The 55,540-nt window shown below is 39.1% G+C and overlaps 1 protein-coding gene across 1 annotated transcript; it reads left to right on the forward strand.

The window, feature by feature from the left end:
• Nucleotides 1–347: 347 nt before the first annotated feature.
• Nucleotides 348–23,405, forward strand: FASTKD2 (FAST kinase domains 2). Its single transcript, XM_011993882.1, has 11 exons — nucleotides 348–1,167; nucleotides 3,924–4,027; nucleotides 4,722–4,830; nucleotides 5,414–5,537; nucleotides 5,693–5,832; nucleotides 7,726–7,898; nucleotides 18,206–18,372; nucleotides 19,427–19,648; nucleotides 20,287–20,371; nucleotides 22,031–22,145; nucleotides 23,138–23,405. The coding sequence occupies exons 1-11, from the start codon at nucleotides 439–441 to the stop codon at nucleotides 23,252–23,254; spliced, it is 2,085 nt and encodes a 694-aa protein (XP_011849272.1). The 5' UTR covers nucleotides 348–438; the 3' UTR covers nucleotides 23,255–23,405.
• The last annotated feature ends 32,135 nt before the right edge of the window (nucleotides 23,406–55,540 follow it).

Here is a 55,540-nt window from a genome sequence, read left to right on the forward strand (position 1 = left end):
AATGATCTATCAATGTTGATACCGTAATTTTCACTGAGGACATTTCCATAACAATGCCACAAAAATCTCTCCTATAGAGAAAGCTTTATGGAATGCTTTTACACCAGAAAAATCTCATTAATACAATGACTACTTCCAAAGTGAGCTGGCTTCTTTGAAACTGGACACATTGTGGTAGATTGGAGGGAGCCCATTTTGATAAAAATACTTTTACCGTTTTATGTAAATCTTTAATGGTCCCATAGGTTCCCCATTTTCTCTTCTGTTAAATGCATTTCATATCTTTAAGTAAAAGTTTTGTTTTAATTTTTATTCTTTTAATTACTTCTTCCCCTACAGGAAAAACCACAGCACGTGTTCTTTTTCACTAGTAGAAGCGACGTTGGTTTCATATTGACAACATTAAAGCCGTTTGGAAGTGTTTCAGTGGAGAGCAAAATGAATAACAAAGCAGGCTCCTTTTTATGGAACCTAAGACAATTCAGTACATTAGTTCCAACAAGCAGAACTATGAGGCTATATCCTTTGGGACTTTGCAAACCAAAAATAGTTCATTCAAACTGGAACATTTTAAATAACTTTCATAACAGAATGCGATCAACTAATATCTTTAGATATCTCTTTCAGGATGCATTCATTTTAAAATCAGATGTTGGCTTTCAAACAAGGGGCATAAGCACTGTAACCGCCCTTAGAATTGACAGACTGCTTTATGCTAGAAGACTGTTTTTTGACTCAAAGCATTCTCTTGTCTCTGTTGATAAATTTAATGGTGAATTGAAGAAAGTAAACCTTCATCATGAAGTCTCCAGTGAAGATGTTCTTACCAAGGAAACAAAACCAAACCGTATCAGCAGTAGAAAACTGTCTGAGGAATGTAATTCGCTGAGTGATGTGTTAGATGCATTTACAAAAGCGCCTACATTTCCTAGTAGCAACTATTTCACAGCAATGTGGACAATTGCCAAAAGACTGTCTGATGACCAGAAGCGCTTTGAAAGACGACTGATGTTTAGCCACCCTGCATTTAATCAGCTCTGTGAACATATGATGAGAGAAGCCAAGATCATACAGTATAAGTACCTACTGTTCAGTCTTTATGCCATAGTGAAGCTTGGAATCCCTCAGAACACTCTTTTGGTACAGACTTTGCTGAGGGTGACCCAGGTAAAATAAAAAGGAGATTTCATGCATTTACTTGGTTTAGAATATTTTGAAAGAACGAAGGGAAATAGATATGTAGCCTCCTTAAAAGAGACTATCGAATGGTAGTTTCCTTTATATTTATTTCTGCACATATATTATATGATTTAGAGGCCTTAAGTTAGCTAGTTATTTTCTTCCTTTTGCTATGGAAATTTATGAAAGCCTTCCCCATTTACCATCCCCAGGGTTAAGTAGTGGTGAAGAAACTAAAATGAGGAGAGATGCAAGATATACAAAGAAAGCCTGGGTAGTTGAAGAAGGAGAGAAGGGAAGGAGAAGGAAGAGAATTTAGTCCATGGTAGAATTGGGATTCAGGCCCAGTAGATGATGCCCAGACTGATAAGCAGAATGATAGTGAAGAGGATGGTGTTTCAAGTAGAGAGGATTGCATGCCCTACCATTCCCAGAGGAAAAGTTTGGCGAATTTGAAGAACTGAAAGTAGTTTGGTGTAGCCGAAGCACAGAATGATGGAGTTGTATGTTTGGCGGGGTGGGAACAAGTTTTGTACATGGTGATCAAAGGCGAGGAGTGAGGGACAAGAGGCTTGGGGCAGAACAAGAGGCTAGAAAAATAGGAACCAAATCATAAAGAGCCTCTTACGGCTAGCTAAGGAGTATGCATTCATCCTGTAGGCAATGGGAGTCCATTGAAGAATTTTAAGCAATGGGTTGACGTGCTCAAATTTGTATTTTAGATCACTGAGTGAGTGGAAAATGGATTGGAAGAAGGTTGATATTGGATGGAGGGAGCCATTTTTAGTCTAAAGCAGGAATGCCAGTGTCCTGTTTAATGTCACTGAAATGGTGCCAAATGTAAGGAAGGAAGGATTAGCTTGTTAATCATTTATGTTTTAAGAGTACACTGCTGACTTATAAACTCAATGTTAAATGTAAGGAAGGAAGGATTAGCTTGTTAATCATTTATGTTTTAAGAGTACACTGCTGACTTATAAACTCAATGTTAAATGTAAGGAAGGAAGGATTAGCTTGTTAATCATTTATGTTTTAAGAGTACACTGCTGACTTATAAGCTCAATGTTAATGAAGTAATTTTTTAGCCAGGTGTGCTGGCTCATGCCTGTAATCCCAGCACTTTGGGAGGCCAAGGCAGGAGGATCTCTTGAGCCCAGGAGTTTGAGACCAACCTGGGCAACATAGGGAGACTCCATCTCTACAAAAAATACAAAAATTAGCTGGGTGTGATGTACTCGCCTGTGGTCCCAGCTACTTTGGAGACTGAGGTGGGAGTATCGCTTGAACCTGGGAGGTTGAAGTTGCCATGAGCCATGATTGGGTGACAGAACCAGACCCTGTCTGAAAATAATAATAATAATTTTTTAAAAGACAGGAATTTCTTGGGGATAATCTGGCATATATCCTATCTTGCTATAGAATTCAAGAATTGGGTTCATAGCTATGGGAAAGTTTTTAACTTTTTACATTACTGTGATTTCCATATGTCCTTAAGGACTAACTAATTTTTATTTAGTATGTATGTGTGTGTATTTGTTTAGACCACAGAATATCCCTGTTTATTTGTAGGCTGTGTATTAGTTCCTATGTAGTTATTTAAAAGTGACTATAATAAATCGCCTTACCTAGTCAGTGATACTCTCACTAGATTTTGGACAGATATTCACATCGGGATGACATCTTTGTTAGTGAGGTATGAGTAGTAGGATTTTGTAGTCAAAACATCTGTATGGATGATGGTGTCTCAGTGACCTGTTGGAATAATGTAAAGACATTTTAGAGGTGAAAGGACAGTGTGCCATCAGTGAATTTGCGCTTCAAACACATAGACAGGTGGTCTTTTCTTTCATAGTAGATATTGATGGAATGCTGTAAAATTGTTAAGGGAACCCTTTCATAGGAAAGAAACCTTTTTTTTCTTCTAACGATAACCATTTCTTATTATTACCTGGTTCTGGCCTAAGACTTTGTGATTTGTTGGTTATGTAATGTTAGCAAAAGAACATCTCTCTCTTCAGGCTAAGTTTCCTCAGATGTGATCTTTTGTGAGGTGTATAGACTAGTTGTGATTAAACTGTACAGTATTACTAGTTATGCTGTGTTGTTACTATTCACTTTCCAAATATGCCCACTATTATTTCTGGAATCAAACTTAGTACCCTAAGTAAAGGGACCTGAAAGAAGAATCCGTGGGGTATAAGCTTCCCTTGAGACCCAGATAGCGGTAGTAGAATGTGGCAGGAGATGTGAATTAGAAGATTCACAACTAAAGTTTCAGCTTGATACCCAGGAAAGGATCTAGGGAAATTGTAAGGGCACAACCATTTAAGGATCTTTAGAGACAGGCTAGTTACCTGCTGTACCTCAGTAGTTCTTATATTCCTGCACTTTAACTGTTTTTCCCTTTGTGATGACCTTGAGTTACAGGAAGAGGTAACAATAATGTTTAATAAAAGTTGTTTCAGAAGTAGTGGAATATAATAAATATCAAATGTGTTTTCAGTGATAATGGTGAAGGTAAAAAAGTGTTGATGCATAAAAGGATGTGTATCAGTTAGCTGGAAAATTCAGTAAGTATGACTTTTTATTTCCCAAAGATGCTGTTTATTGTGGACTGACTGTAAGAATTGTTGGTTTGATACTCAATCCTTTTATTCAGTACATCAGTTCAGGGTTTTTGCTTGGGTGAGATAGTTTACTATGGGCTCATCACCTGTAGTGTTTTTGAAATTATATTTCAATAGGAACGTATCAATGAGTATGATGAGATATGCCTTTCAGTTTTATCAAATGTTTTGGAGGTAATGGAGCCATGCAAGAATGTTCATGTTCTACAAATGGGATTCAGGTGAGAACTCTCTTATGCTTTCTGCATGTGGTTTTCTTTGTTCCTCTTATATCTGGAATAAAAAATTGAGATGAAAACTAAACTGCTTTCTTGAGGGGAGAAGTTGGGAAGGCTTTGTTGGTAGTTACAGTCTTTCATGCCTTATTAAGCTTAAAATCCTGACTCTGGATGACATAAGTCTGGAAATATTTCTTTTAGGGTCCATAATAACAAAGATGTGAGTAACATTGAAATCTAAATTAATTTATTTTAAAACATAGTACTGATGTGGGGTAGGAGGAGAATTGATATGTATATTTAATTCAGATAGTAGTTATTTGGGGACTATGTGAGGGTTGACACTGGCCCAGCTTGAAAAGGAATTTATAAAATTGATTGAAATGATCTAATGTCATAGATTAGTGAGAGTAACACTTAATTCCCTTTTACATTGACTATGCTTAGGATATGTTACTATAATCTCCTGACATAATTTGTTCATTAGTAAAGAGAGCACAACAATGTGAGAGAAAATAGCGCTATTAATAGATTGGTTCTCGATCTTTAACTACTTACACTCTCTCGGGCAGGTAGATCATTTCTCTGGGCTTCATAATCCTTGCCTGTAAGAAGGGGCTGGACCAAATAAAATTTTAAGATTTTTCTTCTGCTTTGAAGATTCTATGATTTTAATATTTATTGTGTTTGATAACAGAATACTAGTTGATCAGCAAGTTTGGAAAATAGAAGATGTCTTCACATTACAAGTTGTGATGAAGTGCATTGGTAAAGATGCACCAATTGCTCTTAAGAGGAAACTGGAGGTAAACACGTGAATTTTCTCTAGTGGATGAGATTTGAAAAAATTATTTCTTATAACCTTTTATTACCGCCTGAAGTCGATTTTCTAGAGGGGCATTGCTGGGCTTTTAGGTTTAGCTTTGCTAAAGTGAATGAATAGAAGTACCCTTATATTTATTTATCTGTATATATACATGTATATTTATTTATCTATTTGTCTGGGTCATATTACCCAAACTTCATCCTTTTTATTTAAAAATAAAAGTTTAGGCCAGACATGGTGGCTCACACCTGTAATCCCAGCACTTTGGGATGTCAAGGGCAGGGAGATCTCTTGATCCCAGGAGTTTGAGACAAGCCTGGGTAACTGAGCAAGACCCTGTCTCTGCAAAAAAAAAAAAAAAAAAAAGTCAAAGAATTAGCCAGACATGGCGGTGCATGCCTGTCGTCCCAGCTACATGGGAGGCCGAGGCAGGAGGATCACTTGAGCCTGGGAGGTTGAGGCTCCAACCTGGGTGACAGCACAAGACCCTATCTCAATAAAAGTAAAAGTTTAATTTATTTTGCCACACATAGTAAATTAAATTAAAGTTTGTTTTTCTTTAGATGAAAGCCTTGAGGGAATTAGACAGATTTTCTCTTTTGAATAGCCAGCGCATGTTTGAGGTACTAGCTGCCATGAATCACCGATCTCTTATACTCCTGAATGAATGCAGTAAGGTGGTCCTAGGTAAGGGGAATTTTTCTTTCATCATTTGTAACACCTGAGCTGCTGTTTTAGACTATTTTTGTTTTAAAAACTTAACTTTTATATGGAAAAAAGAATAAAGCATGTTGTATTCAAAACAATCTGGTAATTTTTGTTTATTTAACTCATTCTTCAAGATAATATCCATGGGTGTCCTTCAAAAATAATAATCAACATATTGCAGTCCTGCAAAGACCTCCAATACTATAATTTAGATCTCTTCAATGGACTCGCAGATTATGTGGCTGCAACTTTCGACATCTGGAAGTTGAAAAAAGTGAGTACATTAACAATTTAGAATCAGCCTCACAAACTTTTAAAACACATACTAATTCATTTAGCATTTTAAGTATTTCTCTTTCACCTTTATAGTAGTTAAGATACCAAAATATTCCAATGCTCTATTGACTTTTGAAAACTTTGCTCCTTATTCTTGTCTGGGGGCTACTTGCTAATATGAATAGTCCCCAACTTAGGATGGCTTGACTTAATATTTTTTGACTTTTTGATATTGCAAAAGCAATACGCATTCAGTAGAACCCATACTTTGAATTTTGAATTTTGATGTTTTCCTGGGTTAGTGATATGTTGTGTTATACTCTTTTTTCATGCTGGGCAGTGGCAGCAAGTCGCAGCTCCCAATCAGCTGCACAATCGTGAGGATAAACAAGGCATGTTGTATTCAATAAATTACATGAGATACTCAACACTTTTATTATAATATAGGCTTTTTGTTAACTCATTTTGCCCAACTATAGGTGAATGTAAGTGTTCTAAGCATGTTTAAGGTGGCTAAGCTATGATGTTCAGTAAATTGGATGTATTAAATGCATTTTGACTTAAAATATTTTCAGTTTATGGTGAGTTTATTGGGATATACCCCACCATAAGTCAAGGACCATCTGTATACTATTCTATCTTTTGGTCATCTTTCTATTTGAAACAAAAATTTGCTCTTCTATTTGGTTTTAAAGGGTTATATGGGTCAGGCGCGGTGGCTCACGCCTGTAATCCCAGCATTTTGGGAGGCCGAGGCGGGTGGATCACTTGAGGTCCGGAGTTCGAGGCCAGCCTGGCCAACATGGCGAAACCCCATCTCTACTAAAAATACAAAAATTAGCTGGGCATGGTGGCATGTCCCTGTCATCCCAGCTACTAGGGGGGCTGAGGCAGGAGGACCACTTGAACCTGAGGAGGTTGCAGTGAGCTGAGATCGCGCCACTGCACTCCAGCCTGGGCAACAAAGATCAAAACTCCGTCTCAGAAAAAAAAAGAAAAAAGAAAAAAGGGTTGTATGGTACTTTTGTTAGATATTTAGCATCATTTCCATGTTTATACTTTGTTCTTGTTAGATTTTGAATAATAAAGATGGGTGATGTGACAGGCTTACGGTTTTTGAAGAATAAAATGTGACTACTTAATGATCACATCCATTGTTTTATCCAGAGTAAAAGCCTTTAAAATCAGCAGCTCTGTTAAGAATATAAACATTTAATGAAGCAGCTGGTAAAAACTTCTTTTTCAATGAAATAGGTGATAACTGTTAGATCTCTAGGTTCAGTTTATTTTGGAGAGTAAGGTAAATACTGAGTTTACTGTGGAAATTGGTTATGGAAAGAGAAGTAATCCTAAGTAAGAAAGATTGAGAAGGAAACTGGAGGTGAACTTCAAAGTTTATTTTAATCATAATGTTTCAGTTCCATTTTCACTTATAGATTTTAATGTTAAATATAGAAATTTTGGGGTTATGTCATACATGTTAGAATCTAGGAAGTATTTAAGTTTGGAAATGCGAGGAGTTCAAGATTGAGTTGGTCATTTTGAAAACCTTCAGAAAAGGATATTTAAAAGTAATTTTCAGATCTGTTGTATGAAAAGCATGTAGGAAAAGATTTATTTTTAAATCAGATGGAAATATAGAAATCATTGTATGCCCAGCTTCTCAGCTTATAAAAAGATTGCTTATTAACTTGGTACCCAATTCAAGAATTAATAGAACAGATTTTGTGAGGGAAAGATAATTGTTCCTTTTCAGGGAAATATTCTGTTTCAGGATATATTCTGTTGATCAGGACAGTTGAATTGCTGCTTAGATTTTTTGAGATCTAAAAAGTTACTATTAGCGTACTGTAATTATTAAAGAGTTTTCCCTCAATTTTCTCTTTCTAAGGTTCTTTTTATCCTCATTTTATTTGAAAACCTTGGCTTTCGACATGTTGGTTTAATGGACCTGTTTATGAAGAGAATAGTAGAAGATCCTGCATCCCTAAACATGAAAAACATTCTATCTATTCTTCATACTTATTCTTCTCTCAATCATGTCTACAAATGCCAGAACAAAGAGTATGTACTTGGTTTTTTTTTTTTACCTTTTTTATTGCCATATAACTTATAGAAAAGGTTATAAATCATAAGCTTAATGAATTATTACAAGTGAACACACCCCTAGTCATCATCCATGCCAATAAATAAAACATAGTGTTCCTTACTCATTTATGAAGTTAAACAAAATTTTATTTTATATTTGCTGCCCTTTGTCTTGTTTGTTTCTTTGTTCTTTATAATATATGAGTTAATTCATCATGGGAGTTTTCATTTCAAACCCTCCCAGCTTATCCTCTCAGCTCCTGAGTTCATAGTTCAGTTTAATTTTATTAAAAAATTGAAAAATCTGTCTTTTAAAATTTTTGATTTTTTTATTATGGTAAGAACATTTAGTAAATTTTAAAGTGTACAGTATGATATTGCTGACTTTATTATTAACAATATAGATAATGATATTGTACAGTGGATCTCTAGAACTTAATCATCTTGCATAGCTGAAACTTTATGCCTGTTAAATAGCAACTCCCCTATTTCCCCCTTTCCTCACCCTTGACAACCAACATTATAATCTCTGTTGCTATGACTGACCTTTTTAGATACTTTATATAAGCAGAGTCATGTGGTATTTGTCCTTCTATGACTAGCCTATTTCAGTTAGCATAATGCCCATCAAGTTGATCCATGTTGTAGCATATGGCAGGATTTCCTTCTAAGGCTGAATAATATTCCATTATATGTATATATCATATTTTCTTTATCCATTCATCTGTTGATGGACGTTTAGGTTGTTTCCCTATCTTGGCTATTGCAAACAATGCTGCAGTTAACATGGGAGTGCGGATGTCTCTTTGAGAGTCTTATTTCAATTCTTATGAATTGAAATATATCCACAAGTGAAATCCCTGGATCATACAGGGATTCTGCTTTTACCAAGGGTTCTACTTTTACCAAATGCTTTTTTTTTTTTTAGCATCAGTTGAAATGATCATATGGTTTTTATCCTTTATTCTGTTGATATGATGTATCATATTGATTGATTTGCATATGTTGAACCATCCTTGCATCCCAGGGATAAATCCCACTTGGTCATAATGAATAATCTTTCTAATGTATTATTGAATTTGGTTTGCTAGTATTTTTTTGAGGATTTTTGCATCAATCTTCATCAAAGATATTGCTCTGTAGTTTTTTGTTTGTTTGTTTATGTGTTTTTGTCTGATTTTGGTATCAGGGTAATACTGGACTTGTAGAATGAGTTTGGAAGTATTCCCTCCTTCCCTGCTTTTTGGAATAGTTTGAGTAGGATTGGTATTAGTTCTTCCTTAAATGTTTGGTAGAATTCAGCAGTGACGCAGTTGGGTCCTGGGCTTTTCTTTACTAGGTGGTAGTTCTACTTTTACATTTTTCAAGGAACCTTCATATTGTTTTCCATGCACCATTTTGTATTCCTATCAACATTGTGCAAGGGTTCCAATTTTTACACATCTTCTCCAACACTTGTTATATTTTGTTTTGTTTTGTTTTGTTTTTTTGATAATGGCCATCCTAACAGGTGTAAAGTGATATCTCATTGTGGTTTTGATTTGCATTTATTTCCCTGATGATTGGTGATGTTGACCATGTTTTCACATACCTATTGGCCATTTGTATGTCCTTTTTGGAGAAATATTTAAGTCCTTTACCTATTTTTAAATCATATTATTATTTTTGCTATTGAGTTACAGTATGTTATAATATATAAACATACTATAAATATATATGAAATATATATATTATGGGATGCAAAAAAAGCAGTACTAATAAGAAAACTTATAGCATTAAGTTTTATATAAACTTATAGCAATAAGCATAAATATATGAGTTACAGGAGTTCCTTATATATTTTGGATAAAAACTCCTTATCATATGTATGGTTTGCAAATATTTTCTCCCATTCTGTAGGTTGCTTTTTCACTTTGTTAACTGTTTCCTTTGCTGTGCAGCTTTTTAGTTTGATATAGTTCTCCTTGTCTGTTTCTGCTTTTGTTGCTTGCACTTTTGGTATCATATCCAAAAAAATCATTGCCTAACTAAACCAATGCCATGAGGCTTCTCCTACACATTTTCTTCTAGGAATTTTATAGTTTTAGGTCTTATGTTTAAATCTTTAATCCATTTTGAGTTGATTTTTGTGTGTGTTACAAAATAAGGTTCCAATTTTCATTCTTTTCCATGTGGATATCCAGTTTTCCCAACACCTTTTGTTGAAGAGCATATTCTTTTACTATGTGTAGTCTTGGCAGCTTTGTCTTTTTTATGCCGGTACCATACTGTTTTAATTACTGTAGCTTTGTAATATATTTTGAAATCAGAACATGTGATACTTCTAGCTCTGTTCTTTTTCAAAATTGCTTTGGCAGTTCAGATCCCTTTGTGGTCCTATATGAATTTTAAGATTTGTTTTTTCTATTTCTGTAAAAAAAAAGCCATTGGAATTTTGATAGAGATTGCACTGAATCTGTAGACTACCTGGGTTAATATGGACATTTTAACAGTATTAAGTCTTTCAATCCATGAGCGCAGGCTGTCCTTCCATTTATTTGTGTCTTTAATTTTTTTCATCCATTTTTTTGTAATTTTCAGTATACAAGTCTTTCACCTCCTTGATTAAGTTTATTCCTGCCGGGCACGGTGGCTCAAGCCTATAATCCCAGCACTTTGGGAGGCCGAGACGGTCAGGAGGTCAGGAGATCGAGACCATCCTGGCTAACATAGTGAAACCCCGTCTCTACTAAAAAATACAAAAAACTAGCCGGGCGATGTGGCGGGCGCCTGTAGTCCCAGCTACTCGGGAGGCTGAGGCAGGAGAATGACGTGAAACTGGGAGGCAGAGCTTGCAGTGAGCGGAGATCTGGCCACTGCACTCCAGCCTGGGAGACAGAGCGAGACTCTGTCAAAAAAAAAAAAAAAAAAAAAGTTTATTCCTAAGATTTTATGCTTTTTGATACTATTATAAACAAGATTGTTTTCCCAATTTCCTTTTTGAATAGTTTGTTTTAAGTGTATAGGAACGCAGCAGATATTTTTACTGCTTCCTTTCTGATTTGGTTGTTTTTTCTTTCTTTTTCTTTTGTTTGCACAATTACTCTGGCTAAGATTTTCAGTACCTTGTTGAATAGAAGTGATGAGAGTAGGCATCCTTGTCTTGTTCCTGGTCTTAGAAGAAAATATTTGTTTTTCATCATCCAATATGATGTTAGCTATGGTTATTCATATATGATCTTACTTATGGTGAGGCACATTTCTTCTATAACTAATTTGTTGAGAGCCCTTAACATGAAATGTTGTTGAATTTCATCAAATGGCTTTTCTGCATCTAATTAGATGGTCATATGATTTTTCTCCTTTATTCTGTTAATGTGGTGTATCTCATTAATTGACTTGCATATACTGAACCGTCTTTGCCTCCCAGGGATAAATCCCTTTTATTCGTGGTAAATGATCCTTCTAGTCCTAATATTTTGTTGAGGATTTTTACATCTGTGTTCATCAGGGATATTGACCTGTAGCTTTCTTGTGTCATAATGCATGTGTCTGGCTTTGGTATCAGGGTAATGCTGGCCTCATAAAATGAGTTCTCTGTCTTCAGGTGTTTGGAAAAATTTAAGCACATTAGAGGTATTGTTAATTCTTCTTACAATGTTTGGTAGAATTCAGCAATGAAACCATCTAGTCCTGGCCTTTTTCATTGTTGGGAAGTTTTTGATTACTGATTAAATTTCCTTATTCATTATTGGTTTGTTTAGATTTTCTATTTCTTTATAATTCAGTCTTGGTAGGTTGTATTTTTCTAGGAATTTATTCATTTCTTCTTGATTATCCAATTTGTTGGCATAAAGTTGTTCATAATAGTCTCTTATGAGCCTTTTTTATTTCTGTGGCATTGGTTTTTACTTCTAGTTAAAATGTTTTGTTCGTCTCTTATTTATTTGAGTCTTCTTTCTTTTTTTGTCAGTCTAGCTAAAGGTTTGTCAGTTTTGTTCATCTTTCATAAAACCAAGTCTTCATTTTATTGATTTTTTCTACTTTTTATTGTCTATTTTATTTATTTCTGTTCTAATCTTCATTATTTCCTTCCTTCTGCTAACTATGGGCCTAGTTAATTTGTCTTATTTCAGTTCTTTGAGGTGTAAATTTAGGGGGTTTTTTGATACTTTTCTTTTTTCTAAGATAGGTGTTTATTGCTATAAGTTTTCTTGTTAGTACTGCTTTTTCTGCATCCCATCATTTTGGGTATGTTATGTTTTCAATTTTATTTGTCTTGAAATATTTTCTAATTTCCCATTTGATTTCTTCTTTAACATTGGTTGTTCAAGAGTGTATTGTTTAATTTCCACATATTTGTGAATTTTCTAGTTTTCCCTCTGTTGATTTCTAATTGTATTTCTTTGTGATCTGAAAGGATACTTGGTCTGATTTCAGTTTTCCTAAATTTGTTATGACTTGTTTTGTGACCTAACATATAGTGTCTGTCCTTGATAATGATCTGTGTGCACTTGAGGAAAATGTGTGTTCTGGTGCTGTTGGCTGGAATGTTCTGTATGTGTCTGTTACAGCCATTTAATCTGTAGCAGGGGTCCCCAGCCCCCAGGCCATGGACTGGTACCAGTCTGTGGCCTGTTAGGAACGTGGCTGCACAGCAGGAGGTGAGTGGCGGGTGAGCATTACTGCCTGAGTTCTGTCAGATCAGCCATGGCATTAGATTCTCATAGGAGCATGAACCCTATTGTGAACTGCGTATGTGAAGGCTCTAGGTTGCGTGCTCCTTATGAGAATCTAATGCCTTATGAAACACCCCCAGCATCCCCAGTCTGTGGAAAAATTGTCTTCCATAAAACCAGTGCCAAAAAGGTTGGGACCACTGATCTATAGTGTTCTTCCTTTGTTTTCTTTGATTTCGGTCTGGATGGTCTATAAATTATTGAAAGTGGGGTTATTGAAGTTTCCTACTATTATTGTATCATCTGTTTTTCCCTTCAGATCTGTTTTTCTGATGAATTGGCCCTTTTATCATTATATAATGACCTTGTTTGTCCTTGTGACAATGTTTAACTTAAAGTGTATTTTGTCTGATATAAGTATGGCTACCTTTGCTGTCTTTTGGTTACCATTTGCATGGAATATCTTTATCCATTTCTTCACTATCAAATTATGTGTATGTCCTTGAATCTAAAGTGAGTATCTTGTAGACAAGTTACAGTTTGGTCTTTTTTTTTAATCCATTCAGCCATTTTGTGTCTTTTAACTGGGGAATGTATTAGTCTATTCTCACATTGCTGTACTACCTAAGACTGTGTAATTTATAAAGAAAAGGGGTTTAATTGACCAACAGTTCCACATAACTGGGGAGGCCTCAGGATACTTATAATTATGGCGGAAGGCAAAGGGGAAGCAGTCACCTTCACAAGGTGACAGGAGAGCAAGAGAAAGGGCAAGGAAGTGCCACACTTTAAGCTATCAGCTCTTATGAGAACTCCCTCACTATTACGAGAACAGCATGGGGAAACTGCCCCCATGATCCAGTCACCTCCCACCAGGTCTCTCCCTCAATATGTGGGGATTAAAATTTGAGATGAGATTTGGGTGCAGGAAGCTGTCCACCCCTTTTCCTTTGTTCTTAACTGCCCTCAGTCATCTGAACCCTGCTGGTTTTGTTAGTATTCCATGTGAGTTGAGATGGAAATCAGCCCCTAGGGCAGCACACCGAAAAAGCCAAATGTTGGTTGCACACTCTGTTCTCTTCCTCCAAGGGAGAAGTCCTAGGCCAAGGTGATTTCTCTGGTGCTAAGCTGTGCTGGCTTTGGAGAGGGGCTAACCTGGGTAAAATGTCCTTCTAACCTGTTGCAGTGCAACTCTTCTTGGTTTTGTTCTTGTCTGGAGTATGACAATCTCTTAATTGGTTTCTGGACTTTTCATAAGGTATTTTTGTCTATGTGTCCTTGTTAAATCAGTGATTCTGAGAAGCTGTGAGAGCTGGACCTTCTTGTAGTTCAGTTTTGACCTTAACTATCCATTTGGTCTCAAGCTGCTGCTTTCTATTCTTTTCATTTTAACCATAGCCATGCATTTCTATTATTAAATACAGTAATTCCTCAAACGTGCCAGCGTCTTTCATACCTCTGCTTTCTACCCAGAACATCTTTTCTTACTCTTTGGATCACTCACGGTTCATTAAAAATCAGAAAAGCATATAAAATGTCATTTGTTAAAAGAGTGATTAAAAGCATGGACTCTAGAGCTAGGTTTGAGTCTTGCCTAGGTTTGAGTTTTGTCATTGCCATTTGTTAGCTGCTTGGCTTTTGGCAAATTACTTATCTGTGCCTCAGTTTGTTCAGTTATTAAAATGGAGATGAGCTGTGTCTAATCTCACTGGGTTGTTAGTAGGATTAAATGAGTTAATCTGTGTCAAGTTCTTATGACAATGCCCAGCACATAGTAATTTTTAGATTTGAAAAAAATTAGAGTGTAGGTCACAGAGGCATTGGGGGAACAAACTAGGGCAGTTTTGAAGGTCTCAGTGGCAAGATGCACAGGCCATCTGTTTGCCATCAAATGACTTGACTCCAGCTGCTTGCTTTCCTTTTAGTTTTCCCTCCAGATTTAGATTTCTAAAAGAGAACATCTGATTGACTGAGTTTGGGTCAAATGCCCATCCCTTAAGGGCAGTTAATCAATGAAGTGGTGTCAGGCCAACTAAAAAGCAGCTTCCCACTGTACTGTCCATTGAATGGACAGACTCAGCTCATACTGCATTTTCTGTGTCTTCCCTAATTGTTCCCATCAGGGTCCCTGTGCTTGTCATGTCTTACCCAATCTCTGGTGGAGCCTTGACAACAAAGTTGTAGTCAAGTCTCCACCAGAGATTGGGTAAGATATGACAAGTGTCACATCATTTATTGTGGCAGTAAATCTCTCTGCTCCTCAGTTGGTAAGCTCTCCAGAGTCAGACCCAGCTGCCTGTTTTTCTGAGCTTAGTACAGGACCTGCCAAAGAGTAGACATTTAATAAAGGTTGAAAAATATCCCCCAAATTCAACCTCCCTATACTCCCCTGGCTTGATTTTCTTCTGAGGCTGGCTCCCGTTGATGCCTTGCTCTTTCTAGACAAATAATATCAAGCTAAGTGGTCATTAAAACTCCAGAAACAGGCCCAGAGGGATTAAGAGAGTAAGTACTGGGCAGGTAAGAGTTTTTCACGTGACTCTAGGCAATCCAAGAGATAACTTGTTCCAACAAAATTGTTATGTTGGAAATAGGTGGGGGGATAACAAAAGTAACAAAGGCTGAGACATTTAATACAATGGCAGTAGTAGAATTAGTACAGGAGGAGAATCATGAATTTGTCTTTTTGTCTGTCTATTCTGCTTTCATTTAACCTAGTGGTTCTCAAACACGGATGATTTTGCCCCCCAGGGGATATTTGGCAATGTATGGAGACGGTTTTTAGTTGTCACAACAGGAGGGAGGTATGTGCTACTGGCCTCTGGTGGATAGAGGCCAGGGGTGTCACTAACATCCTACTATGCGCAAGATAACCCCTCACAATAAGGAATTATCCAGCCCCAGATGTCAGTAGTGCTGAGATTGAGAAACCCTTACCTAATTCTAAGCCTCACACCTCAACATTTCTCCAAAGGAAAAGTAGGGGCAATATGGCAGATACAGCAAGATTAATTAGTCACCATTTCCTGAATGCTCATGAATGTACAGTTGCCTGGATTTGGTATTTTGAGGGCTATAAAAAAAGAAGTTTGTATTCCCTGTTCTTCCTAGACCACTGATCAAAACAACTCTCTTGTATATCCAGAGGAAGGCAGTACACGGTGGGCACCAAGTAAGTGCTTTATGGAGGAAGGAGAAAGGAAGATGGCAACCTAGGCTGGAGTGCAAAGGTTTTGGAAGCAGAATAACTGGAGGTATTTGGGAAGAGAATTGACTAGAAGAGATGGATTAGATAGTAGAGTGGTAGGAAATCTGGCTTAGCTTATTGTATATCCACATGCTATACATTAATCATTATTTCATTTTTGATGGCCCATGGGGGAGAGGGTGTGTTAAATCCAGAGTATCTTGCTGGGCTTGGAACCCAAGGAAGAACTATTTAACATTTAAGCTCTATTGTTTTGGTCCTTTGGTTTCTTCTTTTCTTAATCTGTATTTACCACCTTATGGATAATCCCACATTTGCATCTGTGGTCATTAGTGTGCTCCTGAACTCCAGACCTGAGTCTCTGTGGGTTGCATATGGTCACTGCACATCCCAAAAGTGTCTCAAGTTCAGTAATTCTGGAAGTCAGCTCATTTTTCTTGACTCATCCTTTTCCAATGACAAGTTCCTCCTCCTGTCTTCCTCATCTAAGTTTATTTGTTTGTTTAGTCAGCATTTGCCAAGCACCTGGACACTTAGAAGAAAGATGAATAAGACAGTCCTTCTTGCCAGAGGATTCTGTGTAATTGGTAAGGTAGATATGTAAATTGGCGATTAAATATAGCATGAAAATTCGAGTGATCTAGCATATTAGTCTGTTTTCATGCAGCTGATAAAGACATACCCAAGACTGGGCAATGTACAAAAGAGAGAGGTTTAATGGACTCACAGTTCCACATGGCTGGGGAGGTCCCACAATCATGGCGGAAGGTAAAAGGCACTTCTCACAGGGCAGCAGACAAGAGAGAGCCAAGCAAAAGGGGTTTCCCCTTATAAAACTATCAGATCTCGTGAGACTTACTGCCACAAGAAGAGTATGGGGGAACCACCCCCATGATTCAGCTGTCTCCCACTGGGTCCCTCACAATGCAAGGGAATTATGGGAGCTGCAATTCAAGATGAGATTTGGGTAGGGACACAGCCAAACCATATCATCTAGGATATTTGGAAATAGAGGAGGGATATGTCAGGATGCCAGTCTGGTGAAGAGGAGGGTCAGGGCATATCAGGCAGTGTTGCCTGGAGGAGATGGTATCTGAATTGATCTTAAAAGATGGAGAGATGGGGGTTTACCATGGAAAGATAAGCAGGAATGAATATTCCAAGTGAAAGGCCCTCTATACCCAAGGCCTGGAGGAAGGAAACAGCAGAGCACATGGAGGGAACAGCACGCAGCATGAGGTACAGGGTGAGGAGTGGGGCAAGAGAAGACCAGAGAGGGGATCACTACCCAGGCTCCCAACTTCCTCGTCCACACCATCCCCTGCCCCCACCTCCCACTGTGTGTTCCAAAAGCAATCAGTTACCAATTTCAGAAGTGCTGCCTTGCTGTTGTGTGTATGATCTGTTATATTCCTCCCATTTCATCGTAATTCCTGCAGTTTTCCTGGCCTTATCACAGCCCTTCATCCTCCCCAACCCTTCTACCCCTACCCATGGACCTCTCGGTTGATTTCAGTCTCAATGTTAACAAGAGCTTGCGTCCAGGCATATTTGCCCCGGCTGTTAAGAATCACTCCTCTGTACCTTCATCTCACCAGTTGCTCACTATCAGGCAAGTAGCATGCGCTTTCAGGGCTCTGCTCAGATCTTCTTCCCTTATTCCATCTTTTCCACCTATTCAACTTCTTCTCCCAGAAGCTTCTGTTTATTTTCTTTGCGAGATCACAGTACTTTACGTGTATTTCTTTTCTTACATAACTATATGTATCATATGCCCTGAGAGTCAGATTGGCATATGTTCAAAGGGTAGCTACCATTTATTAGTGGTGTCACTCTGGCCCAGCGATTGCACCTGATTTTGATCTTTTCTGTCTTCATTTGTGCTTAACCACATTGTTATACTTTGTAACATTAATTAGCTCTGGGTGGTAGGATTAAGCTTGTAGTTCTTTTAACCCATAGTATTGAGAGCTAGATAATTTTAGTTGGTTATAAAACTGTAGTGGTGGTTCAGGCATTATAGAAAACCTAGCATAATTATGAAAAGGTTCTGGAGCCTGACACCTTGTGTTCTAATACTGCCTTTGCTGCTTCCTTGTCTGTGTATTCTTAGACAAGTTACTCAACCTCTAAGCCTGTTTACCCATTTTTTTAAATGAGGAGAATGATAGTAATACCCATAGAGTTTTTTAGTGTGAGTTAAGTGAGTTAAAGTCTATAAAATGTTTCTCGTGCAAGACATATAGCAATAGCCAATATTTATTGAATGCATATACTTATTATGAGATAACCAACTGTCCAGAACGATGTATGGATACTTACTTGCAAGCCTGATCTTCTTATCTCTTTTCTCCGGAATCCTTAAAGATATTAGCCTTCTGTATATGTTGGGAAACTGACTTTTCTTTGTTCCTCAGACAGTTCCTGGAAGTTATGGCTAGTGCTCTGACTGGTTATCTTCACTCTGTTTCTTCTGAAAACTTATTGGATGCAGTGTATTCATTTTGCTTGATGAATTACTTTCCCCTGGCTTCTTTTAATCAGCTTCTGCAAAAAGACGTCATCAGTGAGCTGCTGACATCAGGTAGGATGTTACTGCAGAATTGTGACCAAAATAAGACACTACCACTAGCTACCATATGACTCTGAATGGGGTCTTAGTTGGAGCAGCGTTAGTTGAAATTTGCAGAGCAGGTGTTACTGGGAAAGGGCTGACAATGGTGAAGTCAAAGGATAGTGCTTCAAAGCAACAAACCTACAGACCCTTCTTTAATGACAAGTCCTACATGTAGAAAAAAATAATAAGAAATGCATCATTATTCCTTTTATTTACACTCTATCAATCTATACAAAGGCTAACTGTTCAGGTTGTTCTTTATGCTTTGATCAGAGCTGTTTGTAATTCCTAATCCTTTCTTACCACATTTGAAGCCAACCTAAGTCAACTTTTGCAGCTGCAAACACTTAGTCACTCCTGGCCTGTGATGAGGGAACACCTGTTAGATCAAGAAACCAAATAGCCACCAAATTGATTAGTTCATTTACTCTTGGAACCAAATTCACTGTTGACTTTTAGTCTTTAATATTAAATAAGGCAAAACAATATCCAGGTAGATGTACAAAATTTGAGGATGTGTCTGAGAATAGAGTAGTTCAGAATTTAAAAAAAAAAAAGTTATAAAATTCCAAAGTTGAGTTACGAAGAGTCAGTCAATACCACGTGCTGATTTTTCAGGCAGTGTAATAATGGAGAAACAGCCTTGAACCCCGAAAACCTGGATTCTAGTTCCAACTTTGCCTTAACTAATCACAAGGCTTTTTAACATTCCTGGGCATTTCCTTATCTATAAATTGAGGAGTTTAGACTAAATGACCCCTAAAGATATTTGAGGCCTTAAAACATTATCAAGTGCAGGGCTTTGACTTAGACCCTGTGGAAACCGGGGAGACACAGAAAGGGTCCTTGTGATAAGAAAGAGATCATTAGAAATACAAGTGCATTTTTATATATATGTGTGTGTGTATATATATATATATATATTTATTATTTTATATCTATTACTAAATATATATTAATATAGTTTTTTAATGTTGCATTTATTTCTTCTTAATGATATACTCTCTTTTTTATCTTTTAGATGACATGAAGAAGAATGTTCACAAGCTGCATATTTTGGATACTTGTCTAAAACTTGATGATACTGTTTATCTCAAGGACATAGCCTTGTCACTCCCACAGCTTCCGCGGGAGCTGCCACCGTCACATCCAAATGCCAAGGTGGCAGAGGTGCTCAGCAGCCTTCTGGGAGGTGAAGGATACTTCTCAAAAGATGTGCACTTGCCACACAGTTATCATATTGGTATGGGACATTATATGATTTCCTTTCATTTTATTGTATTTATTTTCCCTTTTTTTTCAGATAAAAAAAAATAAGTATTTGCGGCAGCAGTTTAGTGTAGTGCAGCATTGCCTGTGGAACTGGCCTGATTGTTGCCTCATAAAATTCTTGTGACCAGTAAATGAAATTCTACACATTTTTATGTGTCTAAAATCCCGAGACTAGTATCTGACACATGGTTAGCTCTCAATATATTTTAGCTACTGCTATTATCATTATTGGTAGTACTATTAAACATTTTGAAACAGAAAATCACTTGGGGCTAGTCGCGGTGGCACACGCGGTAGCATGTGGAGAGGCTGAGGCAGGCGGATCACTGGAGCTCAGGAGTTCGAGACCAGCCTGACCAACATGGTAAAATCCTGTCTCTACCAAAAAAATACAAAAATTAGATGGGCATGATAGCATGTCCCTGTAGTCCCAGCTACTCAAGAGGCTGGGGTGGAAGAATTGCTTGAACCTGGGAAGTTGCTGCAGTGAGCTGAGATCATACTACTGCACTCCAGCCTGGATGACAGAGTGAGACCGCATCTCAAAAAAAAAAAAGAAAGTCACTTGGAGCAATGTTTGAAAAATTAATATCAATTCTTTCCTTTCAGATTTTGAAATCAGAATGGACACTAACAGGAATCAAGTGCTTCCATTTTCTGATGTGGATACAGCTTCTGCTACAGATATTCAAAGGTTGCTTACATATATTTCATTTGCTGGGTTTTCCGAATTTAAATCCTAATTATAAAAGACTTGACATTAAATAGCGGTAGTAAAGCTAAGACTTGATGTTTGTATGGAGCCTGCAGCACACCAAGAGACTTCTCATCCATCAGTGTATTCCTTAGAAAGTGTCAATGTGGACATTATGGTTGAATACAGTGGACTTCAGTGGGACCATTTAATGAGACAGACTTTTTAAAATTAAGTTTTGAAGCTACAGTTCAATAAAACAATATTAATATAATTGAAACTATCAATGCACTGTAAACTTTGGACAAGATAATATAATAGTGATCATAAAGAATAAAGACTTGAGGCTTCTACAGAAATACCCAATCAATATTTTGTTCTACCACCAAGACTTTTCCAGAGGTAGAGAAACTAGTTTTTCAATTAAACTGTATTTCTATGGGTCAGAGCACATTGAAGCTAATCCTAAGTTGTTTCCTCGGCTCACACATTACAAATAGAGTGTCTCTGGGGAGAAATCAGATGCTATACCATGAGAGAACATCCTGCCTCTTCAGTAGATGCGTAAGATCATGCCATCATTGCACACACCCATGGGCCAGTTACCCTTTATGTAAAGGCTCTGCTACATGGATCCTGGCCCCAAGGGACTTAGATCTCCTGTTACTCCACTGGACACACACACACATAAGTACGATAGAAACATACAGAAAAAAATCTGTAGGGATCCAAACTCTTATCTGCCCATCCCTCTTCATTCACACACAGTTCTGTGACTCACCTCTTTCTGAATGCATCTAGCTTATTTCTTGGCCATCTTTTCAACTGCTGTCTTTCCTATCAATGCTACCCATCTCCCCTCAGAAGAGGCTTTCTCTCTGACCTCATTCCAAGATCACTTTTCTTTTTCAGGTACTCCACTATTCTGGCATAATAAAATAACAGTTGTTCTCAGCATAAAGTCATGAGAAGTGAAGAATGTGAGCATTCCTTTAAAGACATAAAATTTGTCATATAACAGCCAGAGTATAGGTGAAGGCAGTAAGGATATAAATGTCTTTTTTTTTTTCTTTTTTTTCTCCCAGTGAACTTAGTATTTCCAAAGTGCCAGAAACAATGAAAAAACAAATTACACCTTCCACATTTTTGTTATATTTACAGATTTTATTTTTTTAACAGTCTTGCCTTTCTCTTGGTGTTTTCTTTCTTGTATTTAAACTCCTAATTCTGTTTTTTACATGCTGCTTTCTCTGAGAGATAATATATGCAAGAAGAGCATTTACTATTTCGTATTATTTACACCATTACTACTACTGGTAGAATAAATAATTATGCTGAGATCAGAAATCAGCACTGCATAGAAAACCCTTAAAATTGGTGCTTTCATATCTGAAAATTTTCCGCTTCAAAAATGTAGCCATCCTTAAAGGGAACTGAGAGGTAACTGTGTACAATGTTGTATATTTTTGGTTTATAAAGTAGCCTTGTATAGTGGAATATCTGCAGAGGCCAAGTAAGAGAAGTGAAGGACTAAGACAGGAATATCGAGGATTGTGGTCAGTGGAGAGCTCAACTTGGAAATCTCCAAAGAACAGGAATGTAGCAAGACTAAATGGTAATATCGATAACTGTTCTTGTTTTGTTTATTTTTGTTTTCAGAGTAGCTGTGCTATGTGTTTCTAGATCTGCTTATTGTTTGGGTTCAAGCCATCCCAGAGGATTCCTTGCTATGAAAATGCGGCATTTGAATGCAATGGGTTTTCATGTGATCTTGGTAAGAAAAAAATGCAAATGAAATATTCTTTAATTACTGATGTACATTCTAACAGCTGCCAGGAATCCTGTGGTTGAGACTGGTTACTAGGATTAGAGGAATTGTCAGCATTATTGGAATAAGTGCTTTAGTTACTGTTTCTTTGAAAAAGAACATTGCTAGTACACGATTTGGGTTCTGCTCAGCTGATTACTGGCATTATTAGAGCTTTTACAAATGTTGTTTTGGTCAGCTTTAATCCTTTTCTGCTAAGAGGAAGAATGCAAATAATATATTTTCATATTTAAGACACACAAAACCATATTTAATTTCCAGGTTATCTTGAATAAGGGAAGGAAAGATGTTAAACCTTTGTTTTCATGGCCTGTGTGAAGCTGTTACAGGATGTTTGTTGCCAGAAAAGGCTGGATGGTTCTAAGAGGATGGGTCTTTCTCTTCCCTCTTACGCTTCAATTTTATTTTGTACACCACAACTTCTCTTGAACAGCCTCTTCAGATGTTTCTAGGTAGCAGGAACCTTACAAATACATTTATATATATGTTGCTGTTGGAATCTATCTAAATGCCACTCATTTGGTCCTGCGCATAATGTAAGATGTAAACATTCCAAATCTATTATTATACTTCAGTATCTAAAAATGGATTACGTGTGGACTATTGAGATTAAGATGACTCCTTTCTCTTAGTGGGCTACTATTTAAGACTTTGTTTTTTATATTGCTGATTATGTATATTCCAAGGAAGATTTTCTCAAGAAAGCAATTTTTGCACCATTTAGAGGACCTTTAAAATTTATATAATTTTCACAGTTAAAGCTTTCTTAAACCTTAACATGTAGTCTTATTATGCCTTTAAAATATGAGTAGTTATAAGGTCACATTTACTTTCAAAAAGCTATTTTCCTCATGTTATTTACTATGTTTGGATCTCTAAACTAGCTCTTACGTTAGCATCGTCTCACAAACTGATTGTTTTCCTCTTTCTTTGGTAAGGTCAATAACTGGGAGATGGACAAACTAGAGATGGAAGATGCAATCACATTTTTGAAGACTAAAATCTATTCAGTAGAAGCTCTTCCTGTTGCTGCTGTAAATTTGCAAAGCACATAATCAAGTGAAAATCAACCTTTCATATTAGGAGACATGCATTTGTAAAAATAATAAAGACGACAATTCAGTTGTCAGTGGTATTAACCTCTCTGCTAAGACAAAAAAACTTACCTCAGTTCACTATTAAAATTAATTTTAAGAATGGAAGAAATGTTGTTACTGCCATTTTAAAATATGCTGAGAAAATTCCAGAAGGGTTATTTTTCCAACCACACTTATTCCCTCTAGTACCCAGATATTTGAGAAATTTGTGAGCTGTACATTTCACCTTTTCATCTTTGATCTATTAAAAACTGATTTCTTAGTTGTGAGGGGTCACAGGCAGGTTGATTTGAGTAGTCCTTGTGTTTGGAATCTGAATATTGATACTCCTGCTCTCAGCTATTCCTAAGACTTGGGGTTATGCCTTTAAATCATTTTCAAGCATTGGCCAAATAATAATTGGACTAGGTTCTGAAGTTGTCGAGTGTGTAAGAATTAGTGAGGTAGCCTGTTGAAAATGAATGAGGATGGTATTTGTATTTGTAATAAGCACCGCAGGTAGAGATATTTCATGGGTTACAATAAGAGAAACACAGATGAGATAATGTGTAGATGGCAAGGAGTCTTGCTGTTGTTGGGTCCTTCCTTTCTCTTTCTTTTTTCCCCCTCACCCGTCCCACAATTTCATGAAGTCTTTTAAATTAAATACATAGCGGAATTGTGTTGTGAATCAGACCTGAGGACTCTTTTTTCAATTATATGTGTTCATTCTTTATTCAAATATTTGTCCAAATTCAACTACTTTGTTCAGTATGCCTGTCTACCTGGTATGTGTCTCGCTGGGGATATAGTGATGAGTAGCTGTGGTCTCTTGTGGAACTTACAGCATGGTTTTGCAAGTTGGTGTTATTCTACCCCCAAGTACACAGACATGCAATTACTAGACATCTTAGTATTTGACAAGCACTGCTAAGTATTCATTTGTGTGCTGTCTTTTCATGATCTGAACCCTTTGAGGTGTAGCTACTATTATGATTCCCTCTGTGTCTTCATTTCCTCATCTCTAAAATCAGGATAGGTCATTTGCCCAAGGCTACACAGAGTAGGGGAGGGCTAGAGTTTGAATGTGAGCTGACATGGGCCTGTAAGAAAATACAAAAACTGGGGCAGGCGCGGTGGCTCACGCTTGTAATCCCAGCACTTTGGGAGGCCGAGGTGGGCAGATCATGAGGTCAGGAGATCAAGACCATCCTGGCCAACATGGTGAAACTGCATCTCTACTAAAATACAAAAAATTAGCCAGGCGTGGTGGTACATGCCTGTAGTCGCAGCTACTTGGGAGGCTGAGGCAGGGGAATCGCTTGAACCCGGGAGGCAGAGATTGCAGTGAGCCAAGATGGCACCACTGCACTCCAGCCTGATGACAGAGCGAGACTTCGTCTCAAAAAAAAAAAGAAAATGCAAAAACTATAGGAATATGACAACAGCTGACAGGTTGTATCAATTTATCCAGCTTGCATTTAGAAAAGGTTGAAAGGAAATGTAGTGATTATTTAATTGTTACTTCCCTCATTTTATGGATGAGGAAGATAAGGCTCAAAGAATTTTCCTTTCCTGAAGTCTCAACTATGCCATTGGTTTCCACATCATTTCATCCTTGCCTGCTCTTCAGCTTGTATCCCGGGAGATCAGGCTTCTGGTTCCAGATTGGACAACCTCTGGTTTTGTACACTTGGCCAAGTGATTTAACCTCATAAGCTTCAGAACAAGATGCAAATATTCTGTTATTAAAGAAACTAAGGTTTTTTTCTTTAAATGTTGAGTGTGCATTAGTTTTGGGTGGCTAATTATGACTCCTCTTCAAAGGATTTGACAAATTTGTGAATATTTATGACCACTTTTTAGGGTAGTAATTTTCAGTTTGTTATAGTTAACCTGGCAGATAAAAAGGCATCCCTCTTTTACTAGCATTCTAGTGTTAGCATTCTTCATTGCTTTGTGGCAATGAAAGAGAAAGGGGCAAAGAGCTGATGAACATGAAAAAAGTTCTACTTTTAAAGACATCCACATTCAAACAGATGAGATGGTTTTGCCTTTCAAATTAGCAGTGTTTTTTTTTTTCTTTTAAGAATCACAGTGGTGACGAAGGTGTAATGAGGCAAGCACTTGCATAAGCTGTTGGTAGACTGTAAATTAATACCTTTCTGGAATGTACTTTGTGGAGTTTTCTTCTCCCATAATTTAAAAAATGGCTTTATTAAAGTATAATTGACATATAGTAAACTGCATATATTTAAAGTGTACAATTAGATCAGTTTTGACATACACACACACACACACACCTGTGAAACCACGATCAAGATAATGAATATATCTGTCACCTCTAAAAGATTCCTCTGTCTTTGCTTTTTCATCTGTCCTCTAAAAACCACTGATCTATGGCACACATAGAAAAAGTATTAGGAAAGATATTAAATACTAATTTTGTGTGAGATATCCAAATAATTATTTTCAGAATCCTTAATGAGAAGCTTCATCTTGCTCTAAATATAACTATAAGATATAAAATTGTATTCTTGAAGTGGCTACATGCAATTCTTTTATTTTTTTAATTTTAATTTTTTGTTTTTTAAAGATGGGGTCCTGCTGTGTTACCCAGGCTGACTTCAAACTCCTGGGCTCAAGGGATCCTCCTGCCTCAGCTTCCCAAGTAGATAGGACTGACTACAGGTGCAAGCCACTGTGCCCAGCTCAATTCTTGATTGAGGTGTTTTATTCAGTTCTCTGAATTCTCAGTAGTTACCATTGAATAGAAACTTTCTTTACACAAAGGTGATGAAACAGTTTAGAACTTTTCAAAAACATTCAAAAATTGAAAATGTTATATATACATAACCTAACAACTCTTCTTGTCATTGACAAAATGTGATGGTATTTTTTTGTGATAATACAAGTGGACCTCAAATACAATTGAAGTTTTCATATCGAATATTTCCAAATAACAATGACATTCCAATTTATAGAATGTTACGCATTGTGAAAGTTGTCACCCTGCAACTAGCTTGGACATCTCTAAGCAAATAGAAGTTTCTGTAGGATAGAGATTTGGGGCATCTACTTGGAACTCTACCTACGAGGAGCTGGCATTCCTCAAATCCCAACTGACTGCACTTTTCCATGAAATTACCCAGCAGTTATGATGGCCAGTGGCTCACTCAGCTGCGAGCCACTTAGGTAGCTGGCGAGGTGACCAGACACAGCCTTGTCTTCACACAGCACATCACAACAGGGCAGCAAAGGACAGATCTCTCTCATACTCTTTATTCATAGGGCCTGAGAGGTAGACCATCAAGACTCCAGCCTGTTTGGGCTACCTTCTAGGGAGACCTAGGTGTGGAGCTTGCTGGCCAGGAGGGCAGTAACTACCCAGAAGACAAGAGATGGCTATCTCTTTGTGCACTTGTAACCCATTTTTGCACACGGGTGTGCCGTGACTCACTGGTGGATCCAAAAAAAGCTGAAGCCTACATTTCCCAGAGTCCCTTTCAGCTTGAACTCCAAATGTGACTTAGCTTCCTCCATGCAGATGTACCTACTTGAAACTGGGAAGGCCAAATGAGATGGAGATGATGTTTCTGCCAACAAACAGCCACAGAGCATTTAATTTTTCTAGAATAGCAATAACAGAGACCCCAGGGTGTGGTGTGGCAGGACAAGGAGCGTCCATTTTGCTGGTGGAGATTGTGGCTAAAGTAATGTGGCTCTGGAGCCAGCAATGGGTGGCATGTTCATGACTTTCCAGCTTCCAGGCTATAAGCAGAGATAGCATCTCTTCGGGAAAGCCAGTTCTGTGATGGTGTTCTGGGAGTCATTCCTGGAAGTCAGACTAAAGGCTGCTCCTTCAGCTCTTCCATTCATCTTGTAAAGCAGGAGGCTTCTGTGCGTGGCCAGAAACTAACAGAAGCACATTGTGTCTAAACTAGGTTACAGTGGTTTCTGTTACCAGCAAGTAAATCCTGATTGATAAAGATACTACAATATGTGCACATATATATGTTACAGAATCAAAAAAAATTGGATACTTTGCTTTAAAAGTTTGTGTATTTTGCTTTTAAAGAATTTCCCTCAGGGCCGGGCACAGTGACTCACAGCTGTAATCCCAGCATTGTGGGAAGCCAAGGCAGGAGGATTGTTTGAGCCCAGGAGTTTGAGACCAGCCTGGCAACATGGCAAAACCCCACCTGTACAAAAAATACAAAAATTAACTGGGTGTGGTGGCATGCACCTGTGGTCCCAACTACTCAGAAAGCTGGGGTGGGAGGATCACCGGAGCCTAGGGGGTCGAAGCTGCAATGGGCCAAGATCATACCACCGCACTCCAATCTGGACAACAGAGTGAGACCGTGTCTCAAAAAAGAAAAAAAATTTAGAATTTCACTCAGGGTTACAGACACTTGATGTTATGCAGACCCACTAGGAACACCTATGTATACTGCCGGCTGGTTTTACGTGTCACCCCACCCTGAGCAGGTTTCTCTAGGCAGTAATAAAGCTTCCGAGGCAGAGGAAGGGAGAAGCCAACACACCTGCCTTTATTTTCCATTTGTTCTCCTTGCACCCAGTTTTCACCGCACTTGCCCATACTTTCACTACAACTCTGTCAGGCTCCTCTCAGGCAATCTCTTTACACCAGGGGCCACCTAATCCTGAAGAGGGAAGGGAAGATAGCGTCAAACTTTCACCCAATTATTTCAGGCAATCCATTTCTCTCTCTTTCTCTCTCTCTCTCTCTTTCTTTTTTGCTTAAAAAATGCAGAATAGAAGAAAGACATGTAATGTATTAAATGTATAAATAGAGCTTTCACCTTGTCATAACTTTTAAGTTAAATTAGACAAAGAGCCAATGCTATTCTATTCGAGGACCTTTGAAGTGCTCAGATGTTGCTTATACTCATCAGAAAAATATTCCTTCTATCTTATTAAATGTGAGTCCTGAAGAAAACCTAGTGTTAAAGAAAATCAATTAAAGATAAATAAAACAGAGGGGCAAAGCCCCATTCACCAGCTTGGGTTCAGATGAAGTTCCCCCCACGGCCCCTGCTCCTGTGCTGTTGCAGGCTGTTGTAATGGGGGTTCCACGTTGTGCAGGCCACAAGCCAAGCCTTGGATGTACCTGCTTTTTACCCAGCTGCCCCAGGGCAGAGCTCTGCACAGACCACAGTGCCTTAAGAGAGGATAATAACACCCCTCAGTGTTTTCCTTAGAGTGCTCCATGCGCTACAGCCATTTTTCAAAGCATCCCCCAGGCCGGGGTTAAGGCAGAACAGGTTTAGCTCAGTAACATTTCTTGAGTGATCTTGTAAATGAATAGCTTGAAAGAAAAACAGCAACTAAGCAGTGCGGTCACATTTTTTGAGAATACAGAGGCAAAATTACTTGTGAATGTACTTGCTCATTTTTCCAAAGGACATACTCCGTACACTTAGAAGTATGTCACTCACATGGGGCTCTTCGTAGCAACACAACCCGAACAAGATATTTCTGAAGCTCATCTTTAACTGTGATTTGATATCATCTTGATTTTCTTAAAATTTTTTTAAGTTGTGATAAAATATGCAACATAATATTTACCATCTTAACCATTGTTAAATGGACAGTTTGGTGGCAGTGAGTACATTCACATTGTTGTGTAACAACCACTATACCATCCAGCTCCAGAATCTTTTCAACTTGCAAAACGGAAACACTGACACATTAAACAGTAACGTTCATTTCCCCTTTCCCCCAGTGCCTGGCAACCACCATTTACTTTCTGTCTCTGTGAATTTTACTACTCTAGACACCTTATAGGTGGAATTGCTCAGTATTATCCTTTACTGAGTGGCTTCTTTCAGTTAGCATAATGTTTTCTGGCTCACCCGTGTCATGGCGTGTGGCAGTATTTCCTTCGCCCGGGCACTTTGGGAGGCCAAGATGGAAGGATCACTGGAGGCAGGGAGTTGAAGACCAGCCTGGGTAACAGCGCAACACCCCCATCTCTACAAGAAAATTAAAAAGGCTTGAGCCCAGGAGATTGAGCCTGCAGTAAGCCATGATCATGCCACTGCACTCCAGCCTGGGGAAAGAGTGATACCCTGTCTCAAAGAAAAAAAAATTTCCTTCCTTTTAAAGATGGAATTATATTCTATTGTATGTATATACCACATTTTGTTTATCTGCAGATGGGCCCTTGGATTGTTTCTACCTTTTGTATCTGTGTGTGTGTGTGTGTGTGTGTGTGTGTGTTTCTAGAAACTTTTTATTCTCCTGAGTGTTAAACTGTTTTAAGTGTTTGGTTTTTCATTTCTAGAACATTTTCCTATCCTAAAGTTTATCTATCTAGTGATCTATCATCTATCATTTTTCCTAAGGATCTTTACTTGTTTTAATGAAGTACAATATATGTTATCATAGTATATTTTATGTTCCCTCATATCCTTTCACTGTGGATTTAATTTTTAGAAATAACAAAAAGTCTCATAGGGCAAATTCATTAAGCTGAGTGGGTGATTAAGTTAACAATAGCAATGACCATGTATTAGGTGCCTACTATGTGCCAGGCACTGTGCTAGCAGTTCACACCCATTATTGAGTCTTTACCACACCCCTGTCTGGTGGTCATTAATGATTACTAATATTCATTTTATAGATGAATAAACTGATACTCAGGGCCTTAACTGCCTTTCCTAGGGGTGCACAACTAGAAAAAAGGCAGAGCCAGATCTGCACCCAAGTCCTTGTGACCCCAGAGCTCATGCTTGTATCATCGCACCAGTGTTACTCAAGCTTTCCTGGTGATTACAGTCACATGTACTTGACAAAACCACAAACTGCTGGGCCTGTCCCAGCAATACTGAATCAAAATTTACAGAGGAGGGACCTGAGAGATTACACTGCTTGAACAGCTTGGTACTGGGGAACCAGAGATCAACTCCAGCCCTTCTGTTAGCTCTTAGTGGGCTGGTCAGCTGGATCTAGAAGCCAAACTGACAGCAGGCGGATTAACAAGAGAAAAAATGTATAAATTTTACTAGTTTTACATGTACCTGGGGGATCTTCACAAGAGAGCGAAGTCTGAAGAAGTGACCAAAGTAAGATATACTTTTTAGACAAAGAGTGATACATTTGAGAAGAAACAACAGGAGAAAGAAAATCTGGCTAGGACAGTAAAATTTTCTAGGGGAGTCACAGGAGATATATGAGGGGGTGTAAAGCAAGTGGAAGATAGAGGTTATTTTGTTCATGCGTTTGTTTATTCAGGTTCATTGCAGCCTCCAAGTCTCCAAGTCTCTGGTGATAAGGCCTCTTTTCTCACCCTGGTATGGATAAATCTCAGGGCCTTAGAAGAGTATCCATCCCAGAGGATTCTTTATCTGTTGCTCCATACAGGAAGAGACAGATCAGCTCTGCCTTTCTGAAACTAGAATTTCTCCATTGTTTTCCATTAGAAATAATCAACATACAAATTTTTGGATGGCACATCCTTCACTCCTCCAATGGTATCTACCGTATTTTTGTGAAACATATAACAAGCTTCTAAGGTAATAAGATTAGGTTGTGCAGATCACAAATAGCTCTGGAGGCAGTTCCTATAGCAGAGTCTCAATTGTTATGAGCATTAGCTATTGGCATGATAGAATAGGCTTCAAAGTGACTTCTTTGAAGGACAAGATTTACTTGAATGTTCTGCTTTAGAATCATTAAAATGAGCAGCCTCACTGCCATGTGGGCTCTGCGCACAGTAAGATTAAGAGAGACAGCATTTTACAGTGAAAAGAGTAAGTCAACCCTGGTTTGGGATCTGGATAAATCTCTTCTCAGAGCCTTAGTTTCTTCATCTGTAAAATGGATTAATACCCAATTTGAAGGACTATTGTATATATTAGAAATAACTATGTATGCCTTGTCATGTAGTAGATGCTCATAGCAGTTCTTCTAATAACGAAGCAAAGTTACGTTGTGGTGTACGGTAAATGTGAACCACTCCTCAGCAGTCATCCTTGTGTGCTAAGCTAGTGGACCAGGATTTCCAGCTAAAGTAGATGTGGAACCGAGTCTTGAAAAATGTGTGTAGAGAAGCTTCTATACTTTTCTTATGTGGATGGCGGTGGCGAGGGGGCGGTGGCAGGTGCGGCTGCAATACTTAAAAAGGAATTCTATTGTGGCAATAAATGAATATGGCAAGAAATGAGTGTGGCAAGAAATGAATGACAATGGCCCCTAGGTGGTGCTGAATCATCATTTGAGTGCAAGCCGGACACTTGGTATTTGCGGAGGTGACTTCCCTCTGGTTTGAATTTCAAATAAGAGCAGGACAGCTCCCTGGGATGTCTGGGAAAAATGACCAGACAGAAAAGAGTCTTTTCACTAGGAGCGGGTGCACAATACTCTTGCCCATGAGGCCCTGTCGGGTCTTGGGTTTGCTTTAGTTGGAAACAGGAAGAAGGGTCAGGCCAACTTGTATTCATTTGCTGAGAGCTGTTGGAGCCGTGACTGATTCTGACAGATCAAATACCATTTATAACACTCCTGTGGGGAACACTTTAGCCAGGGAGGTTAGTGCTAGCCCCTCCAGAGACTAAGTATGTTTGCGGGATGTGAGGACCCCTGAAATATACAAATATACATGTTAATGAATTTTAACAAAAATAACCCATTATTGTTTTCTGTGCAACACTGTGCATTTCTTAGCTACACCTGTCCTTTCCAACCTCAATTGCTGGGCAGCCTATTTTTCTTTCGGCATCAGAAGCGATAGCATCTGGGAAGTGAGTCTGATGAATTCTGCCTGGCAACCAACATCTTTCCAACTGCCAGATCCTGGGGGAAGAAACGGAGATGCTCTGGAGCTGGTTCAGGGCCAGAATGCACCTGTCCTTGAGGACCTGGTGATGGGGGAAGGAGGCTGGCCAAATGCAGAACTTCTGAAACTCCACTTCCTGAGTTCATTTCCATTTTGGCAAAATGTGACTTTGGTTTCCAAGGGAAGAGTTTGCATGTATTAAAATGCCTCAGTGGCTGAAGTTGCTTTGTGTCCTCCACGAAAGCCTCCTGCCATCAATTCCCATCTCCCAACACATTTTCAACTGTGGTGTTTTGGGAAGGTAACCATAGCAACTAATCTTATTCAGAAATGACTGGACCTAGGCAGTAAACGGCGAGGTAACCCCATGGTAATTTTCAGTGGAAACCCAATATTGATTCTAACAATTGTACAGGCTGAGCACTGTTAGCTGTTTACTAAGCTCTGTTCTCTTTAAGACATTTGATTCTCACAACAACCCTATGAGGTAGTCATCATTATCCTCTTTAACACTCGAGAGTTGGCCCATGGTTGTACAGCTAATTAAATCTGCTGGACCCTGAAATCAGTTTTTTCTCCTATACAGACCTGCCTTCTGAGGAAAACTGGAGAGATGCCTTCCAGTGTCTATTCTGCAGGTAGTAAAAGTGAGTCACAGAGTCCTGGAAATTGTTCAAGGCAACAGCAGAGCTGCAGATCCTCTGCCCTAATCCCACTGATGCCTTTCTGTTATATGTAGAGCTTTAGAGCTCTCAAGATTATCTCATCTATTGCTCACAGCAGGTCTTTGTGATGATTATATCTATTTATAGATGAGAAAACTGAGACATGAAAAGGTTAAATGGCATTTCTCAAGGTCACCAATTACTATATTGAAGAATAAGAAATAAAATCCGTTTCTAATTCTCTGCTGCCTTACTAGATGTGGTGCTTTAAAAATATTTCATCCACTTATCCCTTTCAGAATGTATTAGGTACATTAGGTGCCATATATTATGTGTGGTTGACAAGATTTTCAGGATTAACTTTAATTCATCAGAGATAAACTTTATATCTAATGGGATCATCTTTATGGAAATACTGTTTATGAGTATAAATGTTTTTATGTGAGAATTATATATTCTAATGAATCTTTAAAAATCCATAGTTCGTGTGTTATAGATGCAAGATCATAAATTTATCTCTGTAAATTGCCTAAGATGATGATAGAGAAGGGTGTTATGCTTAAAATTTTTAGCAATGTAAAAGCTACAATAGTCTCAAGAGAAAAATGATCTGTAATCTTTAACAGAGCCACCTGCCATGCATAGGGCCCAGAGCATGGAGAGGAAGGATGAGGGCATGACCCCAATCCCAGAGGGCATGTTCGGTGGCTTAGATTTGTTCACTTAATGGGGTAGAGACACAACTCACAAAGTGACACCCAGAAGCCTAGACTCCAAGTTCCTTTGAAAGCTTGATGTAGACCCTTCAAACACTGGTCGGGGGTGGGAGTGCGGGGTGAGAGTAGGAGGTGTGGGAGGGTCACTGGAGATAGAAGCCTGACTCTTGCCTGGAAAAACTCAAAGGCAGAAGGCTGCCTGGAGCTGCTTCTGATGGCAGAGCAAAAACAGGTGGCTGTAAGAGGGCTTTTGGCTTCCAAGTTTTGCAGGGGAGAAGGAATGGATGGATGCATAATATTTCCTGTGGATTAAACGAGTGCCAGAGAAACTAGCAGGCTTGAGTCATCCTGAAAGGCACCTGTCCTAGGGAACGTCCTGCCCAAGCTCAGAAATCGCAGCAAAAAGAGGCTGTATGGGGTCTTCACAGTCAGCCTGATGTGCATTGTGGGGGTCAGGTCAGGGAACACTGTGGTGTAAGAAAGACACGCCATGGAAAGAGAGGTGGGAGTAGACGTGTCTCTTAAGAACCCACAAAAGTCACTCATGTGAGGAGGAGCCAGCACTTGGACATTGAGCACACAAAGGGCATCCTCGCAGACTCTGCAAAGGTCACCGGTGAACGGACCCATTTACCTCCAGTCTCTCCTCCCTGTCTGGTCCTGGAGATGCCAGAGGCAGCACAGTGAGCTGGGCAGGAGGAGCAGAAAACAGAACAAGGTGGGCAAACAGCAAAAAACGATTCCACGGCCTCCTCCCTCTGCTGCTCATTACGGAGTTGGAAGAAAGGAAGGAATCTTAAATTGGGTGGAATCTTAAATTGGGTAAGAGTTGAATATTTTGAGACTAGATCAGGTGATGAGCTTTTTAATACCTTAAAATGAGGCTCTTCTAATAGCCATGTGCAACCAAAAATACTCTGGCATATGCCGGAGATGGCCTCTCTGAGGTGGGAAGGGAGAGCTGGCAGAGCCAGCATGGTGGGCAGGGGAGGGAAGAAGATGGAGCTGTTTCCAGCCTGCTGGAGCTACTGACCCAGCCCATTCAATTAGCTACTGTCCCCTAGTAAGAGCCTTCCAAGTTAATCGAATGAACCCCTGGATTTCTTCTTGCTCTGTCACCCCCAGCAGCGGGGCTTACTCTAGAGTTTAGATCCTATGTGTTCTTTTTCTTTTAACATCTGGTGCAAAAAACACCCCGTGGCCTCTTTCACTTGATTTCACATTTTCACTTTAGAGTTATTTCCAAGTAGAAAAAGCGACTTTTCCCTAAACTGCAGGCAAGAGCTGCAAACTGCCTCTAGGTGACTTTGTTGGACCTTCAGAAGGAAGAATCTGAAGGGAGTAAACATTACAATGAGAAAAGATTATCTCTTACAATAAAACATCCTCTCATACTGTCTGTAATGGCATATAATGTTACACGGACCCGAACAAGATGTATTCATCTGCAATTATTTATGCTCACCAGGGAAAAATTATTTCTTTGTTTATTGTTTTAATCATGATTAACCAGCAGTGTAATGATAGGGTGATAATGATAACATGAAGAATGAAATGTTTGAGAGGTGCAAATGGAAGGCAAGATGCTAACCCTAGATGCTGAAAGTTTCTGGTAGAACACAGAGGGGGGATGTCTATTCTTTAGTGGTGTATGTGTGGTGTGTGTGTGTGTGTGTGTGTGTGTGTGTGTGGTGTGTGTTGGGGGAAAGGCATGGTATAGGGGATACATTTATCCTGAACAAGGACCAGATAGGAGTGGCCCAGTGCTCTTCTGACTTTCAAAGCCTGCTTTGCATTCAAGTTCAAGAGCTTAGGGCTCTCAAAGACTTATTTTTCCTTCCATTCCTCCCACCTGAATGAGAACAAATCCTGATTAGAGCTACAGGGATCTTACTCGCTTGTGAAAATGGACATGTAATTGTTTCTGAAAGGCTGTCTTTCTTTCTCAGAAGTTCCGGAGAATTCCAGCTTCCCAAGGGCTGACCTTGAGTCATCAACACACCCGTTTTCTACCTTCTCAGCTCTGGAACAGGGTTTGGTTCTGTGGCTTATGACTTTCCCAAGGTTTCTGAGCTCAGTCCAGCCAATAAAATATGTCTCCCCTTTGCTTAAGGAAGCAAAATTTTGTGGGCAAATTCTCAATCATGGCAAATCTTCAACTTTTATATCTGGCTTTGGTTTAAACAAATGGTTGAAAGTGCCTCCCATCTAGCTTTCGTGAATGATACACTCTTTTTGATTAAATGTAGGCATGAAGAGTTAATTTTCTCTTCAGATAAAAACGAACTCTGAAGGCAGTTCCAGTAGAAAAGTGCACCCAAATATTTCTAACAATGACGGCATCACGGGAATAAGTGTAAGGCAGGTCTCCCAGGAAGACTATTTGAAACCTAAACCTACAGACACAACGTAAAATACGGTAGTCACCATTTTTCCTCAAAGGTTGATTAAATGAAACACTTCAACTTTGGGGTAAGTATTATTAATCCCCACTTTATAGATGAACAAATTCAGACATAGACTTACCAGCCACATGACTTTGAGCAAGTAATTTAAATTTTTAGATTTGATCCCAGAGCCATATATCATATATGACATAACTTGTACCAACCAAACAGAAAGCAAGCCACTTTCAAACAAAAGCTTTATCGATTTTCTCTTATTTATATACTAGGATGTGAAGGTAACAATACATTTTACATGGGTACCTTTCTATCACATTGGAATGAATTTCATAATGAATGAGAAGGTCCAATTTCCCTTCATTTTTGTATTTTGAATAGTAGGCGAGGGAGAGAGAAGAAGGGCCACTGGGCTGAGGATCAGGAGACCTGGGTGCCAGCTGCTGCCTCTGTCACTTAAATTCTCTAGGATGCCTGTTATTCCAGCACTTTGAGAGGTGGGCACATTGCTTGAGCCCAGGAGTTTGAGATCAGCCTGGACAACATCGTGAAACCCTGTCTCTCCAAAAAATACAAAAATTAGCTGGGCATGGTGGCGTACACCTGTAATCCCAGCTACTCAGGTGGCTGAGGTGGGAAGATTGCTCGAGCTCAGGAGGTTGAAGCTGTAGTGAGCCATGATCACACCACTGCACTCCAGCCTGGGCGAGAGAGAGAGACGCTGTCTCAGAAATAATAATAATAAATAAAATAAATAAATAAAAAGAAAAATAAACTCTCCGGGTCTTGGTTTCCTCAGTGATATAGCAATGAAGTTGGGATAGACCTTCTCTAAGATGTGGCGCTCTCCCTTCTTCACAAATACTTAGCATAAGCCCAGACTTCCAATTCCAACATCTGGTCAAAGGCCTTCCCCCTTGCCCCGAACCATGACTTAAAGCTTGTAGAAGTGTATGCTGTCATCCTAGGACTAAGAATGTGCAGTGCTTCGTAAATCAAATTCAACATTAAATTGCGCTGCAAACAAAAAGTTTCACACAGTTACAATGTTGCTATGTGGAATTTAATGAGCTCCATATGCCTGACCTCTGGATAGAAATGATTTGGGGAACTGTAGCTGTGAAAGAGTCTAAGGGCATCAGCATCTGGTGTGAGTTACTCAGAGTGAAGAGAATCAACCACATTTTTGTATTATTGCCAAGCTTGGAAAGGTAAAAATACTCTGCAATCTGTGTGCTCACCTTCTGAGATAATGCTGACAGTTTTCCAAAATGTTTCTCACTCATCAGGAAGTTGTGGAGTCCAGTGGATTCTGACTTCCTTCCTGCAGTGCTCCCAGACACTCGTGCCTGTGAGGCCACTGGGCTTTAGCTCTGTCCTGGGGAGAGCAGGCTCTCCTGTTGGACATATCGGTGACTTTTGATTGACTATTTGTACTTGTTTTGGTCGTCACTGCTACCCGTAAAAGGTTCTGCCTAAAACCCAGATCTGACAATGTTATTCTTCTCCCTTATTTATACAATTCACGACTCCTTTTTTTTTTTTTTTTTTTTTTTTTTTTTTTTTTTAAAAAGGTTTCACTCTTGTTTCTCAGGCTGGAGTGCAATGGGCATGATCTCAGCTCACTGCAACCTCCGTCTCCCAGGTTCAAGAGATTCTCCTGCCTCAGCCTCCCGAGTAGCTGGGATTACAGGCATGCACCACCATGCCTGGCTAATTTTGTATTTTCAGTGGAGACGGGGTTTCTCCATGTTGGTCAGGGTGGTCTTGAACTCCTGACCTCAGGTGATCCACCCGCCTCGGCCTCCCAAAGTGTTGGGATTACAGGCAGGAGACTCCTCATTTTTTATGCACATACTGTCCAGTTGGGCCTGACCCACTTTTTAGATTCCTTGGTCATTATTCTCCATCTTTGGCATTCTGTTCTCTAGCTACTCGGAGGTCTTCCCCAGCATTCAGATTTCATCTTTCGGAGCCTTTTCACATGCTTTGTACTCTGAGGAATCCCTGCCACCTCTTCTCCACCTGGAAAGATTCTCCTATATGAGTGTAGATTGAACAGCACTTTCCTAAGTTCTCTCTCCTCACCTGTTCCTGCCCCATTTGTGGTTAGTCTTTGCCATTTCTGTGTTCCCATGACCCTTAGATGCAGTGAGGGATAGAAAGAAGGGCTGTATCTTCCCCCAGTAAACTGGGGAACTCTTCAGGAGTAAATATGTGTCTGATTCTTCCCTTTCTTTACTGAAGCAGTGTATAGTTGGCTCTCAGTAAATGCTGAGTGAACGAATGACGGAGTGTATGAATAAACAGAGTCCTCAGAAGCCAAGCAGAGTTTTCATCTTTTAATCCTTCTTCACCATATTTATCCGATTATGTTGCATATCATAATTTATGTCCATCAAAGGTTTGGGCCATACTTACATCCTTTTTGAAGGCTATTGTTCAAGGGCAGGAAAACAACTAATGTTCCTTTGACCTCAGGAAGTTGCTGTGAAACAGGACAGAAAATGTACCCCCTAACCAAAAATAAGAGTTGAAGAAAAAAAAAAAAAAAAGAACAAGCCAATAGACTTGCTTGTCTCCACAAAATGCTCCCTGAACTTGTTAAGAATCTGGATAGACCCTTGTCTGAGAGATGTGCTTTGGGTGCAGTCATTTTCTGTGTTACTGTTTTGCAAACAAATAGGTCTCCCAAATGAGAAACTGACCAGAGGCAATAATTTAGATCTTTATATAATAGGATTTAATTCTGACATTTTTGTATTTACCTTTATTTCCAACCCTGAGATACCCAATCCGTGAATTAGCACCTTTCCTCTTGATACTAGATTCTGAAAATAAAGAATCTTCGTTTTTTGGAGATTATTAGTATTGAATATCTAAAATAAAAATTGAGAAGAATTGATAGCAGTATTTTAAAAGGACATGTTTTATTCAAACACACCATCTCACGTGATTCTTATAACAGGCTTATGAAATGAACTGGGGAAAAATTTAAGTTCCTGTTTTATAGATGAGGAAGCTAAAACTCACAAATGACTTGCTCAAAGTCGGAGAGCTAGGAAATTGGCAATGATCAGACATGAACCATTTATGATTACATGAATAACCTCATCTCTCAATTACACATATTTAGACATGCATATGTAGTATAGCACAATAGTTTTGGCTACCTTAGCCAGTCTCTGAACTACCCAGGCAAACAATTCATCCTGGGACTAACTGCCTAGTTACTCAAGCTGTTTCTCTGGGTCATTTTCATGCTCATGAGCATCTAGGAGAAAAAATGGGACTGAGAAAGGAAAACAACGAAGATTGACCATTTGTTTGATTAAAGTTTTGATGCAAAATGTCAACTGATATTACTTAGAAGGAGAAACAGATTGTGAAATTACAAGGGTTTTTTTTTTTTTTTTTCAAACTAGGACTATCCCCTTTCTCCATTCTCAGAGAGATTCAAGGGCAGATGATGGTAAATAATATAGTAATTTCATTTATTTGACTACCTGGATTCTCTTCAGAAACAGTGATCCAATGTGTTAAGAACTCAGTTATTAATAAAAACAATGGACAATTTAAAAGACAGTAAATTGGGTGTTTCCTGGTAAGTCTGCTCTTGTTAGAATAATGAAATTTGAAGGTTTAAAACATAGCTTGTTTTGAAGTGATGCATGAGTTCCCAAAAACCTTGTTTAACATATTGCTGGAATAATGCATATGAGATGGTTAAAAATGGAAGTAGAAAAAAATTCCCCAACACCCTTAGAGGAATTTGCAATTCATAAAGTTACTGCCAATTTTGCATTATAGTTGCTATGGTAACCATGCTAGGCTTCTGCTCAAATGTTTCTCAGAAGGGGAAGGAATAGTATATAATAAGCTCTTCAAGTGTAATTTTTTTTTTATTGTAGTTGAATTAGTGTGTAATTCTTATGTGAGCATTTTAGTAATCCATAAACATGCACTCCAGTTATGATTCTGATTTTTTATCTCAGTATGTTTAAGCAATGTGTGAAAAATTGCTGGCTACTATCAATGCCTGGCAATTAATTTTAAAAATAATAACAAAAAGCATTAGCAACAGTAATTAATGATAAAAGCAAAAACAAAAATGCATTTCAAACCTGACTCTAGTAAATTTCCCAGACCAAAGCATTGGCTTGCTTATTGATTCAAAGTGCTTTCAGCCAAGCTTTTAGCCTGCATTCACGAGTCACCCCTTGGCCCCTCTATGTTTTTCCTCAGAAGAATCCTATATATTGAATAAGTGAAGTATCAAGCAGAGCCAGTTGGACCAATTAGACTAAAATAAAACTTTCATTTGGCCATTTCGATAGGGAGCTATTTTTAAATGGTAATTGGATTTTTCTTTTTTTCCTTCAGCTTCTAGGGAGTGAGTCTAACAGCTGAGGTGGAGCAGTACATATCTGGACATGGAGCAAGGGTTGTTCAGGGTTTGACGTCTCATGGGTTAATTTTGAGTGGAGAAGAAGAGAAATGGGCTTTGGAGTCCAACAAGCCTGGACTTATACTCTAGCTTTGCATTTTACTAACTGAGGTCTTGGGCAAGTCATTTACCATCTGGGGCCTCAGTGTCTTCATTTGGATAAACCAGATGCTTATGCCTTTCTCGCAGTGTTTGTAAGAATTAGAGCTAATTGGACGTGAACCGTGTAGCTCCAATTTTGGCACAGTGTATAAGTTTCCTATTGTTGTAACAAATTTAGTGGCTTACAACAACACATAGTAATTGTCTCATAGTGCTGGAGGTCAGAAATCAAAAATGGGTCTAACTGGGCTAAAATCAAGGTGTGGGCAGGGCTGTCTTCCTTTCTGGTATCTCTAAGAGAATCAGGTTTTTAACCTTTTTTAGCTGCTAGAGGCTGCCTGCAGTCCTCAGCTTATGGCCCCTTCCACTGTCTTCAAGGCTGGCAGCGTCCAGTGGAGTGTATTTCATATCTCTTCACTCTGCTACTGACTTTTCTGCCTCCCTCTTCCACTTTTAAGGATTCTTGTGGTTACATTGTGCCTACTCTGATCATTGAGGATAATCTCCCTATTTTAAAGTCAGTTTAGCAGCCTTAATTCCACCTGTAATCTTATGGGTCTTTTGCCTCTCCATATAAACTTTAAAATTAGTTTGTTACTAGCTACAAAATGACTTGATGGGATTTTTATTGGGATTATGCTGAATCTATAGATCAATTTGGAAAGGATTGACATCTTGTTAATATTGAGTCTTCCTATCCATGAATATAGAATATCTGTCCATTTATTTAATTCTTCTTTGATATCTTTATCAAAGGTTTATAGTTTTCCTTATACAGATGTTATACAAAATTTTTTGGATTTATGCCTAAGTATTTGATTTTGGAGATTCTAATGTAAATGATAACGTGTTTTTAATGTCAAATTCCATTTGTTCGTTGCTGGTATATAAGAGAGTGATTGGCTTTTATTAACCTTGTCCTGCAACCTTACTATAATAGTTTATTAGTACCAGGATTTTTTATGTTGATTCTTCCAGATTTTCTACATAGACAATCATGCCATCTGCCAGTGAAAATGGTTTTATTTCTTCCTTCCCAATTGACATATTTTCTTTTCTTGTCTCAGTGCATTATGTAGGACAAATGTACAAAGTTGAAAAGCAGTGGTGAGAGGGCGCATCTTTGCCTTGTTGCTTATCTTAGCAGGAAAGCTTCTTGTTCCTTATCTTAGGAGGAAAGCTTCTAGTTGATTAGCAACCAAATTCCATCTGCAACCTCAGTTCCTCTTGCCATGTAATGTAACATATTTATAGTTCCTGAGAATTAGGATATCTTTCGCGTGAAGGAGGATGTCATTATTCTGCCTGCCATACATAGTAAGCACAAGTAAATGGTAACTATGGAATTTTCTATCATTATCATCATTATTAGTATGTATAGGATTAGTAAAACTAGTCCTTGCTCTACCAAAAAGGGTGCTGAAAACAGGATTTGAGCCAAGAGAAAAAGCTGTCAAAATCCACAGCCACCTTAATCAAAGGTTGGCCTGCCTGTAGTTCTTTGCTTCTCTGTTGTCTAACAGATTTGGGTGGCTCCATAGCCGGACCCCATACCTGGAGAGCCACCACTGGGATGAAGTTTCATTTCCCAAGTGTCTTGTCTTAATGTGTTTTTAATTATGAGAGGCTTTATTTCATTCTTGTTAACTTTTAAAAATTATTTTCTTGGCCGGGCGCGGTGGTTCACGCCTGTAATCCCAGCACTTTGAGAGGCGGAGACGGGCGGATCACGAGGTCAGAAGATCGAGACCATCCTGGCTAACACGGTGAAACCCCGTCTCTACTAAAAATACAAAAACATAATCAACCGGGCGTGGTGGCGGGCGCCTGTAGTCCCAGCTACCCGGGAGGCTGAGGCAGGAGAATGGCGTAAACCCAGAAGGCGGAGCTTGAAGTGAGCCGAGATCGCGCCACTGCGCTCCAGCCTGGGCGACAGAGAGACTCCAAAAAAAAAAAAAAATTATTTTCTCAAAATGCACTAATTCCTGAAGCCTAGGAATTCCCCTTCAGGGGGAAAGCCTTAAAGTTCTCGAATGAATAAACCTAGAGATGGCAATAGGAGCTCTTGATAATGTGCATCCAGGAATGGTATCTCGACGCTGGAGAGTAATGCCAGTGCCTGTCAGACCCCATAAGAAAATAAAACGACCAGAGACGTGCCTGCTCTTCTTTCCACAGCACACAGAATGAGAGAGAGTAATCTGCACATGACTGTCTATTAGTAAGAAAGAAAACGTTCTGGCCAATGTTCCACCCAGGAACACGGTGACCAGGGGAGATCATGGAGCTACATCTCTGGAGGTCTCATCTGCTTGGGATGGTTTAGGTGTGGTTCTGGGTCATGTTAGGCAGATGGCTGAGAGGCCACCCAATTCCTTCCTTCCCTTATGAGTCAGTGAATTTCCTATCTCTATCTTTAAATTCTCCCTGGACTCAGTAGAACTGTCTCCTAGGTGGGGTGTACATTATTGTTTCCACAGTTCCCTCCAGGGCAATCGAGCAACGGAAAACATCTGTTTTTCACTGTCTAAAATGGATTTATCCCCTATGAGTTACAGGTTCTCTGACTTCACTCAGTATATTCTAGTTTGGGAGAGCAGTGTCTTAATGTCACCACCACACTCTCTAATTAGTCCATAAGAAGGCTTTATTTCTACTTGTCCTCTTCTTTCACATCTAGTGTTTATTCAAATTGCTTTTCCCCCCATGAATATTTTAAAATCTCTGTTCTCATAATTGGCTATGACTTCAACTATTACCGTTTTTCTTGGCTAGTTATTTCTCCCTCCTTTGATTTAGTCAATATATTTTATCAAAATAATTTAATGGTGATTCTTTTATAAGAGCAAACAACCACCTCTCTAAGTTCATTTATCTTTTTTGCAATTTGATTTGCTTAAGGAGAATATGCTTGAATTCCTAGTCTTAAGCAATAGGCAAGAACAGCTATTATAAGCTGAAGAACCCAGGTGATTGTCTCTTTTCTCAAGAAATCTACTCATAATGAATAAATATAAGAAATCCTATTTGCATTATCCCTACAGTTTTCATCCTTAGGTCCTTTACATTTCTATGCTGCTAATGTATATATTTCTTACTGCTGGGAGAGGGGAGGAATGTGAAAGAAGGAATTTATGTTTTTGTTGACTTCCATTTTACCCAAATTGACCCTCTTTGGAAATACAAGCTATCCTTTCTGTTGCATAAAAGGAGATAAATGTTGCTATTTACTGTTAGTAAAATAAATGGAAAAGAGCAAGGATATTCCAACTGTAAAGCTGTTCCTTTTACTTGAGAACAGGGAGAGAATCTTGGACTCTCGAGTGTGCCAATTCAATAAATACAATAGCAGTTAAATAAGTTGATATTTAAGTATGTAAAATGATTGTTTTAAATTCTATCCAATAATTTCAGAGACTTTGCTTTGAATAGCATCTCTCTCTCTCTCCTTTTTTTCTCCAGCTTTTTGCACAATTCAGGTTTTTTTTTTCCAGCCTTTTTGAAATACAACCTGAATTTACTGAAGTTTTATTTACTAGCCTTAATGCACTTGAGTATCTCCAAATCTTAAGTCAGTTTCCAGATGTAAGCTGGCAGATACCAGAGGAATAGACTTTAGTCAGTCATCATTATGGCTGAACTGCTAAGACAGTGAGGTTTTCAGTGTGGTGACGTTGCTAGCTCTGGTGTCAGGCTGACCCAGCTTCTCTCCCTGGCTCTGCCATTTACAAGTTATGTGGACAAACCTCTTAACCAGGATGAGCATAATAATCACCCAAACTAGGATACTTTTGAGAGTGAATAGTGATGTCATCAATAATTATGCCAGGATAACATGTATAAATCAGGACTGTCTTGGCCAAACCAGAATGCATGGTCACCCAACTCTTAGTAGAATAAGCTGTTTCCTCTGTAAAATGTGTAGGAAAAAATGTAAACATTTGAAAAATACCATCTTATACGGTGGTTTGTGGATTAAATACGATAATAAATAGAGTCCTTAGTATACAACCTGGCGTATACTAAGTCAGTAAATGTTAGTTATTATTGTGAATACATATCTAACTTTTCATGTCCTTCAGAGCAATCTAAGATGTGAAATAGTATTGATAATTGATAACTACCATTTGCTTATCATATATAACTCACCAAAGCTCTTCGTTTTATTTCTTGAAAGATGTGTGTCATTTTTCCCTGTTTCCCTTAAGTATAATAGTCAAGTCTTGCCATCCCAGACCTTCCACCTGAATGAATTAACTTTTTATTAAATCTGTTATACCAGAATGCTACTTACTGCCCCTGGGTTTAGAGAAAGGGAGTATAGAGGAGGCTATCACAGTTCTGAATTTAAGTTTGTAATTTTCTATTGCAGTCTAATCACCAATAGAGAATTTTATTCTCCAGTTTTAGTGCAGAGATCTGCCTGAAAGCTTCAGAAAATGTTGCATGGCCTTTTCAGAGGCTACTTATGATTCTGGAGGCTTTTAGTGTTGCTGCTCTTGCAATAAGAGCTTGTCTTTGAGAACAAAAATACTTCTCTGATGCCCTGTTTTTGTTTAGTAAAGAAAACAAGAATTGGAGATATTAGAATGTCCTCAATACCAGTGTGATGAAAAACTCAGCTTAGTTGTGCAGGAAGGTTTGTGAGAGGTAAAGAAGGTGGACACCTTGGAAAAACCTCATATTCCTCTCAGAAGCATCCTTGAAAACCCATCCCCAGAGCTGCTTGATGGGCCCAGTAATTTCGTGCTTGTTTCTGTTTTTGTAAGATCTTGTGGATAGCTTTGGAAGAATGTTTTCCTGCTAGCATCATCAAGATACTAGTGGAGTTATTGATGACTTGTCTCTGTGAAGAGCTCTGTAAACTAGCTTCATTAATTCATCCAGCCATCTACACATCCATTAATCTGTGTATCTGTTCAACAAATATTTATTAGGCCTACTAGTATGGACTAGGAGCAAAAGATTTTAAGCAAGTAATATTCATTCTTTGCCTTTGTGGTAGATTTGCAAAAATGTCTCCAATTATTTGCCTCTCCATCTTTGCTTCATAACTTTATAGTGCTCTTCCATTTCTGACTCTGGTCTTAGCCATAAGACTTGCTTTGGCCAATGATTTGTTGAAAAGCAAGTCACTGGTCAAGCAAAGGCTTGAAAGTACTTGCAAAAATCAGGCTTGTTATCACTCTTACCTTTTCATCACCATAAGAATATCTGTGCTAGTCTGTTGGGTGATTAGAGACACTTGGAAAAGAGATGAATTACTGCAGTCATTCCAGCTAAGAGTATCCTATATTGGCTGATAACCAGCTGACCTGTATACATCAGTACATCTTCCTAAACATGTGATATTGTCCAACCGAGACCAGAAGAACCATCCACTCAACCCAGCCAAGATCAGCAGAGCTACCTAATCAACCATCCCAGAGGCATGAGTAAGGACTGCTTATTGTTGTATGCCTTTGAAGTGTTGTGGTTGCTTGATAGTCAGCATTATTGTGGGAACAGTTAATGATACAGCTTCAGACTTTTGTTCTCATCTTTTCTCCTTGACAGTCACACTCCCATTTTTCCTAAGACATGTTGTGTATCTGCCAACTTGATGTTCTCACACATCCCACAGTGATTTCTTTGGAAGAATGCAATGGCTGTTTTGAGGTATTTATCTCTGGCGAGTTCATGCTTCTGAAAGACTTGGATCAAAACTGCAAAAACCTTGAGTGTCTGTGAAATGGAAGAGACGATTCATTCACTTGTTTATCATTTATTGGGTGTTTGGGTGCTGGCTCTGTATCAGAAACAACACTGAGCCTTAGGGATGGTAGGGGCAAACGTAAATAAGTTTGTTTGTGCAGATCTTGCATTCTACAGGAGGATGCTTCAAATGGAGAAACAAACCAAAAAAGCACAATATGAAAAGAACAAATACAGAGAAATCAGCACAAGTTTTGCTTATTTTCCAGCCTAGAGAGAGAGAACTTTTGATGGAAACACTTAAATTAAAGAAATGCTAAACTATTATTAAATCATTATTTATTCAATAAGTACATATTGAACACCTAGTATGGACAAAACAATGAACTAGACACTTGAAGTTTATACAAAAATAAGTTCTTAACAGGTTTATAGTCTAGAAGGGGAGACCAACATACAAAATTAATGTAAAGCAGAAGGAATGAAGTGCTAAAACAAAGGTGTAAAGTATAATGTAAGCTGAGAGCAAAGAATGACCAATTCTTATTTGGAAAATCATGCAATGCTGTAAGAACACAATGAAATTTAAGCTGGGTTTTGAAAAGATTTGGAAAGAGAAAACTGAGAGGTAACGTGCTGCAGAGGAAGAGCACCTAGAAATAATGAGAGACTTGAGCCTCAGGTTCAATCCGTAGCGGTACGACTCATTGGTGTGACTCTGGCCAGTTTTAATGTTTTCACCTCAAAACTTAGTAGAGTGATGCTACATGATCTATACAGACCCTTGCAGCTTTAATACCCTGAGTCACCTCATTCAATTGCCCGTCATATGCTTAAGCACAATAAAGTGGCCAATAATTTCCACTAAGGACAGGCCAGCATGGGCTCAGTTCATGGGTGTCACTCTGGAAATGTTATTCTTAGAGTAACAGAATCATTAGTTCTTGTTAGGAATCTGGAGAGTGGGCTATGTAGGGAGGTTCTATGGCAGAGTAAAGAGAATGTCACACAGACCTGGCTTTGAATGCTGATGCTGTCACCAGCAATGTTCTTCGGCCTACGTTACTTAACCTCTTCTCACCTCAGTGTTCTCATCTACAAAGTTGGGATGATAATCCTGCTACATAAGGTGAGAAGCGAATAAAGTGGGACATGCAGCGTTACGCATTAATAATAGTTCACTGTGGATAACACATGAGTGAATAAGCGAGGTATTTGTATGAGAATGGCCCTCTCTATATACAAGAGATGTGTTCCTGAAAGATCACGGGTGATTTGAATTGTCTAATGCCTCTTTCATATTTGAAATGTGTTATTTTAAAAGTCTTTGCTGTGACTCTTCTTTCTTAACAATTTATTGTTTATTAGATTATGTAAAGTTTGAATTTATAAAACAGGGTAATTATTTTCTTAAAGAATGAATTATGAAACTAGACTGACCGTGGAATAAACTGGTAGTTTTCTATGCAGTATTCACTTTCCCCTTCTTTCTTAGAAAGATGTTATTTGAGCCACCAGAGTGCTCAACTAAAAGACTACATTCCACAATATTTCTTGCATGTATGGGTGGCCAATGTGATGTAAACCCAAGGCAGTAAGTAAGGCATCAAGAAGAATCCCCTTACTCTATCCCTTTTTCCCGTCTAGAATGAAGGTGAGACATTTGCAGCTTTGAGAATGGAAGTCACACACTAAAGATGGTGGAGCTGCAGCCCCCAATGACTGTGTGTGCTGCAGCACCAGCCCTGAACTGCCCATCTTTGGACTTTCCTTTCTGTGAGAGAGCAATAAGCTTCTCTTTTGTCTAAGCCTCTATTAGTTCTGTTCTCTGATACTAGCAGCTTATTGCAGTTTCTAACTGATGCCCCTAGCAATATTAGTGAGATCATCAAGTTCAATGGGCTGGCATTGTGTGTATCAGAATTGAAAATCAGAGTAATAACCATGGCTGAGCACAACCCCCTGGGAATCTTTTGAACAAGATCCCACAAGATTAACTAGATAATATTAGGAATGCTGTTATCGATAAAGTTTATTGAGCATTCACTTAGATGCCTGGGAACAATGTAGGAAGGGGACCTAGTCTAGTCTTGAAAAACCACAGATGTCTTCATTAGGAAGGTGATATGAATGCTGAAAGCCGAAGCAAAGCAGCTAAAGGAAAGGTGGAAGGGAGTGGAGAGGATGGGGGAAGGGTGTATAGGCAAAATAAACAGTGTTTGCAAAGGCACAGAGGCAAAGTGAACTTGCTCTATTTGAGGGAACTGTAAGTGCTTTATAAATAAACAGAACATCGTATCAGAGGTCAGGATAGGGAGTAGATGGAGGTACTACGGGAGGCCAGAAAACTAGGCAGGAGAGTAGATCATGCAGACTTTTAAAACCACACTTACACATTCCAGTCTTTCCTAAAAGGTATCAGCTTCCATTTTCAAAAGACCATTGGGATGGCAAGGCAGAGAAGAAACAGGTTGGATGGGAGTTGGTTGTTTCAGTGAACCAGGTACAAGATAATGGTGACTACTGTAGCATGTGGTATTGGAAATATAAAAGGTAGACAAATTCAGAAGGTAATACAAGTTGGAACCGATATGACTTGATAATTGATTGGCTTAGTGGTGAGGAAGATGCCAAGATTCTTGGCTTAGGCCAGAAGACAAGAGAAGGAGTGGCATTAATACTTGAACATTCATCAATGCACATTTGAAAATCTCATAGATTGTGTATTTGGTGCTTCTTATGAGTATCCTAAGTATCTGTTTCCTGCTTAAAAATTAGCTTGATAGCAATCGGTTTAGTGAAAATCCAATTTTATTGGTAAGAAGGGCAAGCCCTCTGGCTGTTCTCTGACTGGTTGGTATCTATTTCCTGGGGTATAATAAAGATGGACCCCCTGCCACAGGAAGCTATTACCGGATCTTATTTATTTCCTGATTAAAAAGGAGCAAATCATAGCTGGACATCTGTGGAGAATGAGTTTCTAGTACAGCTAAGGTAGTTAATGTCTAAATGGGAGTTTCTTCTGTGATGATAAATGTCTACTCTGTTGAAATAGTTTCCATAAAACTCAATCGGTAAAAGGGTAGAGATATTATGCAACCGTCAATGAGGCAATAAAGGGATGCTTGTTTATTGGTTTTATAATCAACAACAAATCCTAACTCTTATGAAAAATGAAAATGTTTTGATGTACCAGTTTAGCAATGTAAGAGCTTCTTTTTCAGAAAAAAACTGTATTTTAATATGAATTAGTATAACATTCAGTGGATAATAGAAAAAATGTGGAGGATGTCACTGGGAAAAACAGTGAACAATTCCCATGTGTGGGAGCACAATGCTAATAGTTCTTAGAACACATAGTAGTGTATTGCTGTCAAGTTAGTGTACACAAGGGGTGGGCTTTTAAAAGTCTTTGTTCTGTATAAGCTTTGCCTATAAAATCCCTCACTGCTAGATTGTTGTCTGTTTTGATGGACTGATGGAATGTAGCTGCAAGAGGTGAAATGTACCTTTACCTTCAATTCCCGCTTCTTTTTCTCCCTTAAATACCTTGATGAAAAATACTGAACTGCTTCAATGACATTGGATGTAATTAGAAACACACAAATCCATTGTGCTCTGTGTATGTCATGCTACTGATGTCCTTGTCGCAGTTGCTTTCCATAGACTCTGGTTGGGTGGGGAGGGTAAATAGGAAAGCAAGGAAGATGTGACCATTTCTAGAGGGTTGGTGATCTTCTCTAGGTTATGAAGATCAGGGTTCTACTAGGTACGTGGTTATCTTCAGCTGGTTGTGCTAGAAACCAGCAGGGCTTTTTTGAAGACAGTTATCTAGAACCAGTTTCTATTAGTCAAGATCAGACTACGCTGTTTTAACAAAGAGACCCAAACATACCATGGCACATGTAAGCTAGAAATTTACTTTTCTTTCACGTAACAGTCCAGAGATGGGGATGAGCAGAGGTCCAGGGTGGGAAAAGAATTGTGCTCCACTGGCCATCTTGGGTTTTGAGTTTCTTTGAACCTGTTGCTTTCCCTTCCCAGACTATTGTCCTGAGCTGCAGGGTCAAAGTCAAGTCATAAGCATCACAGTCGCTTTCAAACCCAAGGGAAGAAGGAAAGAGAAAATTAAGGGCAACCAGCTTTCTTTTAATGATATAACCCAGAAGCTGCTCGTCCCATGGCCTACCTGCAAGAGATCCTGGACGATAAACTCTCTAGCTGAATGGCTGTGTCTCCAGCTAAAACTCAAAAGTTTTCTAGTACTAAAAGGAAGTTAAGGAAAATGATAGTGGGAGGCATATAGCAGTCTCTGCTGCACAGTCCTTTCAGTTTGCTTTAGTGACTGCTCTCTTTCTCAAATTTCATTTCATGGGTGTTTGGGAAGCTGTCCCCGTATCTTATTGATGATGCCCAGATAGATGGTGACTATTTATTACTAAGAAAGAAACCATTGGAAACTATATATTTCAAATGTCATGTTTAAACTGACATAGTTTGAATATTTCATACATTTAAGTTATTCATACATGAATACACTTCACTCTTAATGTGGCAGACTCAACATGGTGGTAATTACATTGTCTATCATACTTACCTTCCTACCCTAAGCCATATTCAAGGGAAGCTTGAATGTATGCGCTGGGGATTTTCTTGTGTTGTTCCACAGCTCTGTCCTTGGAACCTGGCAATTAAGATTTGCTACCAAGAAATAAATAATGACAACACTTGAACTGAAATGGGAGGCTTTGTGTGTTTAACACTGAAGGAAAATATATTGAGTACATTTGTATTTCAAAATATTATAGAAAGTTTTGTTTCTATGAAGTCAAATGCATCTCAGAAGATTCTGAGTTTTGTTTTCTTCTGCAATATTAAAATTATATTTCCTAGGACTACCATGATGCTTTTGGATGGGTTGGGGCTGGTGAATTGAAAGGGCCTAGTCTTTGAATGTTTAGGAGACATCCAGGATTTACTATCTGAGAGCCCAAAGGAGACATGTGGGGTCATTCAGGACTCTCTTCACACTTTGAGCAAGCAGTAACAGCATAAATATAAATGGTATAAATATAAATATATTTTGGAGACAGGGTCTCACCCTGTCACCTAGGCTGGAGTGCAGTGGCTGACTGGATCATGGCTCACTTCAGCCTTGACCTTCTGGGCTCAAGTGATCCTCCCACCTCAGCCTCCTGAGTATCTGGGACTACAGGCATGCATCACCATGCCCAGCTAATTTTTTGTTGTTGTTGTTTGTTTTAATTTGTAGAGACCAGGTCTCACTATGTTGCTCAGGCCCGTCTCCAACTCCTGGGCTCAAGTGATCCTCCAGCCTCAGCCTCCAAAAGTGCTGGGATTATAGGCATGAGCCACCATGCCTGGCAGCACTAACAATATTTTACTTCACTTATCCATTTTGTAGTATGGTTGCTTTTTTTTTTTTTTTTTTTTTAGTAGTATGGTTAACTATTTTTCTCTCCAATAAACCTTGAACTCCTTGAGGGGAAGAACTCTGTCCTTTCCCCTTTGTGTTTCCAGGGCCTATCACACACTGGCACAAAGTAGAGGCTGTGTGAGCTGGATGGGAATGGATGGGAAAGAGAAGTGGGACAGTATCTCTAGATAGGAGTTAGGAAACTTCCTTCAGTGTATGAGAACCAAAGGAGGAAAAGATGGGCGTGGATATACAAAGTCCAGGACGCCCCTGACTGATGGCTTCTGTGTATTCTGAGAGGGAGGAGGAGCTATTTTCAGTGGGTAGTGAGAGGGGGTGGGGAGTCCAATACTTTTGGGGAGCAGAAAACTTCAAAATAGTTACTGTGGGAAATAGGAGAGACAGTTGATGGGGAAATATAGGGAGCTGGCTTGCAATACTTAGAATCTTTTTCACTTTCTGTCCCATCTTCTATTTATTACCCTCTTTTCCCTTTTGGTTTCTTCCTTTCTCTGTTTAAAAGATGCTCACATGCTTGCAGATTAAATGTACAAAAATCTCCCTCAAGCCCAAATCCCTCTCCAGAAATTGCCTTCTCCTTTGCCCCTATAAAGACAAACTCCTAAGGATAGTTGCCGTCCTCACTTCTTGACTTTTTCCTGTCCGTTTGGACTCCACCCACTGACCTCCTTCTATTCCCTTCATTGAAATTATTTTCAACAAGTCCTCATGATATATCCCTCTTGCTAAACCCAAGCAAATTTGAGGTCCTTTACTCACTCGATTTCAGAGCAGCTTTTGACTTCTCCTTCGTTCGTGAAATATTCTATTTTCTTGGCTTCCAAATCATTCCCGTGTCTCTTATCTCTTATCTTTCGCCTGATCTTAAGTGCTGGTATCCCTCAAGGTTTTGTCCTGGGCCTTCTTTCTTCCATGTTTTCAGTTATATCATTATACTGATGACTATCGAATTCACATCTCCACCTCATTTATCTCTCCTTAGCTCCAGACTCATATTTCTAGATGCTTCCTGGACCTCCACACCTGCATGTCCTAAACTCTTCCTGTCCAGAACTCAACTCATCACCATTCACTTGACACCTGCTTATTCTCCTATGTTCCCTAGTTTAGTGAATGGCATCTGGCAAACAAGCCAGAAATGAGGACATCGTCCCCACCTGGAAGTTCCCCATCACCATGATTTTCCCTTTTAAAACTTCTTCTCAAAATCCTGCAGCACATTAATGCTGCCCTAGGCTAGCCACCAAAGTCTCTTGTCTACATTACTTCAACAGATTCTGACTGGTTTCCCTATATTCAGTTCATCTCCTCTCCCAACCCAGATCTCTGCATTGCAGCTAGAATGACCTTTCTAAATGCAAATTTTATCATTTTCTTTCCTGTTTAAATTTTTAAAAAGATGTCCCCTTTTCCTTCTCCAGGAAGTTTAAACTTTTACCTGGCATAGAGTTTTTCATAATCTGACCATTGATTATCTCTCCTGCCGTATCTTTAACCCCTTTCCCCACCACCACCCCAGCAATCTAGGCCACATCCACATTGATCTCCTTTCGGTTTCTTGAACATACCATTCTCTCTCATCTCAACATGACACTTCTGTCTGGAAATCCCTTTCTTCCCTCCTTCTTTGCCTGGCTAACATTCGTTAATTCATTTAACAATCCTTTTTTTGGTTAATGTATTGTCGAATTAGGGAAGTATTATCCTAAGCACTAAGGAGATAATAGTGAATAAAATAGAAAACTCCCTGTCTACCAATATCAGGACTGTGGATGTTCCAATCAGGCTTTTGTGTCATCTGTCATGCAAACATCCAACTAGGGCTCATTTTGTGGATTCTTCACAGGTCCCCAAGGGAAACTTTTCACTACACCCTTCTCTAGGGGGAGACACTGGGTGGCTCACCAATTTAAACGGAGAACTGAATGACAAAACCTTGGAGAAACAATACCCAAGAAAACTCTAGGATCTTAAGATCAGGAACCCTTGGATCGGCTCCACCTGGTGCTAACCTTGAAATGTCTCAGTTCCTGCTAGCTTCCTAAAATTAAGATATGTTGGAAGGGGATTTCTATGTGTTTCCTTGATGACGATTCAAATTTCTTTAAGGGTACAAAGTTTCAGTTATGCAAGATGATTAAGTTCTAGAGGTCTATGGTTCATTGTAGTGCCTATAGCTAATAATGCTATATTACAGACTTAAAAAGTAACTAAGCGGGTGGATCTTTAAAGTGTTCTTACCTACACAAAAATTTCAGACTCCTGGGAGACAGAATCAGATTGACTTAAGTAGGTTCAAATATCTATACCTACAGGTTGTACAGGTTGGATAATGGGTCTGGAAACTAGAGCTACTGTAACTACCACTGCAGTGGTCTAGATAGGAGATGATGGTAATTGGGGTTATAGTCGCAGTGGTGACAGAGAAAAGTGGATGAATATGTTAATGGGCAGAAGCTATCAGGATTTATAGAATAAAGTGATTGTGACGGTGGAAGGAAAAAGAAAGAGAATCATAAATGATGCCTAGATTTGGGGCTCAAATAACTGGTGGAAGGTGGAGCCATTTACTGAGATTGGAAGAATGTGTAAGGAGGGAGATTTATGTTAGTGGGGTTTGGGGGAAAGACAGCAGAGCATGAGTCTATTTTGATTATAGTACATTTGAGATGCACAATCAGCCACTGGATATGAATCTGAAGCTCAGTGCAGCAGTGAGGTCTAAAGATATAAATACAGGAATCTTCAGCACAGAAATGCTAAAGTCATGAGCCTAGATGATATGATATATGGACAGATGGAAGGTAGAGAAGAGAGAAAGCCCTGGGACTGAGCCCTGGGACACAGCTATACTTAGAGATTATAATAGAGGAAGAGGAGTCTGCAAAGAGGCTGAGAAGGGAGGCCAGCAAGGTAAATGAAAAAAAAAAAAAGAAATTTCCCAGCATTGTCAGAGAAGCCAGATTGTCAGCCTAGACAACAAAGTGAGACCCTTCTTTACAAAAAAAAATTTTTTTTTAATTAGCTGGGCATCATGGCACATGCCTATAATCCCCGCTATTTGGGAAGCTGAGGTGGGAGGATGGCTGGAGCCCAGGAGTTTGAGGCTGAACCATGATTACACTACTACCCTCCAGCCTAGATGACAGAGTGAGATGCTTTCTCTTAAAAGAAGAAGAAGAAGAAAAAGAGGAAGAGGAGGAGGAGGAGGAGAAGAGGAAGAAGAAGAAGGAGGAGGAGGAGGAGGAGGAAGAAGAAGAAGAAGAAGAAGAAGAAGAAGAAGAAGAAGTAGTAGTAGTAGTAGTAGAAGTTGTTGCCAAATCTTATTATCAGTAACAGATCTTCTCCTGTGCCTGTTCAATCTTGAAATGCATAATCTGCTTTAGTTGTCTTGAAGTTGGATTTGGGGGTGATTCCAAGATGGCTGAATAGGAACAGCTCCAGGCTACAGCTCCCACCGTGAGTGACACAGAAGACAGGTGATTTCTGCATTTCCAACTGAGGTACCAGGTTCATCTCACTGGGGTGTGTCGGACAGTGGGTGCAGGACAGTGGGTGCAGCCCACCGAGTGAGACTGAAGCAGGGCGAGGCACCACCTCACCTGGGAAGTGCAAGAAGTAAGGGAATTCCCTTTCCTAGCCAAGGGAAACCGTGACACACAGCACCTGAAAAATCGGGTCACTCCCACCCTAATACTGCACCTTTCCAAGGGTCTTAGCAAACAGCACAATAGGCGATTATATCCCATGCCTGGCTCAGAGGGTCCCACGCGCACGGGGCCTCTCTCATTGCTAGCACAGCAGTCTGAGCTCTAACTGCAAGGCAGCAGTGAGGCTGGGGAAGGGGTGCCCACCATCGCTGAGGCTTCAGTAGGTAAACAAAGTGGCAGGGAAGCTCGAACTGGGTGGAGCCCACTGCAGCTCAAGGAGGCCTGCCTGCCTCTGTGGACTCCACCTCTGGGGACAGGGCGCTGCCAA

Source organism: Mandrillus leucophaeus, unplaced genomic scaffold (genome assembly GCF_000951045.1).
Source record: "Mandrillus leucophaeus isolate KB7577 unplaced genomic scaffold, Mleu.le_1.0 Scaffold436, whole genome shotgun sequence".
In the NCBI taxonomy this organism is placed as follows: domain Eukaryota; kingdom Metazoa; phylum Chordata; class Mammalia; order Primates; family Cercopithecidae; genus Mandrillus; species Mandrillus leucophaeus.

Coding starts and splice junctions, on each gene's coding strand:
- FASTKD2 (XM_011993882.1), top strand. CDS start 439: ATGAATAACAAAGCAGGCTCCTTTTTATGGAACCTAAGACAATTCAGT. Junction 7,899..18,205: donor TACAAATGCCAGAACAAAGA/GTATGTACTTGG, acceptor TTTGTTCCTCAG/ACAGTTCCTGGAAGTTATGG. Junction 19,649..20,286: donor GCCACACAGTTATCATATTG/GTATGGGACATT, acceptor CTTTCCTTTCAG/ATTTTGAAATCAGAATGGAC.